At 33.8% G+C, this 71,249-nt stretch overlaps 9 protein-coding genes and 2 non-coding genes across 17 annotated transcripts in view; 6 read left to right on the top strand and 5 right to left on the bottom strand.

Annotated features, from left to right (window-relative positions):
• LOC141593984 (gibberellin 2-beta-dioxygenase 8-like) overlaps positions 1-2,879 on the bottom strand; it is a 7,190-nt gene extending 4,311 nt beyond the window's left edge. Inside the window, exon 1 of the mRNA XM_074414199.1 lies at positions 2,168-2,879. Coding sequence (XP_074270300.1) covers positions 2,168-2,643 — 476 coding nt within the window. The 5' untranslated portion in view covers positions 2,644-2,879. The remainder of the gene's footprint in view (positions 1-2,167) is intronic.
• A 24,846-nt stretch (positions 2,880-27,725) lies between these two features.
• LOC141595980 (uncharacterized) lies at positions 27,726-35,316 on the bottom strand. The gene is made up of 4 exons (XM_074415966.1): positions 35,187-35,316; positions 34,923-35,040; positions 28,797-28,888; positions 27,726-28,007 (listed from the first exon to the last, which is right to left on the bottom strand). Exons 1-4 carry the CDS (start codon positions 35,200-35,202, stop codon positions 27,943-27,945), a joined length of 291 nt encoding a protein of 96 aa, XP_074272067.1. The 5' UTR covers positions 35,203-35,316; the 3' UTR covers positions 27,726-27,942.
• A 2,083-nt stretch (positions 35,317-37,399) lies between these two features.
• Positions 37,400-39,473, bottom strand: LOC141595979 (putative xyloglucan endotransglucosylase/hydrolase protein 8). Its single transcript, XM_074415965.1, has 4 exons — positions 39,100-39,473; positions 38,819-38,919; positions 38,466-38,668; positions 37,400-37,937 (listed from the first exon to the last, which is right to left on the bottom strand). Exons 1-4 carry the CDS (start codon positions 39,293-39,295, stop codon positions 37,535-37,537), a joined length of 903 nt encoding a protein of 300 aa, XP_074272066.1. The 5' UTR covers positions 39,296-39,473; the 3' UTR covers positions 37,400-37,534.
• A 2,594-nt stretch (positions 39,474-42,067) lies between these two features.
• On the top strand, positions 42,068-42,625 carry LOC141597492 (uncharacterized). Its single transcript, XM_074417959.1, has one exon. It carries the CDS (start codon positions 42,068-42,070, stop codon positions 42,623-42,625), a length of 558 nt encoding a protein of 185 aa, XP_074274060.1.
• Positions 42,626-43,039: 414 nt separating this feature from the next.
• Positions 43,040-43,119, top strand: TRNAL-UAG (transfer RNA leucine (anticodon UAG)). The gene has a single exon. It is a non-coding gene; the product is annotated as a tRNA-Leu (tRNA).
• A 620-nt stretch (positions 43,120-43,739) lies between these two features.
• LOC141595978 (pentatricopeptide repeat-containing protein At4g21170-like) lies at positions 43,740-45,127 on the top strand. The gene has a single exon (XM_074415964.1). It carries the CDS (start codon positions 43,856-43,858, stop codon positions 45,023-45,025), a length of 1,170 nt encoding a protein of 389 aa, XP_074272065.1. The 5' UTR covers positions 43,740-43,855; the 3' UTR covers positions 45,026-45,127.
• Positions 45,128-45,752: 625 nt separating this feature from the next.
• Positions 45,753-45,832, top strand: TRNAL-UAG (transfer RNA leucine (anticodon UAG)). The gene has a single exon. It is a non-coding gene; the product is annotated as a tRNA-Leu (tRNA).
• A 1,808-nt stretch (positions 45,833-47,640) lies between these two features.
• On the top strand, positions 47,641-48,945 carry LOC141597490 (uncharacterized). Its single transcript, XM_074417958.1, has 3 exons — positions 47,641-47,950; positions 48,102-48,196; positions 48,274-48,945. The coding sequence occupies exons 1-3, from the start codon at positions 47,641-47,643 to the stop codon at positions 48,943-48,945; spliced, it is 1,077 nt and encodes a 358-aa protein (XP_074274059.1).
• A 1,036-nt stretch (positions 48,946-49,981) lies between these two features.
• Positions 49,982-60,694, top strand: LOC141595976 (pentatricopeptide repeat-containing protein At4g21170-like). 7 transcript variants are annotated; one of them, XM_074415959.1, is made up of 5 exons: positions 49,982-51,986; positions 54,181-55,415; positions 55,980-56,900; positions 58,224-58,945; positions 59,819-60,685. In XM_074415959.1, the coding sequence occupies exon 1, from the start codon at positions 50,046-50,048 to the stop codon at positions 51,858-51,860; it is 1,815 nt and encodes a 604-aa protein (XP_074272060.1). In that variant the 5' UTR covers positions 49,982-50,045; the 3' UTR covers positions 51,861-51,986; positions 54,181-55,415; positions 55,980-56,900; positions 58,224-58,945; positions 59,819-60,685. The 7 variants fall into 7 exon arrangements, with proteins under 7 accessions (XP_074272060.1, XP_074272057.1, XP_074272058.1 ...); XM_074415956.1 differs by having other exon boundaries at positions 55,980-56,986; XM_074415957.1 differs by adding an exon at positions 52,345-53,390 and having other exon boundaries at positions 49,982-52,279; positions 55,980-56,986; positions 58,224-60,685.
• Positions 52,208-55,353, bottom strand: LOC141597489 (uncharacterized). Its single transcript, XM_074417957.1, has 4 exons — positions 55,131-55,353; positions 54,551-55,027; positions 53,803-54,377; positions 52,208-53,352 (listed from the first exon to the last, which is right to left on the bottom strand). Exons 1-4 carry the CDS (start codon positions 55,351-55,353, stop codon positions 52,603-52,605), a joined length of 2,025 nt encoding a protein of 674 aa, XP_074274058.1. The 3' UTR covers positions 52,208-52,602.
• Positions 58,122-62,016, bottom strand: LOC141595975 (uncharacterized). The gene is made up of 4 exons (XM_074415955.1): positions 61,449-62,016; positions 60,134-60,610; positions 59,444-60,018; positions 58,122-58,911 (listed from the first exon to the last, which is right to left on the bottom strand). The coding sequence occupies exons 1-4, from the start codon at positions 61,708-61,710 to the stop codon at positions 58,123-58,125; spliced, it is 2,103 nt and encodes a 700-aa protein (XP_074272056.1). The 5' UTR covers positions 61,711-62,016; the 3' UTR covers position 58,122.
• Between the last annotated feature and the right edge of the window lie 9,233 nt (positions 62,017-71,249).

Genomic DNA, 71,249 nt, shown 5'->3' with positions numbered 1-71,249 from the left:
AATGTCTCGGCCAATTATTGTTGTTTCTAGTTTAAGAATGAACTTGATAAACAATTTGATCATTCACACTCAATTTGTTCCACTTGTCATTTAGTAATTAGCCATCTCCTCTTTTCTTGGTCTTTGTGCCGAAACAAAAGGATAACAATTAACCTGAACGGAGGGATTATTATTTTACTTTCCAAGCTTTTAAAAAATGCAAGAATTATTGCGTAAGACAGCCGCATACTATACAATATCAATTATACTTCTGTATAGCAATATATGAATACGAAGGATTGTCTTATGGTGTGAAATCCTTTATTCTATAATTGTTACTCAATACCCATAAGCACTTAAATCAACTCCTACTAAAGAGTTGTTCTAACTTAATCAGATGTTTCGTGTTTGAATCGCGAGAATGTAGGGATTTACTATCTTAGTGGACCTAATCAGCTCGAATCCGGACTAAATCGCATACTCAAAAAGTGTGCATTGTCTATTAAAGTCTCCATTTAATTGAACTAATCAATCTACTAATGTCATGTTCAATGTCATGTTAATATTAATTATACTTCCTATTACATATGTTCCCTACATCATGGACAAAACTAAGCTTAAGTCATACAAACATGAGGAATAGTCAACAAAACATAACAAATAAAGTGTTAATTAGTTTGGTTGTCTTTGTACTTGAAGTATACCACGTTTCATAGTTTGCCCACCTTAGGGATATTGCTAATTAATGCTCTTTTCTTTAATTTTTATTGGTTGCATTGTTATATGAATTTTTCTAACCTATGCCCACTAGATATAGGATAAGAAACTAAAATAAAAAAGAATTAAATGCTATTTTTATGGGAAATTATAATATCTCATCACTTTTACTTCTATTTACAAGAAACATATTTAATTCTTTCCTTTTTTTGATTTCTTATCCTATGCCCAGTGGGCATAGGTAAGAAAAACCGTTATCATATTTGTTGTTGTAACCAAGAAAAAAACTTATTATGAAATTATTTGACACATAGTAATTTCTGTTATGGGTAAATCAATTCTCATGGCTCTTAATTCATAATTTCATAGGTGTTTTGGTCAATTATCAGAAGACAATTTATTATGAAATTATTTGACACATAAAATAATAATATTCGTTCATTTAAAATAGTTTCATATTCTCAGTTCTATATAGATATATTGGGTTTAAGCTTCAATACTCGTAGAGAGTGAGTTTAGACTAGTTAAGTTTAAGAAAATAACTTATTAATTATCTTAAAATCATTTTTTTTTTACAAAAAAAGTCGTTTTACTATTACGTGAATTACGAAATGAAATCAATAGACAAAACAACAGGTTTAGGCTTCGAGCACATATAAACCTTGACCCTTGTCGAGAAATCTAAAAATGTATAATGGGCCATGTTATGAGCCGCCTGATTACCACTCCGTTCTTAAAATCATAATTACTTAATTAGCATTGAGATTTGAGATGAAAATGATGAAACTATAATATATAAAACATTAAATAGCTACTCATTCATCTGGCTCGGTGAATAGTTTACAATTACTTTATTTTGTAAGAGAAAAATAAAGCAAGTGTAAATTGTTGACCGAGAAGGAGTAGTATTATTAGTTTAAAAGAAAGACTAAATTTACTCCGTAGGTGTTATTCTTTAATACCGACACTCGATTACAGCATCATTGCCCTAATATGTGCTGTTCAGCAGTTTGAGACCATTTAACAATCACCATGTGAGCCAACTTTTCTAATCCCATTAAGTATGTGAAATTCGAGACACACATTTTAAATTGGGTTTTGATATATATATATAACCCATTTCGTTATATTTAAGGAACTAAATATGAAAAAAATTTCTTAATATATGCATTAATTACATTGTGGTTTTGAGTTGAAACTATTGTTGTAACTTCTTTTATGCTAAAAAAAAAGTTATATTTAGGAACATAAATCCAAACAAATGACCTAAAATGCCATAATTTGAAACTTTGTTTGTAAGATAATTTGATGTTGTGACTTCCTTTACACCGAAATGACTTTTATAGTATATAAAATCACTCAATCATATTGATTATAAGAATAAATAAGAATTTTAACAAATAAATGACCGTCTCACTTTATAAAATGTTCTTATTCTATAATTGACGGGAAAACAAATATAAAAACATACCTGAGATTGTTGACGTGGTGTGTTTTAGAACTAGAAATGTCTGTCAAGGGAATGTGGAAGGCTTCAGACCAAGACAATTGCGTAAGACACTTAGCTGAAGGTGTCCCCCAACGGTAAGTACCAGGAGAAAGGCTCATATTCATACAATTGTCACTCATTTTCTTCTTAAATGGCTCCCTAAACACTTTCTTCTGCTCTCGAGTCATCTCCTCTAATATATAACTCGGAATCCCATGATTCACCACTTGGAAGAATCCCCACTCCTTGGACGCCTTCGCGATTTCTCTCTTACAGCTCTCTCTGGCTTCCTCGCTTCCACCCACCAACCGTGCCAGATCCACCAGCGGTAGATCTTTTGATTCTATCGCTGTTGTCTGGACCTGGTCATGCTGATGGGTGTTGTTTTTCAGGCCAAGGAATAGGTTTTTGTATACCTGTTCAAAAGGTGGTTCTGATCGACTTAGATTAATATCCATACTTATAGATCAGATCACTCACGTTCCTGAAAAACACGAAATGTAGAAATTGAATAGTGAATTAATAACACAATAACTATATTGATAATATGAATTGATTTGTTTTAGTAGAGGAATATTATTATGGCTTGAATTTTAAGGTCATGGTATGGCTATATATATAGTAGTTGTCCAATATTCTTAGGGGTTATATTATTTTAGTGAAAAAATGTAGGTTGAGTAACTTGCGGGCCAAGGACAAATAAAAAAAAAAAAAGTAAATATTTATGGGCCTAAAAATGTAGGCCGACTTGTAAAAATAATGTTGGAAAATGATATTTTTTTGTTGCGGTCCAACTGCTAAAAATAATTAAGCCAACCTAGGAATATCAAAATAGTATATGGGACATGTTTGGACAGCCTCAACAGCCGTCCATATATTTATGTCACTCCCATTACGCGACTGCAACACGTTAAGACCTAATTAAAGGTAGGTTGTGGTATTAATTAATGTGTTAAATAAGTCGGGTTCGAGTTAATTTTATATTGTAGAAATAAATTGGTCAAGCAGATTATATGATCAATTTGATTGATTTGTTTAATTTGACTACTATAATTTAATTAGCAGAATTAGTAGAAGTGTTTGATAATTAGTGTGTTAGGTTAATAGGTTATTGTATTTATGTGTAAATGGTTTACAAATTCGTTTTTTTACAATCTAGTAAGTGAATATGCTGAAGGAGCAGTATTTGAAAATCGTAGATTGGAGTTCAATTAATTGTTTCATACGGAGTATGCCATTTACAAACCATTAAGGCTCTGTTTGGCAAAACTACCTGAAAAGGTAGCTGAAACCTGAAAAGGTAGCTGAAAACTGAAAAGCTAACTGAAATCTTGAAAAGGTAACTGATAAGGTAGCTGGAAATTAGGAGTTGATAAGGTAACTGATTATATAAAAATGTGTTGACAAACTAGCTGAAAAGGTAGCTGATTTTGGTAAAATGACGTAAAAGGATATAAAAATTATTTAATATTATAAAATAAAGGGGTACAAAATGGAAAATAAGTCATTTCAGGTACCTGATTTCCCAAATGCGACCTAAGGTAGCATTTCATTTCAGGTGCCTTATTTGACCAAATAAGCTATTTGTCAAACACTTGCAAACAAATCAGGTAGCTGGAATTTTGGTCAAATAACCTAATTTGGTCAAACAAGCTACTAGAATTGTCTTGCCAAACAGAGCTTTAGGCTCTGTTTGGCACGACACTTCAGGTAGCTTATTTGACCAAAGTAGCTTATTTGACCAAAATTTCAGCTATTTTTTTTTTTTTTACTTTTTTGCAAATGTGTTTGACAAGTAGTCTAGCTATTCAACCAAATAAGCTATCTGAAATAAAATGTTACCTAAGGTAGCATTTGCGAAATAAAGTACAATCTTATTTATCTTTTTTTATCCCTTAAATTTATAATATTAAATAATTATCATATCCTTTTACGTATTTTCAGAAAAATCAGGTACCTTTTTCGATCAGCTAGTTTGCCAAACGTTTTATATAATCAGTTACCTAAACGGCTCCTAATTTTCAGGCACCTTATGATTTATATTTTCAAGTTTCAATTAGTTTTTCAGTTTTCAACTAACTTTTTAAATTTTAACCACCTTTGCAGCTAGTATTAACAAACAGAGTATTAAATTAGTAGATTTGTGAATCAAACATGCTACAAGCCCTAGTTATGCTAAAAAAATTCACAATATGACATTCTATAACAATACCTAATTCGGAAATAAGATGATTCTACAATGTATAATGATTTTATAATGTTTAAGAATCGTAATGGAGTTATGAGGGGCTAGTAAGGGCTGTTATCTTCCTCTAAACAATTGAAAATCTACATTTTTAACGAGGATCTTTGATGTTTTAAAATTGGGTAATGCTAAATACAACCCAGTTAAAAATGTATTGTCTAGCAAACCCTGTGGTTTAAAGTAGTATAGATCAGAGTCCAGTTACATTATCTTCAGTTAATTACCGTTTCACAACCTTAAGGTTTCTTTTTTATCAAAGAATAATATTACGAGTAACTTATAAGATATAACTAATTTTTTTAAAATAAAATAAAATACGGAGTAGGTGTTTGGACAAGTTATGATGATTTGACATACGGTGGACATGTTTGGACACCTTTAGACGTCCATAAATTTATGTAACTCCCGTTACACGACTGCAACACGGTAAGGCCTTAAGGGCAGGGAGCTGATAATTCTTCAATGTTGGATCTTATTTCCAAAAAGACCATACTCAATTACTCATTTTCATAATTTCTTGAACTTTCTAGGACTTCATTTCTTTGTATTATTGTCTCAATTCTTAAGTAAATTCCTCAATACACAAAATTGTTCAAAAATAAAATTCCGTATTCATTTAGTTTCTATAATTTTTCGTGTTATTTATTAAATGCAATTTAGATCAATTAAATGTCACTTCTATACAGTTAGTTGACTACATTTGATGTACTACAACTAGTGATGTAGTTTTTGAGTATTATAATAAAGTTTTTAAGTTTTGTTTTAAACTTTATGAGCTTTACTATAAAAAATTTGAAATCGTTCACTTAAATATTATGCTTAAATAATTACAATATAACTTAAAAACTTTACATATAAGCTCGGATAATAAATTGAGTTTTGACGTCAAACAAACTAAAATGTAACTTACAAACTTTATGAAATTCAGAAAAAATAAAAAAAAAACTCAATTATATATTCGGTTTAATGTGCTACATACATCCGATGTATGTTTCTTTTTTCCACTTCTATAGGTAAATTATAGTTACATACATTCATAAACTTCATTCATGTTTCCGATTTTTTAGAATGTAAATGGTGGTTACACACATACATGAATTATAGAGTCTGATATTTTATTTAAAATACAAATAAGTTACTCCGTATTTTCGAACCTTAAAAATAAGATATTTTGTGTAAATTTCAGAATCGACAGAGTAAATTAAATTATTTCATAGAAATTACCTATTTTATTTTACAACTTGCCAACTCAATTCCAAGATCAATGATGTCTATCTTAGGATCTTCAATATATATCATAAGAACATTCTTTATCTTTCTTGAGTGATCATATAATTTCTAAAGTCTTATTATTGAGGCAAAAGATGTAGATGGATAATCAAGTCAATAATAATATTAATAGCAATAATTAAGCAAATTCATGAACATTCATTTTGACAGACTATTCTTGTTAAATAGTGAAGTCGTACACCAAATAATTAACCTCACCAACAAGGCAACAAACTAATTCTAGAGCTTCCTTAATCACTTTTCTTCTAATCATGATTAGATAGGTGAATGTCCTAATCAAACATAGCATGAAATCAATTCACCCATATATATTTATCGCTAGTGAATTCTGAATAAGAAAAAGTCTTATGTAAAACCGTTTTAAATGATAAAACCAATTAATAAAAGGTATCATAATTAGTTATTTTAGGAATGTTTAAGCTTATTAACTATCGGTTTTACACTAACCTTTTTGTAAAACTGATTTATACAAGTAATTTCCTTAAATAAATGTGTTTTTGCAAAAGTTTATTAGTTAGATCCTCTAATTAGGGCATAACCAGACACGAAATTTTAGAGTAACAAAACTCCTTATAATTTAGTATCATTACTAAGACGCATTTTTAGAGATTCCGAATAGCATAAATTAATAGTTTTAACCTTCTTTTTAGATATGGGGTAGTAAGTGTTACTCCTTGCCTTAATCGCATACACAAATATTTGGATAAGGCTCCCTTTTGTAAACATGTTGTAAAACAAGTTAATTACAAAAGGTTGTTGAGAATAAAACATGAAAAATAGTTGTACAAACTCATAAAGTATTTACCATAATTAGTGAAATATTTTCAATAAACTTTTTTAATTAACTTATTAACATTTGCCCTAAAAGCACAATGTTAGAAAATCCATTTTCAATAATATGGATCATTATTAAAGATAATAAATTAACCTCACCAACCCACCCCTTGATGTAACCGAATATTGTTCCATGGCAACAACTAATTCTAGAGCTTCCTTAATCACTTTTCCTCTAGTCATGATTAGGTAAATGTCCTAATTCAACATAGCACGAAATAAAGTCACGCATATACTTATTTCTAGTGAATTCTGAATATAAATTGTTCATTAGAAAAAGCGTTTTCAAAAGTTTACTTAGAACCCCTAATCGCATACACAAATATGTGTATAAGGTTCCCTTGTATAAATATTGTTGTAAAACAGGTTAGTTTTATAAATATTTTTTCACTAAGGCTCCGTTTGACACGATACTTCAGGTATTTTATTTGACCAAACTAGCTTATTTGACCAAAATTTCAGCTACCTGATTTTTTTGCAAGTGTTTGCCAAGTAGCTTATTTGATCAAATAAGGTACCTGAAATGAAATGCTACTGATGGGGCATATTCTGCACCCGCTGACCGAGTCAACACATTGAGCAAGGTCAAAGATAAAAGACAGCAAGTCAACGTATTAACAGCCTAACCGACATAGCCTGTCGGCCTGTCACTTGGGTCTCGGTCTCGGCAACTAGCCGGCCGAAAGGCATATCCGCGTACTCACATCCAGTCCCCTCGGCATGGAGTCAACCAAGCCTGCCGGCCCGGCATGGGTCCCTCGGCCGAGGGTAAGACAGTCTTTCCACCTGCTAGCCATTTGGCCACTTGGCCACTTGGCCACTACGTGACAAAAGGTGAAAGTCTATAAATACTCCCTTCTCTCATTGAGAAAAGGATCCCAAAAACTAACCGAAAATCTGGTATAAACTCCCTTATCTCTCTACAATATACTTTGTCAAGTTAACACACAACTTAATCTCTTTAAGTTTACTGACTTGAGCGTCGGAGTGAGTACGCTCGGTACCAAGCCGAGCCCTCAGTTTGTTCATCTTTACAGGAGAGACCGAAAGGAAGAGACAAGCAAAAAGACGTCATTCATCAAGCTTACGTGGTCACAAATCCTGCTCCGGAATTACACCCGGAACAGCTACCTCGGGTAGCATTTGAGAAATCAGGTACCTGAAATGACTTATTTTCCATTTTGTATCCCTTTATTCTATAATATTAAATAATTTTCGTATCCTTTTACGTCATTTTACCAAAATCAGCTACCTTTTCAGCTAGTTTGCCAAACACATCTTTATATAATCAGTTACCTTATCAGTTCCTAATTTCCAGCTACCTTATCAGTTACCTTTTCAGGTTTCAGTTAGCGTTTCAGTTTTCAGCTACATTTTCAGGTTTCACCTATCTTTTCAGGTAGTTTTGCCAAACAGAGCCTAATATGGATCATGAAACTTAATAGTTATATCTGTTTTATGTAAGATATGTATTTAATAATACTGACTGAGACAGACCTAGACCCAATGGACCACATAACTGTAGTGAGCTTTACCGGTCTTTTTCAACTCGTTTTAATAAACAACAAAACCCGACTAATGGAAGTCAAAATCCAACATTTTTTACAAATCTAAAACCGTCTTACAAGAGACTAACTGGAACACAATAACTGAATCGCATAGTATGATTTAAAAGATATATCAAGAAGATACAACGTCTATGTGAATAAAGACACCTCCATTTCAAATGTTTAATTAAGAAAAATAGATTAACTTTTGATAATGACTAGTGATTAATTGTTTGTTTGTTACGCCATATAAATTAAAAATTTGTAATCCATAATACGTACTTGGCTACTTTGTAGCCTTGTAGGTATTATCCGTGATTTTACATGAAATGGTGCAAATTATTAAGTTGGAAAAAAAAAACTGAACATTCCATTAAAATTTCATGTTACCTAAATGAGATTAGGTAAATAGTTTCCTTCATTTAAAGGAATTGAAATGTCCTGGAATTTTATTCATTTTTTTGTCTAACCAAATAAGATGACACTTTAATCATTCACGTTGGTTGCAAATTATGTCTAATATGGATCAACAAAACAATAGGATGATTAAATGATCAATTGTAGAATTTTTAACAAGTTCAATTCTCTCTTTAATAGTTAAATTTCAAATTTTTCAAAACCCATAGTATACTCTCTGTCCCGGTCATTTGTTGTCTTATTCCATTTTGGAGTATCTCATTCAATTGTTATCCTTTTTATTTTAAGAATGAACTTTATGAACAATTTAAGCATTCACACGCAATTTGTTCCACTAGTCATTGTAAATACCCTCATTCCTTTTCCTTGGTCATTATGTCAAAATCAAATGACAATAATTGACTGGAATTGAGGGTTTAGTAAAACTCTAAATCACTCTTAAAATTCATTACTCTTTTTAAGAGTTACAATAAAATGATCATTTTATGGTAAAAATTGTCAATTTATGTTAAAAGATAATCACAATTTTTTATTATTATAAAAATGGTCATTATTCATTATAAAATAATCACTTTCTTATAATTACGTTACACAATAATTACTACACAAAAACTGCCGAGAGACGGTCTCTCAATAGCGTTATTGAGAGACCTCTCTCATGATGAGGTGAGGGACCCACAAAATTTCTTTTCTTTCTCTTATGTCTCTCATTAATTTAGTGAGAGACGGTCTCTCATGAGACCCACTGTAATTACTAATCCATTGATAACAAAAATGACTGTTCCCTTGTCATAAGATTCTTCAAGGAGTACATTAAACAAGAAGTGTGTTTCACACTTATAGGTCAAGTTGATAAGGTGTTTGAAAATATGTATTATTGATCAAAAAGGGGCTTCATTCTAATTCACTTTGCCATAAGCCGATAATTATGGATTTTTACTTTTATAACCCTATAAACAAATTATGGATTTCCTTATTTAAAAATGTCCATCCCCTTATACTAAAAGAATAAGAGATCTCCTAAATTTTCCCGCCTAAATGAATTTTGTTATAAATGGACTTTTATTATATCATATCTGTAAGTGGGCTTTTATTATATATCATATATGTAATTGGGCTTTCATTATATTATATCTACAACTGGATTATACTGAACTTTTCCTTTTCCACTGATTAATACAAAACATTAATGATAATAAATTTTACAATAAATTTCAAATTGAGTTAAATATCAGTTGTATAATTATCATTTTTCTTTAATATTCCTATCTACAAAAACCGCGCATTCGCGCGAGATCTATACTTGTTATCTATCATACTAAGGCCCTGTTCTTTTGGACTGAAACTTATCTGATCTGAACTGAACTGAACTTATAGGATCTGAACTGAACTTAACTTAACTTATAGGATCTGAACTGAACTTATTGGATCTCGAATCGAATCGAACTTATAGGATCTCGAATCGAATCGAACTTATAGGATCTCGAATCGAACTTATAGGATCTCGAATCGAATCGAATCGAACTTATAGGATCGAATCGAACTTAAATTAAGTGAGGTATAGGATCGAATCGAACTTATAGGATCTCGAATCGAATCGAATCGAACTTATAAGATCTCGAATCGAACTTATAAGATCGAATCGAATCGAATCGAACTTATAGGATCGAATCGAATCGAACTTATAGAATCGAATCGAACTTATAGGATTCGAATCGAATCGAATCGAACTTATAGGATCTGAAGTGAACTTATATTAAGTGACTTTAAGTCCAAAAGAACAGGGCCTAATAACGGGTCTTTTACTAAAATGACCATTTCTAATAAAGTATTTCCCAAACTAACCATTTTCGAATTTTAATTCCCATTTTAACCAATTATAAAGGTTTTAACCATGTAATTAATTTTGACAATGATTAGTTTGGGAAATAATTTGAGTAAAATGGCTAATCCGGTAAGAGATATATATAATTTCAAAAATTACTTTCTCATAATAACAATTAGTATGTACTCCGTATATACTTTCCAACATTACATGGATATTGACAGAATTTTTCGTCCCAAACTTTATTTATAATTATCTTATAATTATAAATGTCAAACTTATGTTAAATCACTTATATATAAGTAATGTATGATTCTATCAAAAAAATAATGTGACGTGAATTAACTTCTCCCTCTATTTAATAAATCAACCCTGATCATTTTTTAGTTCTTACAGAAACAAAAATTAACATTTAAAGTATGAACAAAGTGTTAAAGGTACATTAAATATTAAAAACCTCAAATCAAAATAATATAATTGTAAAGTTACGACCATTTACTTCCATTTATAAATATTTCGTCATAAAATGACATATTTGTTATTCTTTTACATTATAGTAAATTTTATCTGAAAGGCAAATATGCTCAATGAAAAATTATAAAAGTTAAAATAATTAGTAATATACATATTAAAAAAAAAACACGTATTTTAATATTCACGGGTTGATGAAAAATATATACATACTAATTGTCATCATAAAAAATTAATTAAATTTAATATTGTCTAATTTTTTTTACCAAATTAGCAATTTTGCCAAATTTATTTCCTAAACTAGCCATTGTTAAGATTAATGATGTTTCTAAAGTTTCAAAATGGTTAGTTTGGTAAATATTTTAACAAAAATGGCCATTTTAGCAAAAGACTCACTAATAACTAACTTAGTTTTTGTTTCACTAAAATGAACACACTTATAAAAGAATCAAGGTCGTTTAAGAGGAAGTTCTAAAACATTCTCATAATTAGGGGCTATTTCGTAATAAAGTGCTTCAAATTACTCGATTTATATTTAAAAATTAAATATATGGAGTATAATCTTGGATTGTTGTGAAGAAAAAAAAAATCCAATTGATTGAGTAATAAATAATTAAAAAAATTATAACTTGACAATAATATATCTACATTTATCATGAAAAACTATTTCACAAAGATTTTTTTAACATAAAAAAGTTAATTTAAAAAAAAATAGTCAAATTAGAGTCTTGAACTAGACTGTGTAAGTAAACGAGACACCTATTTGTGATGGAGGAAGTAGTTAAGAACAAAGAATTTCTTTTTATCATTATATTTTTAGGATCTCATTTTTTCAGTAAGTCTTAATTACTTAAGTCAGTCTAAAGTTACGACCTTTTAGCATTTATTTAAAAATAACTATGAGAGTCGTATTAGTTTAGGACGGTTTTAAGCAACAAACTATGCTTATTTTTACATTTAAACCGAACCTTTTAAGTTCATTAGATAACCACATGAAGAAATTGGGAGAAGAGCCTCTTCATTTCTTTTGTGTTCATATCTAGCAAGATAATAGATTTTTTTTTTTTTGTAAGAAATAGAGAAGATTCTTATTCAAAGAAACTACTATCGTCTTATATGGATGGAGTTACAATTATTATTGTTATTATTATTATTTTTTTTTGGCATTTGGAGTTACAATTATTGACAAGCTAAAATTGTACACACATACATAGCCCTACACAATAATCGATCTCCCATACTTTATTGTGATAAGCCATTTGATGTGACATCTTCTGACAAGCAAAGCACATTTACGAAATATGCCCTAATGCAATACGAGCACTCACAAATCATAATTAAATCTAATAAAAAACCTAGTACTCTAGATTTCTAGATTTCTGCTAATAGTACGTAGATTTGGTAGTCTAGTACAATAACCTTTATGAAAAATAGTGAATTCTAGGTTTTAGTAGATTGATTGATACGTGAGTGCTCGTATTACATTAGGGCATATTTGGCAGACATCTTTTCTTAAATCCAAAGGAATCAATTTTCAAAAATATCAATAATACCCTTATATTTTCTGCACAAGAACCATTTATTAGTGTCTAAAAAAGACCGTTGTACACTTGTACAGTTGTGCTTTGTACTTGGCGGTATATTTAAGATTTTTATTTAGGGAAACTAAAAAAAAAAATCCAAAATCCTCTATTTACTAAAAAAATAGGTGAAATTAGGAATTTTTCCGCTCAAATCATCACCAACTACAAAATTGGGCCTTAATAGTAAATAGGTTTTGGTTATTCTCAAATATTGGGCTTAATTTTTTTGTTTATTCTATACAAAAATGTTGGCCTACTTTATAATTCTTATTTCTCAATATTTGTAGAGAAATATATTATATTTAAATATATTTTAGACTACCATATATTTTACGTATGCTATATTCTATGATATATTTTACTCATTATCATCGCATTTTAACCATAAATATATAAAATTATTATATTAATGAATTTTTTTCTTATCACAATTCTCTTCATCTCTTATTTAAAAAATAGATCTTCGAAATACTAATTAATGTAATTTTATGAAATACGAAATCTCCCTAAAATACAACACCAAAAACACAATAGTTAATGAAAATTAGTCAATGCAATGATATTTTGATTTTAGTATGTAAAATTGTACTGAAGTTTTCACTTTTCTATCTTAATAATTAATAGAATACATCAATATTGTAGACTTTAACGGTAAATTTAAAGCGTAATTATTAATAATGCTAATTTCTCAATATATTACAATCTAAAATACCGGGCGAATGCACAAGATCTAAACTAGTATTTTACTGAAAGTTTAAGGGGGTAAGCGAAGACCTTGCTAGCACTCCCTTAATTCCTCCGGTGGTTATATGTTATAATAGTCTAAAACTCCTTTTATTATTTTATGTAAGTTGTTCTCTTTTTTTTATTTTTAAAATGAGTCATTGACTTTAATTCTGCAAAAATATACGGAGTATTAGTCTAAAAAAATATATATAATTAAATTCCATATGAAAAATATATGAGTATACATTTCATAATATATACGAAGTACTTATTAGAGAGATTTTGAAAAAATTCGTAAATGTTGTGAAATGTCAGAATAAGATATACATTTCATAACAACATCAAGATAAGCTATGAGTTAGAAGTGCTAAAACTGTACTATGAATCACAATTATCATGAGTATATGCTTGCTGAAACATAAAATTTTCTTTTCACAACCCCATTGGAAATATTAAAGCTATTACGGCGTATTACCCTAAAAATTTATAATTTATTGCCTAAAAATTAAACAAAATATACGTTAAAAATGTTTATTTCCCGGTTTCTTGAGACCCAAATCTATACACATGGATCTACCAATATAAGTATATCATTAATAATTATACAATGGGGCTGTAAATAATCTGAGCCGGCTCGTAGAGCCCTCAAAATCAGCTCGGTCAAAGCTCGGCTCGAAATCGGTCAAAGCTGATTCCGAATCGATCTCGAGCCGAGGTTTACAAAATCCGACCCGATTCCGAGCTTAGTAGAGTTCAGATCGGAAAATCGAGTGGGCTCGTTTTATTGTTTATTGTTATTTAATTTTGGCATTTTACAGTTGTTTTTGTTCTTAGTAAAATGTTATTTAGAATTTATGAGTATATTTTTACTATAGTTGATAAAAATTGTATATTTGCAGTTTACTTAACCTATATTTTCTTTATTAGATATAAAAGTTAAAGAAAATAATGATTTAATTGAGCTCGAGTTGAGCTCAAGCCTAATCCGAACTGATTCCGAGCTTTTAAGTTTTGAGTTCGGAGAATTTCGAGCCGATTTCGAGCTCAAGCTCAAATTTTCAAGCCGATTTCAAGCCCACCCGAGCTCGAGCTCATATCGGCTCGGTTACACCCCTAATACGATCTACCTTACACAAGTAAATAAATAAGTACTCCGTAATATATTACTCGTAATTAATTAATAAAATGATGAAATTGACCTGATTTCGTGTGTCTTTCACGTGGTGCTTCAAATAAGTCGTCTACAGCAAGTAGATGCCTCAATAAGAAATCTGAAGAAATAATTAAATGAGATTATTATACAATTTAAGCTTTTTTAAGTAAATAATATAGTAAGACATGAATACAATATTGCAATATTGCAATTCAATGATATAGAAGGAATATATAGTCCGTTAACCCTACTTTGAGTATTACTATTTGCATGGGAGTGAAAAGACGTGGAAAAGACAACCACCATTGAAAATGGGAGAAAATAAAGGTATCTATAGTACGTAATAGTATCCAAGTATAAAAAAGTCAGGTTAAACAAAATCTAAAATTTACTAAATTAATAATTATATATATGCATACTTCTTCAGTCACTAATTTACCTTTATATTTTTTGCTAGTAGTATTTTAACTAAATGCAACCAGAACGAGGAATATAAGCGTATAAACATAATTTATTATAAATATGTGATTAAAAACGAAATTTGATAACATAAATCAGCTTATTTATTTACCTTTAATTTAAGCATAAAGATCAAGAAAAAAGAAAATGGGCTAATTATTAGATGACAGGTGAACCAAATGAGCATAGATGATCAAATTGATCATCAAAGACATTTCTAAAAGAGAAATGCAAACAATTAACTGATACACCAAAGAATAAAATAGGTAAATAAGTGATCAGTTAGAAGGGGTATCTTTTATTAATACGAGGGCCATTAGAATGGAACACGTAAAGAATTTCAAGGAACTTTAAGCTTCTCATGTCCCATGCAAACCTTTATGATTGATCGATTCAAATTATAGTAATGATATTATGTGATCATACAAAGAGATTGGGCATCATCCGATATGCTAACTCATTTTTCAAACTTAATACTATGTCAACTATTTGAATATGCTGCTAACAACAACATATTGAAAACAACAAGTTGGCATGAATCTACTATTTATCACACACGTTAATATGTTGATTGATCAATCTACTCTCAAACTCGAATATACTATTTTTGAACCAGTATGATGTTTACCAAACAGGACCATAATCACTTCCCATCATTTATAAATCTTCCAAACAAAAACACATTAGCAAAATTAAAACCCCTATGAACACAAACATCTTCCCCATTATTGCACCACCATATAAAATAATTAACCAAGATCATCTCTATATATTCAATTGCAAATTATGTGTTGTGGTGTATACTATAGTCTATAATCTATATACATAATAAAATTTTACACCCACCAAAAAAATGGAATTTATTGCACTTACATGTATATTAAATTGGTACATTCTTGTGATTTGAGATGAAATTATTTCTTAGAGAATGTGTTTATTTATATTTAATTTACATATAGATGGATATATTACTCTTATATATACATTATTGAAAGATATTATGTTTGCAAGAGGAAGAACATAGATCACAAATCAAATATTTACATGGATATCAACCAATCGAAACACTTACATTAAGATTGAAATTTTATGACAATAAGAAAGAACACGTTGCTCAACAAATAATCAGAAAAAAAATGTTTAACAAAAAAATGCATGTAGACTCCCTCTCTCTATTATAACTTGTAGTTCGGTGCACCATGTGCAAATTTTTATGTAGTTTTATTTTATGGTTATGTTGTAAGATATTATAGCAATTTGATGATGTAATTATGTAAGAGAGAGGGTGTTTTTATTTGGAAGAATGTAGAAGAAATTTGCAGGTTTTTGTTGTTGGAATATATGACTTGACTTTTAGCAAGTAGTAGATAATGATTCGTGTATGGGGTATGGACCTATTTATAGTAGGTTAATTAAATCAGTGGTGGAACTAGGGTGGCTGAAAGGATGATTATTTTCTTGATTGTTGAAATATGAAGTTACCGGTACTAGTTCTGTATGATAATTTTTATTTTGATTTGATTTAATTTTGTTAGCTTTTATTCTTATCTGCACAATAGACGTATAATAATTAACGTATGAAGTTACTGGTTTTAGTTTTGTAGAAATTCATCCAGTTAATTAACAATGTTTCAAGATGAACTATAAGTGATATGCAATCCATTTTTTTTTTGCTTTCATCAACCCACCAAATTATATCGATATGTTAAATATAAGTTCATTTCACTTGTAAAATAAATAACGAGTACTTGCTTGGAAATTCAGAGTAATAACTACGGAGTACTTTATAATTCTTTAATCAACGAAATTGCATCCTAAAACAAGTCGATAATATAAATTAACCTCACTCTCCTACTTTTAACGATATTTAGTATTTTCTTTGTACATAGAAGTTTAGGTTCAAAGGGTAGGCTTTACCAATTCAAAACAAGCGAAGACCATCAGGTTTTTTGAGGATTTATTAAAATAACCTCACTCTCCTACTTTTAACGATATTTAGTATTATAGGGAAGAATATATAAAATAGGAGGGAGTATTCAATATACACTTGGTAAGTTGGTACGTACATACTTACATGATTATTGATGTATGACATTATGACAAGACCATATATAGGTCCATCGCAGCATAGTAGTGTTAGTGTGTTACTAGCTAGAGTTACTGCATTCATCCTTAGCTACATCTTCACTAACTTCCAACAATTTTACATTTAACTATATTTCCCTTGACACTATTTCGAAGATACTATCATCACAAAATCTCATTTGTGATGGCACGTATCGGTCACTTTGAAGTGACGGATACCATTTTCCCTCACAAATGACCCAGATAGAGGAGAGAGGGAAGCACATGGGGGTGCCCCTACATTGTCCGGTTGTCCCCCCTATCCGTTTTGTGAGTGGCATTATCCGTCATTTGCTCCGACCCGTCTTCAGCAAGACTAATTGTCCTATCATACATATTCTTCCAAGTATCTTTGGTTTAAACTTCTCTACAAAATTAGTGCTACCCAACTTTTATTATTATTTTCTGTAACATTTTCCGTAATTTACTTTTTTTTTTACATGTTTTACTTCTCATTCACATTTTCGATCAGATAACATTTTAAATTAATTTGGAGATAACGTTTAGTTGATGATGTTATCAGTACGATACAATGTTTATTTTACTGAATAATCATATAATAGCTAGGAGGAGCGATTCTTACTAAGGTCATGTTCTTTCTGATTTAATAAAAGTCTATATTAGTTCAACTCAGCTCAACTCTATCTAATTATTCTAATTCAGTTCAATTCAGTTGCATTCAATTAATTTTAGTTCAGCTCATCTAGTTTATTTCAAGCCGAAAAGAATGACCAAACCTTGGCTTAGCCCTCTGCCCCTCTTATAACCGTTGCTTTTTATTTCCTTTATTCTTGTATTTATTTTCATTTTAAAATGTATTAATTATTACGATATTTTTATTTTTCAGTTTTAATTTAGCAAGTTTTGAATGAATAATAACATAATAGAAATATGTATATATTTCGTAATTTTTTCTCATGTTCTCGAATTTTGTACAAAGTAATAGACATTCGTAGTTATTAATCCCGAAATAGAGGATTTAAACATACACAAAATCTCATTATAGACGGCACATATCCGTCTATAACTAAAAACGGGTCAAATATAATACCAAATTTCTAATAGGACAAACAACTAGTTATTAATATGTACGTTTTTAACCCGTTTTAAACTCAAGACGGATAGTGTATTTTAAATGAGAATTTGCCCAAAAGCATCATTGAAAAGTCGTCATTCTAGATTTCTAGGTGACGTGAGATACTCCTTTATGAGTTCTGAAAGACAAGGTCAATAATCGTTTTCATTATACTTTTAGTAAAGGTCATGTCCAATGGGAGATGACTAGATGAGAATCACTAAATGAATTATTGGATCACACTCTTAATTGAAAAATAAACTTGATTTGTGAATTTACTCTTATTCTAAATATTTATTTATTTACCTAACTGAATATATTTAGGCATTCACAAATTATGACATCATATTTCCTATGTTATTTCACATAAATCATCAGATGTTTTTACGTATAAAATCAAGATTTACATTTGATTTTATGAGCCAATCAATATGAATACATTGTCGAATTTTTGTTAACAATATGAAAAAATTCTCAACAATTATATTTTATGTGAACATATATTCAAATATCATTTTTTATTTTCTCCGTGATCTCAAATTTTTAATAACGCTCTCAAGTCTTTGCCATCAAATAAGACTAAATAACCACTTGTTAAGTTTTCAATACTTGACCCCTATATCAAGTCTTTGCCAGTATTTTGTTTTTACTCATGCGCATTTTAAAATTTCTTAGGAGTCACTCGTCTTAAGACTTCTCAATTATATCTCTAACCAATATAAAGAGTTTTGTTTTTCTTATAAATACTTCATGTTAAGTCAAAAGGTTATTCAGATGAGATATCTCGTTGAAGAGGTCCAATTTAAGTTAAGCGTGCTTGCATGCTAGAAAGTAGTCTTGTGATGTGTGGTCTCCTAGAAGTCGTTTGAATCCCATAAATTTCAATTTTATAAATTTGTTTGGTTACCCAAAATTGAGAAATCTAAGTTGTTACTCCATGAATTACATACACTTCCCAAATAATGTCGAAAGTTACTTATCCACTCCCCCGGTCATTCTAATTTCCCACATCCTTATATTACAATGACGAAAAATATTTATGTCAATTCCCATGAATTTTATGTTGGAGTTAAATTCATGTGAATTTGATTTGTCTACATCAATTTATAGAAATTGCTCTCTTAATAGAAATTTTGATTCTCTATTTCATTTTTACATCCCATTTTAACAAATCATCCCCTTAACTTGATAATCTTTTCCATAATTCAAGGGTGATATGTCATAAGAACAGTTAGTCAGACACAAGATAAAACATGAAAGACATATAATCGCAGTCCTTTTATAATGGCATATCCGCATATGGGTCAAGTAACATTTCATTTATGACAATTACATAATACGAGTATTGTATTTCACAAGTATTTTATGTTTTATATCGACCCAGCCTAAAATTACACACCTTTATTTATTGCCCCACCATAGCTTAAATTAATTAAATGGATACCAACCCTAATTTATATAATTAATGGTAATAATGATAATGTCATGACTGTTTGTCTCTTTGATGCCATGAAAATGATAGAATTGACAAGGAAAACGATTGTACATACACTCCTCAAGTCGACGGTCCAATCCAAAACTTTGCCCTAAATTATATACTAACATACATTTTTTTTCATAAAAGTAGTTAAAGGATTATGGATTTTTGAGTATAAGGCGTTACAAACTTGTAACAGAAAAATGTGACCAGAAAAATGTGACCATTTTATGAAAAATGCATAGTAACAATAATATGATAAGCAAGAATCTATAGATGCTTACTTTTTCATAGAATGATCGCATTTACTTCATTATAATTTGTGACCCACCACAGAAGAGACGAGTAGTTAGAAGATATTTTGTAAGTCACTTTCAAGTGGGATGTTAAAGTGTCACTAAATATGCACATCATCACTCACTAATAAAAAGATTACTAACGTACATCACATATTCACATGTTACACTTTTTTGTGATCTAGAGAAGTCGGCAAATAGTAAAATAACTAAATAGAAATACGCAAATTCTCATTATAGACGGGCACTATCCGTCTATACATATAGACGGATACCATTTCTCCTCACAAAATACTCATTTGTCATAAAGTGGAAAGCACATGGGGGTGCCCCACCTTGTCCCCCCTACCCATTTTATTAGAGGTCTTTACCCGTCAATACGCTTCACCCGTCTATACCAAGACCTATTGATAGAAATATTCTATAATTCTATAAATAAGTCGGCAAATAGTTAAAAGATCAAATCATTGTCTTGGGTCAACATGTTTCTACTATTTTTCGGCATAAATCAATCTTTTTCGTTGAGAAATTTATATTTATGAGTTATCCCCTATTTGGGTATGAATACCTTTTTTTTCAACTCAACTAATAATGTTCCTTTGTAGATAAGTGAAAACTACATGCCATGCATATCTTAAAAGTTTGTACTCCGTATCTTTTAAAAGCAATTTTTACAGTTGGACCTAGCGCCGTAATCGAGCCGATTTGAACTCGAATTCGAATTCGAGCTCGAGTTGAGCCAAGCTGAAAAACTGAAGCTCAAGGTCGTTTTGTCATTATTATTTTTTCACCTTTTGAATGTAATTAAATATAATTTAAAAAAAAAACAAATAATATTGTAAAATATAAAAGAAAATATATTATAATATACGTATTAATGTTAAAATAACATATTATTTGAAATAAAATTAATATTACAATATTAAAATATTACAAATCAATTACAAATGAGCCCAAAAGGAGCTCGGGATTGGCTCGAGTTTGGCCAAGCTCGGCTCGAGCTCGGTTCGACTGAGCATAAGCCGAGCTTTGACCGAGCTGATTCTGAGGGCTCCAACAAGCAAGCTTAGATCATTTACAGCACTAATTGGACCCTTTTATTTGCATAATCCTGTTTCTAATTGATTATGGACGACAGAGTTTTTAGATGCAGCTTCTTTGTCTAATTATTTTGGCGGGTTTGACTTAACACAGGTCAGATTGGGTCAGGTTCGGCTCCTTTTCAAATTTATTGTTACTAACTTAATTACGGATACTAAATAATGTGTAATAATAAATATTCGGATCGGATGGATCTCAAATCTATAGAGTATTTTGTTGGACATAGTCACATAAGTCAGTTCACTCGAGTTGGGTCCATTTACCCCATGCAACAAGTCTTTCGTCCGCAAAATCATTGTTCCAAATTTTCAAGTTAATAGTGGGTGCTAAATTACCTTGGGTCACCATTTTTGATGGGCCACATGACCACGTGATCTGTGATGGGCCACAGGCCCACTTATTTTTTGACGGCACTTCATGCTTAAGGGAAAGGCATAATGTTTGAACATATACCTACAAGGAGCGGATATCGGCTAATTTATGCTAATCTAGGTTCAAATTTTGTCAGTATTAAATTTGAGTTTATGGGTCCTTTTGTACAAAATGAACATATCTCTACAAGACTTAACTTAAAGCCGGCTTTACATTATTTTTTGCAATTGGTCTCCCTTGTGACGGGTTACCATTTGTGGCGGATATTTTGTGAGATAAAATGGTAACAAAATGGGTTAGTGGAGAAAGGGGACCACATAAATAGTGTTGCAGAGAGAGAAAAAGTGGCGGATATGTGCCGTCACAAATAAGAATTTGTGTATTTTTTGTAGGATGTATAACACAGATCATATCATGATCAGGGGCGAGGCCACTATTGGCTATCGCCGCTACACCAAAGGCGAAAATTTCGGTTAGAATTTCGTGATTTGCTACACCAATATTTACGGCTTTTACACTAATTATCTATATATTTTACCTTGAGTATATATTTTGCTACACCGAAATTAAAATCCTGACCTCGCCTCCGATCATGATGTTAAAGTTATTAAAAAAATTGTTTGTAACATTATTATATAATGGCACCTTACACGAGTATCGCGTGCAAACTTTAATCACCACTAGTATGAGATTTTTAATATAATCATGATACTTGTTTAACTTTGAAAACCGCGATTTAACTTATCACAAATTCTTACAAAACCTAAAGTGAAATTTCCATATGCAATATAGTCAATACTCATTGTCTTTGGACTATGGTTGAAAATTGTTTACTGAATAATTGAGGTTTTTTTATTTCTGGTGAATTAATGGTCATTCAATACATTTTCAATAATATCTCATGGATCATGTAAAAACAGTCTTCATATTCCTACAGCAATGTAAAGTTGTATACATTTGACTATTTGACATGTTTGACAAAAAAAATCTTGGTGTATTATTGATTGTAGTGACATTTGCAAATTATTTTTTATTGTTTAATTGAGTCATATGAATAATATATTAAAATTCGAATTCAAATGATAAGTACTTTTATGACTTTACCAACTAAAATAGTTCACCATTGTAGTTAGGTGAGACAATCACTTGGAATAAATTTCTACAACCGCATTGTCATAGCTAACCAAATAAGCTTTCAATTATTTTTCGAGACCTCTTAGGTAATTACAGTATCATTTTCTCATGCTTATTACCTTTTATCATCGAGAGTTATCTTTACTTTTTAAAAATCCCTACATATTAATTGGAACACATTATTCTTGTAAAACCCCTTTAATCTTTAATCGTTATGCGGTTTACTATAAATTACCGTAAAACTATAACTTATTAACTTTTTTTTTTAGGGGAATAACTTATTAACTTTTTGGTAAAAAAAAAAAAAAAAAAAAAAAAAACTTATTAACTTTTTGATAAAGTTTAATGTAAGACTACTTTTGTAGTACTAACAATTTGTAAAGGGCAACAAATATTTCATCTCTAAAATAGTAGTCCCAAAGATATTTTGGTGTTTAAATTGTTCCTTCAATCTTACTATTACCTTGGGTCAGCATTTTTGATGGGCCACATGACCACGTGGTCTGTGATGGGCCACAGGCCCACTTACTTTTAACTACACTTCAAGCTTAAAAGAAAAGGCATAGTTTTGAAAATATGTATAGAAAGAACAATAGGTTTTGGTATAGACGGGTGGGGCGAACAGACGGATAAAGATCTCTAATAAAATGGGTAGGGGGGTCAAGGTGGGGCACCCTCCATGTGCTTCCCACTTTATGGCAAATGGATATTTTGTGAGGGAAAATGGTATTCATCTATACGTATAGACGGATAGTGTCCGTCTATAATGAGAATTTGTGTAGAAAGAAATATTAGTTAGCTTAGATGATAAAGTTGTCAAACATGATACTTGAAGGTGGCTTTACATAATTTTTGCGTCGAATGCAAAACACGCCACATTGTTATAAAAGAATCTGTTTAATCTTGAAGCGTCGAGAGTATGTGTACAAGGTTTAATCGCCATTAATATGAGGGTTTTAATGTAATGGTGATGTTTGTTTAATTCAGTCTTTAGACTATGATTGAAAATTATTCAATGAATAAATTAAGGTTTTTTATTTTACAGTGAAATAACGGTCATTCAATGCAATCTCAATTATATCTCGCATGGCTCATGTAAAACCATCTTTGTATTCTTAACACCAATGTAAAGTTGTATACATTTAAGTATTTGACACGTTTAAGAAAAAATCTTGATGTATTGTGAATTTCAGTTGATACCTGAAAATACCTGAAAAAATCTTGATGTATTGTAAAAAAACTCTTTGATCTTGATCTTTAATCGTTACGTGGTCTAACAATAAGTTTGTGTAAAACTATAACTTATTAACTATTCAATAAAAAATTAGGTTATGTTTAGAAAAATTAGCTAAAAATGTACCTAAAACCTAAAAATGTAACTGAAAATTGAAGGGTACAATGATATGTAATAATTATTTAATATTATAGATTGAAGGGTAATAGGGAAATAGAATCAGTTAGCTTATTTATCAAATGCTACCTTAGGTAGCATTTTAAGGATAACATTTTATTTCAGGTAGCTTATTTAATTATTTGGTTAAATAAGCTATTTGTTAAATAATTACAAAAAACAAAGTAACTGAAATTTTGGTCAAATAAACTATCTGAAACACCTTGTCAAACAGAGCCTTAATATAGTACTCCATTCATCCCACTTTTATTGTCATACTTTTCTTTTTGGGAATGATTTAACAAATAAGATAAAATTACTACTCTATCTTTTAATTAAGAACAAAAGCGACAATACAATTTTGATAGAATGAATGGGTAGTTAAACTTGAATGAAGACTCTCTCCATTTCCTAAAAGAAATGGACCCTCCATTTCTATTTAACGGACATGATGAAATTTAGGGACAATCCAACGATTCGAGTTTTATCATGATAAATAAAGGTAAAAGGTAATAAATAGGAGAGTGCAATAGAATATTACATTGTGAGAGAAAAATACTCTCCATTTCTTTTAAGAAATGGAGAGGATCCATACTCGTTAAACTTAGGGATATTAGTGGTTATTTACTAATTTATCATATTAAAGTAAGGGGACAATAAAAGTGGAATGAATTTTGAAGAAAATGGGAGAATAAAAACGGGATAGATGAAGTAATATTTTTGTAGTAAGAATTTGTAAATGGCAACAAAAATTTGTAAGTGACATTCTTATCTTTTGAGAGTGTCTTATTGATGCTCTTTCATTTATACTTACTACCTGGTAATTTGAAAATCTTTGATTTTCTCTTACTATTCTCATCCGCAAAACCGGAAGAATAGTATAATTGACCGAAAATCAATCTATGTTCTTTACTTAAAAAAAAAAAAAAAAAAAAAAAAAAAAAAAAAAAAAAAGATCTTCCCAACTCCAAAAGATATATTTGGTGTTATATTGCTCCTTCAATCTTACTATAAGCTTGGGTCAAGCGTTTTTGATGGGCCACATGACCACGTGATCTATGATGGGCCACAGGCCCACTTACTTTTGACAACACTTCAAGTTTAGGCAAAGCATAGTGTATGAGCATATACATAAAGGAAAGGCATAGTGTATGTGCATATACAAAACAAGGAGCAAATATCGACTAATTTAGATGATAAAGTTGTACAATATGATACATATAATTTGGGTTTAATTTTTGCCAGTATTAAATTCGCCCTTTTGATTCCTTTTGCATCAAACAAAAACGCATATACTTGCAAGGATTAATTTGAAGGCGGCTTTATATTATTTTTGTGTAGAACGTAAAATACAACCCATAAATGCTAAACTTGTTATTAAAAAAATCTGTTTATAACATAATTATATAAGGCTATTTTATAAGAGAGTATGTCTACAAAGTCTAATCACTATTAATATGAGGTTTTTAATTTAATGACTAATGATGATGTTTGTTTAACTTTTATGAGCGGTTGTTTAGCTTATACGTACAAAACCTAAAATAAAATTTTCCTGTGTTATAATAGTCAATATTCATTGTCTTTGGACTATGATTGAAAATTGTTCAATGAATCAATTATAGACTTACATATTTAATTTTCTAGTGAAATAACGATCATTTAATACAATCTCAATTATATCTCATGGATCATGCAGAAACAATCTTCATATTCCTAACACTAATGTCAAGTTGTATACATTTGAGTATTTGACATGTTTAAGAAAAAATCTTGGTACATTATAACTGGTGCCCGGTAGTAACTTCTGCGAGGCTACGATACGTCTCTTTGATATAAAAGGAATCACACGGATAAGTTTAGATCCGAATTCTTCTGATGATGAGTACTAGCCCTCATGAGTTATGATTTTACGAACTAAATTCATCTGACTTTACGAACTAAGCTAATTGACAACTGTATACGAGTTATGCAACGGTTATATGATGAAAGACTCTAATATTCCTAGGTATATACGATCACAATCACATATTCACATACAAACAGAACAGCAGTAACACAGCCGTACACATAATGGCTAGATCACAAAATTCATGTTGCTAGATGGAACTTCAAATTTTGGAGCACTATAATAAACAATTGGTCTCCCTTGTGACGGATTACCATTTGTGACGGATATTTTGTGAGATAAAATGGTAACAAAATGGGTTAGTGGAAAAAGGAGACCACATGAATAGTGTTGCAGAGAGAGAAAAAGTGGGTACATTGTGAGGTAAAATGGTATTCGTCTTCAGCTTGTGACGGATATGTCATGTCATGAGAATTTGTGTATAAATAATTGTCTAAAAATGGAATGATGGGTCATGTCTTTTTAAAGTGAGCACCATCATGTCTTATCATGCCTCAAGAATTTGTCTCACCATTCTCGTCCTTACAACGTGGCTCATCTTCAACCTTAAAATGTCATCTCATCATTGTACCTGATTCACGTGCTATGATTAGATCGATTGAACTAAAAGTCTCAATAATTTCCACAAATTAAGGTCATTATGGTCTTGTTAATTGTAAAGTAATACTCCCAAAATATGTTTCAAATTTACCTTTTATTACCTAATGTTTATATTATGAAAAGTTGTTTATTTATTTACTCTCTCGAATTAAAACAACACTCTTTACTATCTGACTCATGTGATTTGATTAGATCTGTTCAAAGGGTCAGAAAAAGATATTATAGAGGTGATTTATCTCTGATGTTAAGTTGTTATTTGATTATTGTACCTGATTCACGTGCTATGATTAGACCTGTCGGACAAGCCCTATTATCTTTTACAAATTAGGGTTAATTTTTCTATTAGAATATGGGTGAAAAGTTATTTATTTATTTATTCTCTCGAATTAAAACACTCTTTACTATCTGATTCATGTGATATGATTAGACCTGTTCAAAGGGTCAGAAAAAGATATTATAGAGGTATTTATCTCTCATGTTAAGTTGTTACTTGATTATTGTACCTGATTCACGTGCTATGATTAGACCTGTCGGACAAGCCATATTATCTTTTACAAATTAGCGTTATTTTTTCTATTACAATATGGGTTGCATGTAGATGTGTAATTTTAATTCAAAAACAACTACTTTTCCTAAAAAATAGAAATAAAATTATCTTTGTAAAAATAATAGGTTATATATTTCAAATTTAACTTTTGCTATAACTACAAAAAAGCTGTGTTCATTTTTTTTAAATTACTTCCTAAAATTAAAACAGTTATTCCGGCCTATATACGTCAATGATTAGACGTATTGGGAGGGTTAGAAAATATATTAATTGAGAATTATTTTTATATGGTAGAGCAACTAAGCAAGGAACAAAATTTATACGAAGTATTATTAAAACAAAAACACTAAATATAAACACTTTTGTAGACAAACAATTTTCTTTATAATTTTAGAACTCTTTAGAACGTACTCCATATATTTTAAATAATTTTTGTGAATTCCTTAAAAAAATAAAATAATTTTTGTGAATTCGCCATTATTGAACAGTCGAGCAAGTCTCACAGCATACCACAAATTGGATGATTTGTTTCATCACGGTTAAAAGATGAATGAAAATCAATATTTTAATTTTTTATGTTAAGTATCTCGATTATTTTACTCGTATTTATTAGTCATTTTATTGCAATCATTTATTTACGTTTTTTTTATGGATATTTTAATCAAAGCGAGACAGAGGAAGTAATACCATTTTCCTTACTCTAGCTCTTGCCATTCGTCCTTCTTATGCCTCTAAATACAAGTATTTTTCTTTCGGAATACTTTTTTTTGAGGAAACCCTATCCGGGTACTAAATTATAGATACTAAATCAAATGAGGCCGCAGCTACAACAATGTTCGGGAAATCACGAGTCCAAACTCTCCTACCGACTACCCATGGCCTCACATGTGCTATGGCATGAGCAACCGAGTTACCGTTCCTCCTAGGACACCGACTCATGAGTCCAAAGTTTCGGAATACTCTTTTAATTAAACCGGTCTCATGGAAAAAACTTCCGACAAACGAATTGCAGGGATGCTAAAACAACAGTAAATGTTACAGGAGAACCGAGTATAGGCACCAAATCGCATTGTAAATAATCTCACAGATCAGGTCATTACACAGTTTTGTCAGTCAAGCTCACACTAACTAATTAGGACTGTATGTATACAAACGGATTGCGCCACATCGAACTTGATTTGCATCTCATACATTGCTTTGCTTGTAAAGTTTAGTATCAAGTACTTGTTTCCCGCACATTGCACATACACCTGCAAAATTACAAAGCACATGAGAACATTTTACAATGGTACCGCTCAAATCTACAGATGTCAATACGTTGGTTTCGATTTGGATTCTGAATGAATGCAAAATCACCAATCCATGTTCGAAAACAATTCAAATCCTATAATTCACAGCCTTCTGATCCATAATACCCATTCTTTTTTATAATCCAAACCCAAACTCGATCCAAAATTGACATGTTGTTTGACCTTTAAACATAGATTTTGTCATCCAGTTAAACACTTAACGACAGTTTCGGGTTTTCAAATACTGCTTCAGAACAGGATTTTAATTCATTGGGATTGGACTGAAATTTTTCCTTCGTACTGAAACGGTTTTTTGTTCGTGTCATATTGAGCTCTAGTATACAACAACAACATCAGAGCCTTAATCCCAAAATGATTTGGGGTCGGCTGACATGAATCATCCTTTAGAACCGTCCATGGGTGAACGCACACTTCAAAATGCGCAAATATAGAAAAGGAAAAGTGAAAAACAAAAGGGGAGTGAAACATAATACAAAAGCCAAGTTAAACTTATATAGGTTCTAAAATCGAAATCTGGATTTCTTTTATAAAAACTTAGAATTTAAATCGAGAATAAAGATTAAAACGATTTTGAAAACCGAAGTAGAACTTGAGGGTATGAAATACCTTAAAAGTGAACCAAGTATTTATATATATTGAGCTCTAGTATACGTGAACAAATTTAACACCTTTTTTAGAGAGGGGGGAGGGGAAGAAAAGAGATCAACACGGAAAAAGTAATACAATTACCTTTACTGTATGCACATGTATGGCAATACTTGCCATTCTGGTGTACTTGCTGCTTGCATATTATGCATTTGACAGTTCCATATGGTGTCCATCTGCAAGGTTACACAACAGTAAATAGTTTTAGAAAACAGCAAGAATCTAAAACCTAATTAAAAAAACGACACATATAACGGTAATAGTACCGGCTCTAAATACAACAAAATTTGGGTAAGGCCGTCCGTCCAACCATAGGTTCAAGCAAGTTTATAATGCTTTAGGGTGCGTTGTCAATTTGTAGTTTCAAAAGCTCAGCACAACCCTACAATTCACCAAAGTTTTGCCGTATTATCTATATTCCCGTTTACTATCTCTAAGAAAAAAACATAGTAAATGTTGCAAAAAAATGAGTCGGAACATCAAGCTACTCACATAAAACAAATATTCACACAAAATTATGCAACTTGATAATATTATTGATAATATTATTCCCTCAGCCATAAGGAGAAGTCGGAACCCGGATTAAATGATAGGCAAGTGGTTGTGATTCCAATGCAACACACATGTACACCCACACCGACAAGGGATGATAAAGTAGTAAAGATGAAAAGATGAATATCAAACGGTAAATCATTTTTATTGAGGAACCATATAAATTCAAGGAGAATAATACTGTGGAACCATGAATTCCATCCCTTGACTAATTTTACGTGTAGACTGATTTAACCATTAACTCAAAGTTTAACGAGCACACCCTTTGGCATTAGAAAATCTAAAAACTCAAGTTTTCGTCAGTGACTGCTCTCAGAGACTCAGACACCTGCCCTTGCCCATTGACAAGTCTCCATTACATCGAAACGTCATGTTCCAAGCTTTCGAATTCACTAACACAGTAGACTAAAATCATAATGTCCTTTACTTAAAAGAGTCAAACTCAAGACCCCGCCACTTCACCTAACCCCTCAAAGTCACTACCTACTAGCTACTACACCTAACCGCCAACGATCATGAAGAGAGAGGGCAGCAGCAACCCCAGAACCTCATTTCGTTGGTGAAAACTCGAGGTTGAAATATATGCACTACAGTGAGGATTGTTGTTTCAGGCCACAAATAGGAAAAAAATCTATCTCAATTCATAGCCTTCATGTACCACATATTCAATTGCAAGGAGCTCACCAATCACTTTAATAACACGGTACATTTCCTGAATGACTTCAATTAAAACCAGCCAAGATCATCTACCTTCATTTCGAAAAGCCAACTTCATTAACACAGGCTAAGATCCTCTACCTTCATTTCAAAAGGCATGTGCGACACTCAAACGACGAGGACCAATGGCGATGCGGCGAAAGACACAAAATGACACCACACACTCGTAAATTTATTTGCAAGCGGATTCTAGATTTGAAAAAATTATTATGTCAAAAGACTCAAAATCTAAATTCATTGAGAATGTTAACTCTTTCTAATTTAGTAATTTACGAGTCACAAACATGATATAGAGGGGGATAGAGAAGGCAAAAATTGAGCACATAAACCCAAAAAAAAAAATGCAAATCGCATTCATGAAGGCTTGGATCAGCACGTGGTACTGAAAATCATTCCTAATCATGGTTGGGGAATCCTCCATGCCCACTCTCAATGTTCTGCGATCAACATCCCCTCAAAATACAGTCGTAAAATTTATCAAAACCATTACAAACCTGTCGTATATGGATTTGCAGCCAAATGTTAATACAGTAGATGTATTTCAGCACTTGTGCGTAGTGCACCTTTTGTATACCTCGTAGAAACAGTACGCCTAGCTTAAGCGGGTTGTGTTGCTACCTCATGCCTAAGCTTGCCACATGTTTTCTTTTAAAAGCAAGTCTTTTACTATCCTAGAAGTGCAAATTAAGTGACTTACCTATCGCCAAGCAATCTAGCATCCATGATCAACCTCCCAAAGCTTGACAGTCGACACTATAGAAAATGAAAAAAAAAAAAAACACCCTTTTTTATTCAATTCCTAATGGGTAAAGGTATAAAAGTTGAGCTTCCAAGTATTTCTCCTTTCCCTTTCTATTTGTAACGGACATTCCACCTCTTTCATATCTCCCCTCACCCTACTCTCACCAGTCATAACAAACCAACCAAGACAATCATAAATATCAATATGAACAGGTCCACCCACTACACAACTCTGTATTTATGTTTCAATATGCAGTTTAGAAACTGGGATTGCAGGTCCTTTGTTGACTCTTTCCTTTCTTGTGAGACAGTGGCTAATACGACAAAAACGATGAACATCACATTTAGTACCATTTATAAATCAATTCTAGACTATTTAACACCACTCTTCACTGGAGAACAAGTACATCAAGGCAGAACCGCAGAAAGTGATCTAGTCTGCACTCTTATGCCTAGCAGCCCCTACCTACAAGATTGGTTATTTATTAATGATCCACAAGGACCTCCAGAAAGAGTAATCATAAAGATAACCAGCGTAGCATAAAAACTTCCAAAAGCTTAAAGAAATGACTCATCAATCTCCCATAGCTTCAACATTAACTGTTGAGTTTCTAGACTCTCTCTCTATGTATATACGGAGTGTCTCTTTAACATGCATTGCACAATGCTTTTATCGCTTTTCAATCTATGTTCTTATAATGTGGACTAGAGCACAACATTCAACTTTAGATTTGTAAAATTTCTCGCAAAATAATTCATACAACTCACTACCTCACTACATGAATACCAACTCATCATTGTAAACTAAGCATCACTCTTAAATAAGACCACATAATTCTTGCAGGTACTCATCTGAACGTGTGAGACCGTCTTTCCCGACTTTATAACATATCCTTCCGTAAGGCAGTTTCACCTTTATAAAGAACTATTTTTAGTAACGTCCACAACACATAGTACATGTAGAACTGTCTACTCGCTCTGTTTTAAAGATTTGTTTACAATTAATTTACAGAAAAAAAAAAAAAGGAAAAGAAATTATCGGGACAGAGTGAGCATAATTTAGGGTTTTACACCTAAAGCGGTTTTACATAACAATAGTGGAACCAAGATTTGAGTTGGGGCCCGAAACATATAGCGGAAAATTAGGGAGGCTAACTAGTCATGAATAATGAACTTGAAATTTTTTTTTTTTGAAAAATTCCAACTATTTCTATTATTAAATAACATTGTCACTCGAGATTATGGAATCCTTCACGCCCCAATCGCAATTTTAGGCCACAACTGCGATCAACACCCCCTCGAAACACAATCATGCTAACCACCAAAACCATTATAAAACTGTCGTATTTCGCGTTGCAGCCAAATGTTATTACAGAGATATGATTCAGATTTCAGAACTTGTGCGCAGTGCACCTTCTGTATGCCTCATAAACAGTACGCTTACCTTAAGGTAGTTGTGTTGAATGGTACCTCATGCCAAAGCTTGCCACAGGTTTCCTTTTAAAAGCAAGTCCTTTACTATCCTAAAAGTGCAGATCAAGTGACCTAATCATCGCAAAGCATTCAACATCAACCTCTCGAAACTTTACAGTTGACACTAAATTAAGTAGGTCCCTCCCTTTTTTATTCAATAACTAATGGGTTAAGCTAGGCTTGAGCTCTCAAGTATTTCTCCGACCCCTTTTTACTTGTAATGGACAAATCCCTTATCCCCTTTCATATCTCCCCTCACCTTTAATCACATCCATCTTACCAAACAAACGAAGATCATCATAAATATCCACATGAACAGGTCCGCTGACTATATGGTATTTGTGGTTCGATATATAGTTCGGAAATACTGATGGCAGGTCCTTTGGTGACTCACCCCTTTCTGTCTGAGAAGAAGGTGGCCAGTATGACAAAAATGATGGAACATTAAATGAAGAATCAATTCTAACTACTCTAGCCTACTACTTGAGATGTTCGAGCCTCGAGCTTTAATCAAAACCACACTTCACTGGAGAACTAGTAAATCAAGGCATACACAGCAAAGACCTAGTAATCTAGTAAGCACTCTTATAGCACTCTTATGCCTAGCAACCCCGAATTACAAGATTGATTATTTCCAATGCAAATTGACCTCTAGCCTCTAGGAAGTGTTATCATAAAGGTAGACGGAGTAGCATGATTTATGAAAATAGCAGTTGGGTTTCTAGACTATCTATCTATATACAGAGTATCTCTTTGACATGCATTGCACAATGCTTTATAGCTCTTCAATCTATGTTCTTACATTGTTGACTATAACCCAAAATCCATCATCATATTTTAAACCTTGACGCCATAAAATTTAAGCTACTCACAACGTCACTAATGAATACCAACATACCATTTAAAATTAAGAGTAACTCTTATCATGAATGAATACCAACACACATTTTAAAAGTAAGAGTAACTATTAAATAAGGCAAAATTACAATTATTTTTGGGTACATAAAATTTCAACCAATTCCACATGCGAGACCATCATCCCCACCTTTTTAACAAATCCATGTGTAAGACGGTTTTGCCTCTATAAAGAATTATTTTTAGTAACTTTGACAACACACAGTGAATATGTACATGTATAAGTGTCTAGTTGTTCTGCCCTATCATTTGTTTACTTTTAATTTACATAAAAAAGGTAAATAATATTGAGGCGGAGAGAATATAACCAGTGGCGGAACCAAGATTTTAGTTGGGCCCCGAAACATAGATCAGAAGATTAAGGGGCAAACTAGTAAATAGTAACTAATAACAAACTTACAGAAAAATCAAAAATTTCAACTAAATATTCTGGGCTTTAAGGATATCCTAATCTCTACTATTATTCAACCAAACAAATACAAAACAATCTTAAAGTAATCAAGCAAACCATATAATTATACAAATTACATAAATCACAAAAAAGTAATTTAAAAAAAAACTGCTTTTTCTTGGGAAGAAGCTTGTTTTATTTAATTTTGCGATCATCATAAATATCCACATGAACAGGTCCCTCGATTACACAAATATGGGTATTTGTGTTTTGATATATTGTTTAGAAATTGTGATTGCATGCCATTTGGTGACTCCTTCTTTCCTAATGAGAAGGTGACCAGTTCGACAAAAATAATGAACACCATATGGAGCACCATTTATAAAGCAATTCTAACTATTCTGGCCTACTACTTGAGATGCTCGACCTTTAATCAAAACCACTCTTCCCCGGAAACCTAGTAAATCAAGGCAGAACCACAACCTAGTATGTACTCTTATGCCTAGCAACCCCATACTAGAAGATTGGTTATTTCTGATTGATTCACGAGGACCTCTAGGTAGAGTTACCATAAAGGTAGCCGGAGTAACATCAAAAATTCACCAGTAATCTACCATCGTTTGCACAATTCTGGTGCTAATTTAGCTCTTGTATCTATGTTCTTATAATATCGACTTAACTATAATACAACATCCAGCTTCAAATTTGTAACCTTTCTCGTAAAATAATTCAAACAGCTCACTACATTAATACCAACCCAACATCCCAAAATAAGAGCAACTCTAAAGCAATACCACATTAGGTATTTCAAACTTCAACCAGCTCGACATGTGAGACCAATAAAACCATCTCCTCTTTAACAAATTCTAGAGCAACGAGGTTTTAAACCAAAACTCTATAAAGAACACTTCCCACATGTGAGACCGTCTCTTCTCAACCAACTCAATAAAGCACGGTATCTAGTAAGTAGTAACTTCCACAAGTCATACTTCGTGTATAAGTGTCTACTCCCTCCATGGCTCCATCTCAATCATTTGTTTACGTTTGATTAAAATACTTCTCAATAAGCATAAATGGCACCGGGTAATTATATTTATTAATTTACACAAGACTTGCTGAATTGGGGACAAAACTTATGTCTAAAAATTAAGGGGGCTAACTAGAAATCGAAAATTTCAATTGAAAATCTTGCGCTTTAAGAATATGATCACAAATACTTATGTAAGGCGGTCTTACATAAGTTTATTGTAAAACCAGGTTCTTTTAATAACTACGTGTGTAAAACCGCCTTACACAAGACCAAGCGGAATATCATTATCAATCTCAACTATAACCCCTACCAAAAACAAAACAAATCTTAAACTAATCAAGCAATCAATATAATTATACAAAAATACAGTAATTTGAAACAAAAAAAATACCTGTTTTTCTTAGAAAGAAGTTTGTTTTCATTAATTTTGCGACCACCACTTTCATTAGTATTACTTGCTCCATCTTTCCACTTATCTGGTACAATTACTTTCCCTAATTTCTTCTCACCTGTAAATTTAATCATCAATTAAATAATTAATTAATTAATTAATCAATTAACACAAGAATTATACCAATAATTTATACGAAAAAAAAAAACCCAATTAAACCCTTAAATTGATGATTTGAAGAAGAGGGGATTAAAGGGTACTTACATTTATCACAAACCATTGTAATTGGAGTTGATTTAGAGAAGATCGCAAAATAATTTTATGTATGATTGAAACTTCGAAAGTAAAGATTTTGAGGATAATAGATGTGGTGCAAAGGGCAACGGGCAAAAGGTAAAGGCCTACAAGGGGGGTTAATATATGAGTTTGGGTCGGTTAATTTTTTTTTTATTTTTTTTTATGGCAACCATTCTACAAGACGGTTTTTTATATTTGTGTATTGTTCAATGCAGTTTCGGATTTAGAGGAGCTAGTGCCTAGTAGGGTGCTCGCCCTCGTTGGATAGACCTCTGGTGAGTCCGGTCGGGTTAGGGTTGTCAGAAATTCAAGCCATGGATCGATTCCGTGATCCGTCTCATGGAAAGGATTTTTTTTTTAGGGCAGAAAATTGGAAAGGATGGGTCTGGTTGGCTTAAACTTGACCCAGACAATTCGGATACATGTTTCATTTTGTGTTGGCAGGCACGTGATGGTCGGGCCTCATATGGGTGACCAAGGCTCGACCCAGTATACAGAAGGGATGTGTCGGCTAGTATGGCGGGTTGAAAATTTTGCCCGACAACACGGGTGCATGAGCGATTTGGTCATGCCGGGTTCGGTCATGCTGTTGGCCAGCTCTACCGCTGGATTTATTGGAAATTTCAATGTTTACGGTCAAACATTCGAGTACTTTTTCGAGTTTACATATGGTAGTACCAGTTCACTTCATTAAAATTTACCCATTAATTATAAATTTTGACTCCACCAATATATTTCTATGATAAGCCGAGTCCCAATACATAGTTGTCAAATATTATGAGAAATTACAACTGAATTATTTACATATGTCGGTTTCCATCATAGAATTTCAATTATCGAAATGATAAAAAACAAAAAAACTCAATTATTAGTACTATTTTTAAATTGGGCTTATTATAATTGGGTAGTCTCACAATAATAACGTCCTATGTATTCAATTGGCCCGCGTACGAAGTATGGCTGTGTGAAAATCAATCTTTATTAGGCCCATAGTTAGTCTTCTCTTAAACCCATAGTTTTTTGAATTTTTTTTTTTTTTGATGACGACGGAGTTGAATCCCCCCGGGCCCATGCATTTCTGCACCACCACATGGACCATGTAAGCCACCCCCTTTCGGGGGCTGCAGTGGCCAAGTGATCATCACCCCAGCTGGTAGTCGAACCCGGGACCTCTCAACTCCTGCATTTCTACAAGCTTCATGGTTTAACCCAGCTATCACTGGACTAACATCACTTGGTTCATAGTTTTTTGAAATTAAAAGGCCATAATTGTTGGGAAAACTAAAATGCTCATTGACTTTCAATTTCTCCCTAATCTCGATCAATGAGATTTGGTCATGTTCTTTCTGATTTAATTTTAGCTTATTTTAATTTAGCTCAGTTCAATTTTGTTTAATTCAACTTCATGCAATTTAGTTTAACTCATCTCTTCAAAAATTAACTCTTACTTCAGATTCATTCAGTTCAATTCAGCTTCATTCAGTTCAGCTGAAACTTCTTTTAGCAGAAAAGAACAGGGCCTGAAGCCTCCGTTGATTTTCTTTAGTTACTTACTAATGTCGATTAAATAGAGGAAGTATTTCTATTAAACTACTAATGTCGATGATAACCTTGTATTTTCTAAAATAAGAATCACGGAAATTTTATTTTCTTCAATCCATTAAATTTAAGGTTCTTCATACTCGTTTGATTACTATTGATTCAATCCACTAAAATAAGATAACCTTGCATTTTAGAGTAAATATAAATTTTAACTAATTCAAGTATTCAACGTCGATATACAAATTGTTTTGATGATTACTATTTCGTCACAAATTACTTCAGTCAAGCTCCTTTCAAATTTTAAACAAGTTGTATGCTATTTTATCGGCCTAAATAAAAACTCATTTCACTAATTTATCATAATTGGTAAATTAGTGAAAATATAACTCTTGTTTTACCGTTTATATTCATTGTAGAATGTATTTTAATCAAATGTAAATAAATAAAATATATTTAAAAATATAACTCTTTTTATAAAAAATAATATAGAATATTTAAAAAATACAACAAATTGGGTGCCCAAAACAATAGGCAAAATTGATACATGTGCAAATAAATTACACCAAAATCTCAGTTATTTGATTACCGTTTATATTCTTTGTAGAATGTATTTTAATCAAATGTAAATAAATAAAATATATTTAAAAATATAACTCTTTTTATATAAAATAATATAGAATATTTAAAAAATACAACAAATTGGGTGCCCAAAACAATAGGCAAAATTGATACATGTGCAAATAAATTACACCAAAAAAAAGTCTCATCCTAAATTAATCCCAAGGACTTAAAGAACACTCTTCCAATGGAGTTGGGTATCTTTCAATATCCTTACAATAATCATAGGCAACAAAATTCCTAGTAACCCAAGCATAATCCTTCTTTTGAGAGTCACTCAAATGCCAAGAAGGGTATTGATCCCACCAAAACTTAGTTGTAGTAGAGACACAAGCAGGGTAAGGGTCTTCCCATTGGCACCCGTCGACACTAAAGTCCTTGTAAGACGACACAAAAGGCGCCTTCTTCCAGTCGGTTTTCTCTAGACCGCCTCTCGTGGCCCAGTCGTCCGCGTTCCATATGCTTGAGAATAAGTACATTGGCTTTTGGTTTGGGAAGAAGTCATTGGGTTTGCCATTGTTCTTGTATACTCGTATTGGGACTCGATCAACAAAAAACCTGTTCATAATACGTTAATTCAATTTTAGAAAATCTCAAACTACAAACCGTCTCTCAATAAATTAAATGTTTTTTTTGGATGTAAATTAAAAGAAGTTATAAGACAATTTTAATGATGGCGGAATTTAAACCCTGGTCATGAGTATCACACCTCACAATTTTACCAACTGAACTAGTTGACGGAATTAAACGTAAAGATTAAAACTTTTTATCTCACAATGCAATGTGGATGAATTGTACCTTATTCCTTTATTCCTCAAATTCCTTACTTTACATACACGGTAGTCAGTAGTCACCGTGCAAACCCGTGATTTATTTTACTAGCCTTTAATTCGGACGGTACCCTTTAACCCGTCATTTAGTACCGTCATTTAGTACCGTCTGAATTAAAGGGTAGTAAATTAAACTAAATACTAAATCATGGATCGCTCTTATATATATCATCTTAATTTATCTTTGAACTCACCTAATGACTAAAAAAATACGACATTTAAACATGTCACTAAGTTTTTAACAGAGAAGACATACACAATTTGGTGATCATTCCATAAGATTGAGTAAGTGTGATATTCTTCAGTAGGATCAAACCATAGATTATATCGCATTTCTCGACCACCGGTCCCGTTCTTGTAAACATTAGTCTGAATTATGTAAGGTTGTCCTGTTCTATTTCCTAAGAACTCGAAATCTAGTTCATCCCTTGTCGGTCCGGCTTCTGTTTCCGTGCACATCTGTAAAAATAGTTGGTCTTGTATAAGATCGTTGTCTGGTCAACTTATAAAAATACATTTATGCATGTATTAAACGTGACCAGAATTTAAATTACGTCAGCATTAAAATCATCTAATTTTTCGAATAATGTTGAGATGAAAAATACTTACATAGTAAGCTGTCACAACACCAGCAGAATCACCACCAACTAATTTCAACTTCATACTAAACCATCCAAATCTATAACTTTGTTTTGTTTGAAACCCACAACCTGAAATTAAAATTCATCAACAAATATACGTTTTTCAAAATCTCCGTCACATATTTTAAAATACGTATACAATCAAATGGAACAGAGAAAGTATACAGGATATACATATATAATGAACATTACATATTTTTAAAACACGTATACAATCAAATGAAACAGAGAAAGTCGAGAATTAATTACCAGTTACTTCATCTAAGGAAAGAAACCAGATCTGCCCATCATTAGAAGTCTTGAAATTACTTTCAGAAAACATTATATTAAAATTATCTTTGAATGATCCTTTTGTTAATGAGACTGCTAATGTTTTAGAGATAATGACAGTCATTAATGCTATAATTAGCATATAAACTGCCATTTTTTGTGCTCTTTTTTCCATTAATGAAACAAAGAGCAGAGTGTTTGGATCTCAATGCTACTTGGTATGTTTTTAAAGTTGGCTATGAAGTATGAAGCAGCCACAGAGGCGGTTTTAATGCTGACGGGATTTAAAAAGTAAGGTTTTTGTATAGTAAGAGTGTGAGGGAGGTTATTTAGAATAATATTTGGAGGTGCCCTTTTTTTGGCCTACATCTTGACTTATATACCATGGTACTCATACTTTTATGTAATTCCCACCTCTTTAATTAATTGTGATTTATTTTTTGTTTGATGGGAGTAATTTTGTAATCTTGTTTGCCTTTTAGGTGATTCTTTAGTTGTAAAGAGTGTAATTTGTTTTGTGTATGTTTCAAATCATTTAAGTAGAAATTTGTGCTTTTGTTAAATACTGTATATCTTTTTGTCATTTTGTAAATGAAATGGTATGTAGGGCTTGCAGTTAATCATATATATTCGGCGGTTTATTCAATGTGGATCTGGTAAAAAAGTAATTGCAACGGTTTCGATTCCTTGTCATTATTAAAAGACAAACATGGCATATGCATTGTCTCCTTATAGAGTTATACTTCATCTGTTTTAGTCATTTGTTGTCCTTTTTTATATTGGGCTATCTTAATGAATTGTTGTCCTTTCTATTTTAAGAATGAACTTGATGATCAATTTGATCATTCACACTCAATTTATTGCACTTGTCATTTAGTAATTGACTCCTTCCTCTTTCCTTGATTTTTATGACAAAACCAAATGACAACAATTGACCGGAACTGAGGAAGTAGTTACTAATTAAAGTATAAAATGTTTATAATAAAATATATTTTTAATATTAGAAGTTCACTTAACTAACCTAAAAAATGGTTGGCCTCACAAAATCTAAGCATAATTAAGATGAATCTTTAACTAATGAATAAGTCGTCTCAAGATAATACAGTTCTGATAAAAAAAAAAAAAATCTTGTTATTATACTCAATCCTTCCGGTTATTTGTTTATCCTTAATTTTTACCCAAAGACTAAGGAGATGGGATCTTAGAGGACTATTTAGTGTTGTTCTTGAATGATAGGCACTAGGTAGACGTGATTAAATTACTTTTAAACATATTTTCAGTATAGAATGATAAATAATAGATTGACACGCTTATAAATAAAATAAGTAAATAAATAACGTATACAGAGTATTAATTTCAAGTGAGTGAAACTTCACTCCACAAGCAAGCATTGTTACTTAAGAAAAGACAGAGTAATAGTGACATTTTATTGATTAGAAGATGCCCAATTGGAATAGAGAATTCCAGGCTGCCCATGTATGTATTGGCATCAAAATTTCATTAAAATGGGACCCATTTTTGCATGTACATCATGTATGAACGTGATTTTGATAATTTAATGTCTTTTACAACTGGACTGCCTATGCGACTGTCGGCCTTGTGCTCACTACAATTCTACTGCAATGAAGTAGTAATGAACTTTGACATTTAGCCATAAATAAGTAATTAACAAAGTAAACAAACATTAATAATCTACTTATCTTTGAGTCAAATAGTATTGTATTGGGTGATTTTAATGAAAGCCTTTTAATATCTGAAGGTGGCAATTCAATCTGGTCAATCGTATCGGGTTTGAGTTGGATTATATTAGGTTCGGCTCATCCTGACTCAGCCTAACCTTTTGGGTCGAGACGTGATCCGGGTTGGGTTTCATTATCGGATTTAGTTCTTTATCGCATTACTTCGACTTTTTTTTACTAATAAGTTTTAGTTTTTGACAATTATTTTACTTCGTTTTAAGTCAAATGTATCAAATTACACACTAAATCGCTTACATTTTGTTCAATATGAAGCTTAATTACAAGTTTTAACCTAGGTTTAGCTAGAATTAATAAATATATTTAAGTGTGAAAGTTGGGTTGTTGCCATGTTGCTGGAAGTTCAATACAAAGGGCCAACATGGTGTTTATGGTATAAGAAATGGATATCCAAACAATGCAATTCCAAGGTTTAATTTCTCCAACTTGGCTATGTAGCACAAGGACTTTGTCAGGTCTGTTGCAAACATGGCATCATGCCATGTGGTTAGCAACACATACACAAAGAGCATGCTCATCAAAGATTGATAGAACTCTAGAAGAATATATAAGTTCGAAAATTAAAATAAATAAAATACATACTCGAAATTATTTAAGCATTATCATATATATTATTATAAGGGTTAGATTTATACTAAGACTCAATTTTATGTAATTCATATTGAATATATATATCTTATACGAAGTATATCATACGTGTAATTTCATCGTTATTATACCGATTATTATCGTATTTCATACTATTCATTTGTTCCATATTATATATTCATCATATGTATAAGTTGTTGATTAAATCGATATATTTGATAATCATATGGAGATCAGAGTACAATAATGAAAGTCAAAAACTCAAAATACGATCTGATTAAAAATTCAAAATAGATATAGAAAAAATATTGTCTTACAATGTAAGACAACCAACCGTCATCTGATAATATCTAATATTATCAGTAAATGAGGTATATATATTACGTAAAAGTTCTATTGTATTGTGTGCAACGATTTTATACAATAATTATTGATAAAAATTATTTTAATTAAGGGAAATTAATGCTAAATACAACCCAATGGGTTGTTTTTAAGCATTTAATACCCTTCCAAATTTGGTATTAGTTTAGAAATTAGAGGATAAATTACACCTGAATCAATGCAATTAATGCATATATTAAGTGTTTACAAGTTTTATAAAGATGGTGTCGGAGTATCGTGTCTATGCTCAAAGGGTCTTGGGTGATTCGGCAAGGGGTTTGAGTAGGACTGCAAACAGTTGGTCTCCACCGGCGTCTGGTGCTATCAAGATTAATACTGATGCGTATGTTCCTGGTAATGGTGTGGTTGGGCTAGGGGCGGTTGCGCGAGATGAAAACGGGTGTATCCGATGGATTGGGAGCAGGAGCGTGAGGGCGAGGTGGGATGTGGGAGTAGCGGAAGCTCAGGCTGCCATTTTCGGGCTTGAAATAGCACAGGAGAAGGGTGAGACCGCACCTATGCTCGAATGTGATGCGCTATCTTTGATCAATGCGTTGAAAGGTGGAGCATCGTTTCGATCCGCTGTGGGGATATGTGTCGATGATATAAACTACCTTCGTAATTGCTTTCCTAATAGTAGTGTTTCTCATGTGAAGAGGGGAGGGAATGCTGTGGCTCATTTAGTGGCGAGACTGTGTGAGACGGTGGGTGATACTATTGTAATGGTCTCGGACTTTCCGCATGCGATCTCTGCTATTGCAGAACTCGATTTAATTTAATATAAAATTCCTTTTCTTTTAAAAAAAAAAAAGTGTTTATTTCTTTTTTTAGTTTCTTAAACACAACCCATTGAGTTGTATTTATCATAACCCTTTAATTAAACGTAGCTTTTTTATTCCATCACTATAAACTATGAAGGTAGGGAGCAGTCAAATACCAACTTTCATGCCCCAAAAGCATGAACCAAGTTCTATAATTGTCGGTAGAAATGATTATACTCATAAATTATTAATTATACATGTGAAAATTATACTCATTAATTACTTCCATACACTTTATTGCTTATTTTATGTCTTTATGGATGACACATTAACTATTGGAAGGATTATTAATATCTTTGACCATGAATGATGAACTGTGCCATCTGCTACTATAGGAATTACATAAGTTGTGTTAGGAATTAATACAACAAAGACGGTTTGGCCGAGTGGTCTAAGGCGCCAGATTTAGGCTCTGGTCCGAAAGGGCGTGGGTTCAAATCCCACAGCCGTCACATTTTTTGCTTCTAAATTCTTGATCAACTATTTACCTCTTATGAGAAGGATTAATTATTGAAGCCACCGAAAAAATGAAGGTCTAATTTCACATCCTTGATAATACTAGAAATTTACCTTCTTTTAAAGCAAGTGCTTCCACTACAACTCATTGTCTATGAGTATCATCACATTATATAACTGTACTTGCTAAGCTAGCTACGTTTGCTTAATCCTACTTTCCTAATAGTTCTTATCCAAATCTTTTGAGATGATTTAGATAATAATTTACAAAATCCTCTTTCTTTAACGAGAATAAAACAACTTGATCACGTGAGTCATGTACTCATACTACATCAAGTCATCAACCCCAATATGATTGAATTAGGCAGCAATATACTAAGTAAAACTTCTAACTTCTACATGTCTAAACATCATAATTTAGATTAGAGGTGGTCATATACGGTGATATATCTAATCTGATTCCGTTGACAGGTTGAGAGCTGGTTGAGTATATTACATCTTTCGGAAAGGTGTTAGAGAAATAAAGGAAATTCAATAGACTTTTGCTCAGGTCAAAATTAGGGTCAGAGTTAGAATCGAGTTTAGCTCACGCGATTTAACCCGCATTGTTTAGATCATGACCTCACTTCGAACCCCGGCAACATCTAAATTGCTCTATTATCCTCACTCTATTTCATAGAAGTAGTTCACAAATGTAATCAAACAGTTCAGAATGAACTGAACTAAACACAAATGTCTCTCCAAAGGAAACTTCTCAATCACAAGTTCATCAAACACTTCTCCACAAGTTCATCAAATCCTACACTAAAATCATCATCAACATCAACATCATCATCATCATCAACATCAATTACTTGGAGAAATGAAGCTAAACAACACCAACTAATCTCCCAAATCACATTAATTCTCCTTCAAAGAAACAATTGGTCTTCTCTTCTCAAAACCCTAAATCTCTCTTCTAAATTAACCCCAGATATTTTCCATCAAATAATTCACAAAACCCAACAAAACCCACAAATTTCTCTATCTTTTTTCAATTGGGTCACTTCCAATTTTGTTAATTTTCAACCATTTCTCAAAACCCAATGCAAAATCATCCAAATTTCACTTGGGTCAGCTGGGGCAGGTGGGTCAGGATTGACCCGACCCGTTAAAGAAGTGTTGGATTCAGTAATTGAGGTTAACCCATTAAACAATGTGGTGTGTTCTATGAGTTATGCTTGTAAAGGTACAAACTTGCATTCTCTTGCTTTTAGTTGTATCATAGAAAGTTATGCTTTAAAAGGATTGTATGTTAATGGGTTAGAAATTTATAGAGAAATTGTGTTATTTGGTTGTTTGCCTAAAGTTGGTTGTTTGAATGTTTTGCTTGATGTTTTGGACAATGCTAGGGAGTTTAAGTTGAGTTATTGCTTGCTTGGTTCGATGTTCCGAAATCGGATTCTGATGGATGATGATACATGGGGTGTTATTGGTAGGATTCTTTGTAAGGATGGAAAGTTTGAGTGTGTTGTGAGGTTGTTGAAGAGTGGGGTGTGTAATTCGTCGATTTTCGAGTTGGTTATTGATGGGTATAGTAAAAATGGGAACTTTGAGGGTGCATTTGGTTATTTGAATGAGATGTGTAGGAGAGGTTTTGAACCCGGGTTTTGTAGTTATGGTTGTATTCTTAATGGGGCTTGCGAGTTTGGTGATTCGCGTGTGAGGGATACGGTTTTGTTTGGAATGATGGAGAAGGGTTTGGTTCCGGTTGATATGGTGTTAGGTTATGATGATGCTATAGTGAAGCTTTGTGATTTGGAAAAGATTTATGCAGCGGAATATATGTTTAAAAGAGCGCAGGGCGAGGGAGAATATAAGTTCATAAGGGTTAGATTTATACTAAGACTCAATTTTATGTAATTCATATTGAATATATATATCTTATACGAAGTACATCATAGTATCATACGTGTAATTCCATCGTTATTATACCGGTTTATCATCATATGTATATTCATATTATACATTTGTTCCATATTATATATTCATCATATATGTATAAGTTGTTGATTAAATCAATATATTTGATATCATATGGAGATCAGAGTACAATAATGAAAGTCAAAATACGACAAAATTAAAAATTCAAAATAGATATAGAAAAAATATTGTCTTAAGTACAATGTAAGACAACCAACCGTCATCTAATATTATCAGTAGATGAGCTATATATAATACGGAGTACATAAAAATCCTATTGTATTGTGTGCAACGATTTTATACAATAATTACCGATGAAAATTATTTTAATGAATTAAACGTAGCTTTTTTATTCCATCACTATGAACTATGAAGGGAGTGAGCAGTCAAATACTCAAATGTTTCAAGAACCAACTTTGGGTCAATCTTCTACAGTCACATGCCCCAAAAGCATGAACCAAGTTCTATAATTGTCGGTAGAAATGATTTATACTCATAAATTATTAATTATGCATGTGAAAATTATACTCATTAATTATTTCCAGACACTTTATTGCTTATTTTATGGCATTAACTATTGGAAAGATTATTAATATCTTTGACCATGAACTGTACCATCTCCTACTAAAGGAATTAACTAATTTGAGTTAGCAATTAGATCAACAAAGACGGTTTGGCCGAGTGGTCTAAGGCGCCAGATTTAGGCTCTGGTCCGAAAGGGCGTGGGTTCAAATCCCACAGCCGTCACATTTTTTGCTGCCTTTTTTTTTGTTTCCTTTGAAAACCTTCGCTTGTGGATTAGCATTCGAGCTTCATCGAATTCTAAAAGCTTAACCTCTCAATCCTCTATGATCAGGAATCAGGAAGCATTCTTTTTGGTTTGTACGGGTAACCTTGTGATGCTGTACAAAGAAACTTGATGTCGGTTAACGCAACTAAGTCGGTTTGGTGTGATTGTGAGGTCGAAGGTTCGAACTCTAATAAAAATAGAGTAAATTGTTGATCAACTATTTACCTCTTATGTGACTAAATGTATAGCAAACAGGCTTATACCAAATGGGGGCTCTCAAAGCTCCAGGACCGGATGGTATTCCTGCGTGTTTCTACCAAAAATGTTGGTCTCTGGTTAAGCATGATTTTACTACTGGAGTTCTTTCCATTCTAAATTCGGGGAGGGTTCTGAAAGAGCTTAATAGGACTTTTATTACGCTTATACCAAAGACTGAGGCCCCGGAGGGTGTTTTGGACACGACCCATTAGTCTTTGTAATGTGATCATGCGTGTTGTGACTAAATGTATAGCAAACAGGCTTGCAAAGGTGATGGGTTCACTTGTCAGTGAGTCACAAAATGCTTTCCTTCCGGGTCGAAGTATCAGTGACAATATTCTTTTGGCTCATGAGGCAGTACATCATATCACGCGACACAGGAAGGGAGTTCATGGACGATGTGCTTTTAAAGCAGATATGAGTAAAGCGTATGACCAGATAAAATGGGATTTTTTGGAAATGACTTTGGTAAGATTTGGTTTTCCTTTAAAGATGGTACAACTTATTATGAACTGTGTTAACTCTGTAAGCTATGAAATCCTCTACAATGGGAAACCATTACCGCAGTTCCGACTACAGTGCGGCCTGAGACAGGTGGATCCTCTGTCTCCGTATCTCTTTTTACTTTGTATGGAGGTCCTTTCGGCAAATATTGATCAGGCTCGGGATTCAGGTCGACTGGAGGGTTTTAAGTTATGCAGAGGGGTACGACCAATGACACATCTATTTTTTGTCGATGATGCGGTCTTCTTCTTCAAGGATAAAAAAATAAATTGATCATCTCAAGAGCATCATAGATTGTTATTGTGAGGCGTCAGGCCAAATCTTAAACCCGACGAAATCGGGTCTCATTTTCAGTCCGAATACTACCCTTGCAAAGGCACAACAAATCCTTAAGGTTTTCAATGTTAGATCTAATAGAGGTATTGGGAAATATCTCGGAATACCAAAGAGAGTTTCAGGAGTCGAAGAAGGGTATTTTTCAATCCTTAGTGGACCGGGGACACGGCGGATCTCTTCATGGAACGGAATTTTTCTATCTCTCTCAGGCGGTTAACTCTAATTTCTTGTCCTTTCCAATCTCTCCAATTACTTTCTATCGGTTTTCAAAATTCCGGTAAGTGTGGCAAAAAAGATTAATTCTCTTTTGACACAATTTTGGTGGACGGGATGTAAATTGGGGAACGATGTTCACTTTGGTGTAGTAAGAATTTCTTAAGTCTTCCAAAGGGAAGGGAGGTCTTGGGATTCGCAATATCGAATGCCTAAATCAAGCGCTTTTGGCAAAGCATGGGTGGCGGCTGGTTTCGGGAGAAAACTCCTTATTTAGTAGGATCTTTAGGCAGAAAGTGTTCGGTGATGATATGGTCGATCCGACTAGATTTGCAGAAAAGGTAACCAACTGCTCGTGGGGAGTCTGTAGCATTATTCATGGATTTCAGGCAATTAAGGATTACTTGGGTTGGAAGCCGGGTCGCGACTCAAGATCGAATATATGGGTAACACGATGGGTGGGGGGTGCATGCCGGAACCAAGGGACCAGTGGTTGGGGGCTAGGGATATGCACTTGGCGAATCTGCAAGTGAGGGATCTTTTGCTCCCTAATGGTGAGTGGAATGAGATCTTCATCCGGGCGTTGATCAGAGAGGAGTACGCGGCAAGGATTCTGGCAACCAGGGTACGGGATATGAACGAAACCGATGTGATCTTTTGGCCGTTTACAAAGGACGGGGTGTTCACGGTCAAGAGTGGCTATGGATTGATTTTTGATGAGTATATGAATAGGAAGGGTACAGTTAGAGATAAAACTAGGATTGGTGAGCGGGAAAGGACCTTCGTCATTTAAAAACAACTATGGACGCTTAGGCCCCAAACTCTTGAAACTACGGTCCGGAGGATCATTACGAACACACTCTCCGTTGGAAAAGAGTTTCATCGCAGACAACTGGCGGTTGATGTACTGTGTAGTTTGTGTGGAGAGAGTCACTGCTGTATGGAAACTCTCGAGCACCTGTTTAGGGATTGTGTGGTGTCCGCTAGGATCTGGGCGGGATCTTCGCTTGGTATTAGAGTGGGTGGTGCGGAGTCGATCTTTATGGCTGATTGGCTAATTGATTGGATTCGGTATCTTTGGAAGCAGGATGAAGGGCAGATAAGAGTCATAAACTTCATCGCAATTTTATGGGGATTATGGACTATTCGTAATAAGGTCAAGTTTGATGGAATGACTAAGAATCCTCATGTTCTTGCTGATTTACTGTTTGGATCGATTAAGGATAAGGTAGGCATTTTAAAGGATCAACTTGAGGGAAATGGTATGATAAAAAGATTAGAAGGGGGTGTGGAAGAGCTCCTGGATCAACGAAGGATGGATATACGGACCGGGCATCCTGTCCAACTGATTGGTTGTCCGGATCGGTGTAATGTCATCAGGGTAAAAGTTGACGCCGGATGGGAACGGAATTACGTGGCAGCGTTTGGATGGGTGGCTTATGATGGACAGGGGCAAGAACGTATGCGACGTCAGGTGAAAACTAAAGCTGAGACAGCTTTGCAGGCTGAGGCTCTGGGTGTTAGGGATGTGCTTTTGTGGGCTAGTGCTGAGGGCTGGTTGCATATGAATATATCGTCTGATTGCCTACAACTTATTAATGAGCTGGCAGGAATCGATAAAGTCGATCATCTGATTGCAGACATCTTGGAGGACATGCATAAAATCGCAAGTTCTTTTCATTGTTTATGTTTCAGTTTTATTCCTAGAAACCTTAATAGTATTGCGCATGGCTTGGCTAGACAAGCCATAAAAATGTAAAACCTTTCTTTACAGCTGCCAAAAAAAAAAATAAAAAAAAATAACTATTTACCTCTTATGAGAAGGATTAATCATTGTTGTTTACGGTGAATACGATATTTTACCAAAACAACTGTCACTTGAGAAAATTAACATGGACTTAGATAATGTGTTTGGAACTTGGAATATGATTCACTATCTATGAGTATCATCACATTATATATGTGTACTTCGCACAAAAAAAAAAACATTATATAAGTGTACTTGCTAAGTTAGCTACGTTGGTTTAATCCCACTTCTATAGTTCTTATCCAAATCTTTTGGGATGATTTGGACCTTAATAATTTACGCAATCGTCTTTCTTTAACGAGAACAAAATAACTTAATCACGTGAATCATGTACTCGTAGTCTCGTACTACATCAAGTCATCAACCCCAATCTGGTTGAATTAGGGAGCAATATACTAAGTAAAACTTCTAAACATCATAATTTAGATTAGAGGTGGCCATATACAGTAATACCTGCTCTGATTCCGTTGACAGGTTGAGAGCTGCTTGAGTTAAGGTTGGGTATATTACAGTGAAAAAGGATTGTACATCAGATGTACTACCTCACACTTGATGAGTTTTTTTGTATTTTTTTAGTGCTATAGGGTTTATAAATTACATTTTAGTTTTATGACGTCAAAAATCAAATTTTCCTGAACTTATATGTAATTTTTTTGAGTTATAATGTAACTTTTTGAAATTAATGTTTAGTAAATAAACTCAAAAAATTTATAATAAAACTCAAATTTTTTAAATTAAAACTCAAAAACTTTATCTTAATGCTAAAAAACTATATCATTTAATGTACTACTGATATATTACACCTTTTAGAAAGATGTTAGAGGAAATTCAATAGGCTTTCGAGCAGGTCAAAATTAGGGCCAGAGTTAGAGTCGAGTTCAGATCACGCGATTTAATCCGCATTATTATCATGACCTCGATTCAAACCCGGTCAACCTCCAAATGGTTCTATTATCCCCTTTGCACCAAAAAAAAAAAAAAATTTGATTCATTCCCGCAAACTTTTTCTTCACTCTATTCATAGTTCCCAAATGTCATCAAACTAAACACAAATGTCTCTCCACAGGAAACTCCTCAATCACAACTTCATCAAACACTTCTCCACAACTTCATCATCAAATCATACACTAACATCATCATCATCATCATCATTACCATCATCAACATCATCATCATCATCATCATCAATTACTTGGAGAAATGAAGCAAAACAACACCAACTAATCTCCCAAATCACATTAATTCTTCTTCAAAGAAACAATTGGTCATCTCTTCTCAAAACCCTAAATCTCTCTTCCAAATTAACCCCAAATATTTTCCACCAAATAATTCACAAAACCCAACAAAACCCACAAATTTCTCTATCTTTTTTCAATTGGGTCACTTCCAATTTTGTTAATTTTCAACCATTTCTCAAAACCCAATGCAAAATCATCCAAATTTCACTTGGGTCAGCTGGGGCAGGTGGGTCAGGATTGACCCGACCCGTTAAAGAAGTGTTGGATTCAGTAATTGAGGTTAACCCATTGAACAATGTGGTTTGTTCTATGAGTTATGCTTGTAAAGGTACAAACTTGCATTCTTTTGCTTTTAGTTGTATCATAGAAAGTTATGCTTTAAAAGGATTGTATGTTAATGGGTTAGAAATTTATAGAGAAATTGTGTTATTTGGTTGTTTGCCTAAAGTTGCTTGTTTGAATGTTTTGCTTGATGTTTTGGACAATGCTAGGGAGTTTAAGTTGAGTTATTGCTTGCTTGGTTCGATGTTCCGAAATCGGATTTTGATGGATGATGATACATGGAGTGTTATTGCTAGAATTCTTTGCAAGGATGGGAAATTTGAGAGGGTTAGGATGTTGTTGGATTCTGGTGTGTGTAATTCATCGATTTTCGAGTTGGTTATTGATGGGTGTAGTAAAAATGGGAACTTTGAGAGTGCCTTTGGTTATTTGAGTGAGATGTATGGAAGAGGTTTTGAACCTGGGTTTTGTAGTTATGGTTGTATTCTTAATGGGGCTTGCGAGTTTGGTGATTCGCGTGTGAGGGATACGGTTTTGTTTGAAATGATGGAGAAGGGTTTAGTTCGGGTTGATATGGTGTTAGGTTATGATGATGCTATAGTGAAGCTTTGTGATTTGGAAAAGATTTATGCAGCGGAATATATGTTTAAAAGAGCGCAGGGCGAGGGAGTGAAGTTGAAAGATGCGACCTTTGGGCGTATGCTAAGTGCATTTTGCCGAGGTGGAAGAATGAGTGAAGCAGTTGAGTTGTATCGCGTGATTTTCAAGGAGAACATTAATGTGAATAAAAGTTATTATCAAGAAGTAGCCGATTGTATTTGCAACGTGAAGCCTGAAGAAGATACAATCCCGTTGTTAATGCGATTAATTAAGAGAGGGTATAGTCCGTCTGTGTCAAGTATATCCAAGTATATGATGAAGCTTGGTAGGGAACAAAGGTGGCAAGAAGTCGAAACTCTTATGAATGTCTTACTACAAGTTGAGTTATTTCCCGATTCTGGTTTTTGTCGTTTATTGGTAAACCATTATTGCTCCTCTAGCAAGGTTGATTCGGCACTTATGATGCATGATAAGGTGGGGAACTCGGAGGGTTTATGGGATGTTACTACGTATAATGTACTTCTTCGAGCATTATTTATGGAAAAGAGGGTCAACGAAGCAGTCACTATATTTGAGTGCATGAGAAAGAAGAATGTTGTAAACAAGGCTAGTTTTCTGGTCATGATTAGTGGATTGTCTCAAGAAAAGGAAATGAGAAAGGCCATGAAAGTTCATGATGACATGTTGAAACTGGGGCTTAAGCCAAGTTCACAAAAATATAAAAATCTGATATCTGTCTTTCGATGATAAGTCTAGTCAGAGTTCGAGTGATATCCACTATGCTAGGATAAGCAGGGTTTGGTTGATTTCGCCACTTCGTGACACAATCAAGTACAGACGTATTGGCACAGCTTCGAAACTTCTTTGTACCTGGTAAGCTAATGTTCAATTTTCTGAACTCTCAAAAGCATTCCAGATCCTAATTGTTCTGTTGTTGCACGTTTTCATGGATGCAGTTTTTCATATCACTAAATTAAATTATTATATCTATGCCTCCGTAGAACAAAACTTTATGAAGATTAGGAAACTAGCATCTGCAAACTAAGTAAAGAAAAGTAATTGTTGAAGGATGAAAGGGTTAAGCTCGGAGAACGGCATAAAAACTTGATGAATTTATTCACTTATACTGTTTAAAGTCCACAAAACTTGATGAATTTACTCACGATGTGGAATTTCAGCACATGGTACGGGGGAACCCGTGCACTAACCACTCTTCGAGCCCAATAGGCAGTCGAGTGAGGGGGCATAATAGGATATAAATATAATAGTTGGGTCTCAACCAAAATGGTTGAGATGGTTCATCTATCAGTATCGCACATGTGAGGTATTAGACTCACTCACAAACACAGCTGAAAAGACCACTGATTTGAACTATAATTTATGGAAACCATATTAAACTTCTACTGGAAAAAAAAACTAACTCCGTTTCAACCTTGATAACCCTCTCCCGTTCCTTCTTCCCCCATCTCTCTTTTCTATACTGTGTACATCACGCAACAATGTCATAGTCTGTCAAACGTCGGTCTGGTGGCAAGTAGCTTTCTAAGCTATAATCCACATGACGTTCTTTGAGTGGATAACAGGATACATCAGGTTTCGTCCAGGTGATTTCCGAGGAATGAACTTGAAAAAGCTTTTGTTTTCCTGGTTGAAAGAAGCTTCGGAATTTGTAAGTCGAGTAATATATTTCCATCAATAAAGGGAATTGTTGCAGTCCGAATAGTGTAATTGGAAGAGAGGCAAGGACAGCTATTGTAATTGGCGGCCATCTCAAACCCTCTTGGAATGTTATGAAGAAGGTAATCGTGAACCCCACAACCATAGTTGCTATTGAAATGAGTAGCAAGATGAGTCCCGTCATGAGCTTTTGAGGCAAAGATACTAGGAAGTCTCTCTCAGAGTATCGGGAAGTGAGGATTGATAAAAACATCAATATTGAAGCTGTTGAGGTGAACAATGACATTGCATTTGACATAGCAAAAAACACAAATGCTGTATTTTTCACTAGGACTGGACTTCCTGTGTCATTGTTGAGACCTCCGGGCAACTGGAAGGCTGCTGAGAACACCATGGTCGCGATAAGAGCTGCTACAAGGGCGCATGGCTCAGACGTCTTTTTCATCCACTCTTCCCCTTGCTTCCTTAATGTCTCGTGCGTTTCACTGAACAGGGCCTGAGGTGTTTTATTGTTCATATTCTCAATTTCAGAGAATCCAGGTCTCACTATCTGCTTGACTGCCTGATTTCCAGTAAAAACAAGGGAAAACAACTATATGGGTTAGTAGTCTTTGGCATATGTTACTGCGTCTCGGCTGCACGTGTCATAATTGCCGCAGTTTCTGAGTGTAGTTACCGTTTATTTTGTGAAAACATTATTTTTGCAGCCTAAATAAATCGTGAAGTGTCATGTTGGAATGTTGAAATGTCGTCACACAACATGCAACCAAAGTGTCTGAGTAACATAAAGGACCTTTGTAGTTTCTTAGTCCGACACGGCTGCTAGTGTTATATTCGACACGGCAACGGTGTGTTGTGAAGTGTTGAGCACAACTATTTTTAGACAAGATCAATATTTTTTGCCTAAAATGAAATCTCAAGATATCTATCTTGTTGGAATGTTGGGAACACTTGACACGCAACTAAAGTAAAGTGCATAATGTTGGACAAGAGTTTTAGGTTTGGTTATTACCTCGAACCATTGTAACTCACGTTGCATTTGTAAAGCTGCTGCTAGAGATGCACTGCTAAGACGATTGATGGGGGCCAATGTGCTCGCTAAATGGAGCATATTATTTTTATTTTTATCTTTGTATGTGGCTATGAAATCTTTTATTGCTCCGATCTCATGTATCATCTTAAAGATCTCGACTTGACGGTGAATAACAGCAATGTGGAAAATGCTGTATTGATTTTCATCTGCTTTCCTTATTAAATCAGGATAAGCTTGAATTAGGACTTTTAGAAATTCAACCTTTCCTAACTTAGCTGCAACAGATAGTAATCCCCATGGCCTGTCAATTGATGCTAATATATCTTCGTTCTTTTGCTGTATTATTTGATTCCACAGGATTTCGGTTAGCTCCAGTGCTTCTTTAGACTCTTTGCCTTTACTTCTGCAGCTATTCGAGATTATACCCCAAAAGCATGGTTGATATCCATCTTGCTTCAGTGGCTTTCGCGCCAAAGCATGCAATGGCGTCTGACCCCATGGATCTCGTCGGAAAGCCAAATACGTGTTGTTCTTGAGAATATATAATGCTACATCTGTCGTTAAGTGAAACTATCATCATCAACTACATTTAAAATTTCCTGTGTTTATGAAAAACTGACAATACGACCATCTCGGTCAAATAGAGAGTTTTTAACTTGGGAAATTTACTCGAGAGGTTAGTACGGACAAGTGACAAGCTGAGCATCTACAAAGGAAGGCTGCTTACCAAGCAAATCATTGTCAATGGAACACGTAAGTATTTCAATGCGGTCCTGGGTAGTCAACCTTCTGTCATCAGTTACCGAAAGTAGGTACCATACCATAGTACGATGACCGAGCAGAATGGCCATGTGAAGCGGGGTCATCCCTTTACTGTCTCGAATGTAAGGCAATTCATTGTTCTGCAATTTCATCGCCTTTGCAATATCAACATCTCCGGACACAGCAGCAAACCAAAATGGCGTGCTGCCGTATTTGTTGGTGTAAATGAGGGAACTTGGATCGCATTTAATCACTACTTCAACAACTTGGAGATGTTTGGCGGCGGCTGCTATGTGGAGAACCGTATCTCCTCTTGTTGTTATTCCTGTGCGAAGCCAAGCCGGAGTCAATATTGCAATCGAGTACACTGTTTCCCAATCTCCACTCAAGGCAGCCCTAAACAGATCAGCACTGTATTTGGTCACATCACTGCTTTCCACATCTGTAGCAGATTACAGAAATTAATCAGCATTTGTCAGCCCTATCAGTCGGAACAACCTAAGTTGCAGGAATTAGCAAGTGTAGATACAAGTATATTAACTCACCAGGTACTGGGTCCCATGATGGAACCGGCCGTATAGGTGACGGCGAGTCTGGTTCGGTTGAACACTCCGAATCAGGTTCATCTTCCTCTGTTACTGCAAAGATTTCTTCACCCTGATGTTCTGAATCAACTGCATCTTCTTCAACTGCGAGCGACACTGTTGTGTATTCAACTGGCACAATGTCAACAACCGCCATGTCGGAGATGATGCCTTCACTTGTCATTATATTGTGATTGTGTTTCAAGAGTGATTTGAGATTTCACTTTGGTTGCATAGACACTTCAGGTATCACTTCCAATTTTATTGACTCCTATATCACTTAAAAGTCAACAGTAACTAGCTGTTCTCTAATTATTTAACAATGATTTTCATTGACTAATAATTAAAAATGACATTAGTTAGAGTGTACATGATGGGAATGTATAATTAATTCCCAATTAGCCTTAAGAATCCAATGCTGCCCACGTTTTCTCAGCGCTTCTTGCTGCATGAAAATACTATAAAACTGGGGCTACACGAATCAATCTAGCTATCGATAGACCATAGATGGAGTAAAAAATTACTAGTTGGTTAAAGTTTGTGTATTTTAGTAATTAAATAGTGCATGAGACGGTTTTACACTCTGAGATGTTCGTTCCTATTGTATAAAAATACGACTCAGTTTTTAACTGTAAATGAACAGCTTTTTATTTTTATTTTATTTTATTAAAATAGACCGTCTCATAGCGTGAGACTTTCTCTTACTCTTATAATTTGTGTATTTTTAAGCATGGATCCCCCTCCTATCTCATTTTTTATTGTCTAACTTTCTTTTTTGGGTGCATTTGGCTATTGGAATGGGATGTGTAGAAGAGGTTTTGAACCCGGGTTTTGTACTTATGGTTGTATTCTTAATGGGGTTTATGAATTGATATGGTTATGTTTGAAATGATGGAGAAGGGATTGGTTCCGGTTGATATGGTGTTAGGTTATGATGATGCTATAGTGAAGTTTTGTGATTTGGAAAAGATTTATGCAGCGGAATATATGTTTAGAAGAGCGCAAGGCGAGGGGGTGGTATTGAAGGATACGACCTTTGGGTGTATGCTAAGTGCATTTTGCCGAGGTGGGAGAGCGAGTGAAGCAGTAGAGTTGTATCGCGTGATTTTTAAGGAGAAGATTAATGTGAATAAAAATTATTATCAAGAAGTAGCCGATTGTATTTGCAACGTGAAGCCTGAAGAAGATACAGTCCAGTTGTTAATGCGATTGATCAAGAGAGGGTTTAATCCTTCTGTGTCAAGTATATCCAAGTTTATGATGAAGCTTGGTAGGGAACAAAGGTGGCAAGAAGTCGAAACTCTTATGAATGTCTTACTACAAGTTGAGTTATTGCCTGATTCTGGTTTTTGTCGCTTATTGGCAAACCATGATTGCTCCTCGTGTAAGGTTGATTCGGCACTAATGATGCATGATAAGGTGGGGAACTCGGAGGGTTTATGAGATGTTACTACGTATAATGTACTTCTTCGAGCATTATTTATGGAAAAGAGGGTTAATGAAGCTGTCACCATATTCGAGTGCATGAGAAAGAAGAATGTCGTAAATAAGGCTAGTTTTTTGGTCATGATTAGTGGACTGTCTCAAGAAAAGGAAATGAGGAAGGCCATGAAAGTTCATGATGACATGTTGAAATTGGGGCTTAAGCCAAGCTCACAAAAATATAAGAATCTGATATCTGTTTTTCGATGATGGATCAAATCAGGATTTGAGCGGTTTCCAAAATTCTCGGTAAGTGGAGTTTGGTTGATTTTGCTACCTTGTGAAACAGTCAAGTACATGACACTTTTGGCAGCTTCAAAAACTCTCTCAATCTGGTAAGCTAATATCCAATTTTATGAACTTGGAAAAGCATTTTTATTATCACCTTCTCTTAGTTTAAAAAACTCGCGCCTAGGCGCATCGCGCAGTGTGGCGCCAATCAGATCGCATCAGAGTGCCTGAGGCGCCTGGAATACAAAAGGCGCACCTAAGGCCCATGAGGCACACCCAAGGCGCATTAGTCTGCAATTCCATATTTCTTTTCCAAATTCTTTTATTACCCTTCTTTTCTCCCCCTTATCCTAAATTTTCACTTTTAAATGCATGTTACTCCTCTTTAAAACAAAAAAAGGAATACTCTCGCACAAAATTTGATTATAAAATATGGATGTTTGTTTGAAGAATCAGTGCCCCTCGTGTCCAAAAGGCGCGCGCATCAGCCCCTTGGGACCCATCGCCTCAGTGCGCCTTGCGCCTTCTCAAACTAAGCACGTTCTGCAACTCATGGATCTTCAAGATCCTAATTATTCATTTGTTGAATGTTATTATGGATGCAGTTATTCTTATCAGTTATCACTATTAGATTATAGCGATAGCGATGCCTTCATAGAACTTTATAGAGATCAGAATGTTAGCATCTGCAAACAAATTATATATAGAAAAGCAATTGTTGAGGTGTCAATTAATATGCTTGGAGAATGACAATTTTTTTGATGAATTTATCCAAAAATACTGTTTAAAATCCACCAAAACTTTAAGAAAGATTGATAAATTTTATAAAGTAAACATCAGGTCTTTCCCCCTCCTAGTAGTCAGCCAGTCCTTTTGGGAAAAACCAACGCAAATAAAAATTGACTACGGTATTTACTTTTACGAGTGAAAAACATGTAAAGTACAAGGAACATATAGCAGAGGTAAGCAGAAAAACTATAACACGATTCGTAACAAAAAAATTTAACAAGATAGTCTCACATATTAGGTTAATCCATTATCTTTATAATCAAACACAGGAAGGTTATGGCTGATTCTCACATGTGACATGATTTCTTGCAAGGCTCACTATAATGCCACTGATTTAAACTAAAATGATGAAAATCAAATTCGTGCTGGAACATAATGCCAACTATATCGACCTTGATACTTTCGCCTTGAAGTTTCTTTTTGTCCCCCCCCCCCCCCCCCCCCCCCCCCTTCACATATCTATATTGCGTAACATATTTGGGACACGGACTATGTCAGCGTCCGTCAAATGTTGTTTTGGTGGTAAGTAACCTTTTAAGTTATTGTGCACAGGACGTCCTCTGAATGGATAACGGGATGTGTCAGGTTTCTGCCAGGTGAGACCTGAACTTTCTGAGGGAGGAACTTGAAAAAGCTTTTGTTGTCCTGGCAGAAATAAATTTTGGAATTTGTGTGTCGAGTAATACATTTCCACCAATAGAGGGAACTGTTGCAATCCGAAAAGTGTAACTGGAACCGAGGCAAGTACAGCTACTGTAATTGGTGGCCATCTCAAACTCTCTTGATATGTTATGAAGAACGTAGAGGTGAACCCTGCAAGCATTGTTGCTATTGAAATGAGTAGTAACATGAGTCCTATCATAAGCTTTTGAGGCAAAGATATTAGGAAGTCTTTTTGAGAGTATCTGGAAGTGAGGATTGATAAAAACATCAATATTGAAGCTGTAGAGGTGAACAATGACACTGCATTCGACATAGTGAAAAACACAAATGCTGTGTTTTTCAGTAGGACGGGACTTCCTGTGTCATTGTTGAGACCTCCGGGCAACTGGAAGGCTGCTGAGAACACCATGGTTGCGATAAGAGCTGCGACAAGCGCACATGACTCTGCTGTCTTTTTCATCCATTCTTCCCCTTGCTTCCGCAGCGTCTCATGTGCTTCACTGAACAGGGCTTGAGGTGTTTTATTATCCATATTCTCAGCTTCAGTGTACTCATATCTCACTATCTGCTTGACTGCCTGATTTCCCGGAAAAAACAAGGAGATACTGACAGTAAGTATAAAACATTTACTGGCTTGGCTTTGAGGAATATGTTACTCCTATTTGTCTATTTTGTGAAGATTTCGTATTTTGGCCTAATATGAAGTGTGAAGTGTTGGAACTTGGAATGTTGAAATGTTGCACACACAAGACACGTAGCCTAGGCAAAGTGTCGGAGTAACATAGGTCTTAGTGCTAATGGACTCAGACTCAACAAGACTATTTTATGACAAAAGTATCGTTTTTCGCCTAAGATGAAATTCAAGGTGTCATTTCGGAATTTTGCGCATGACACAGCTAATGTGCATTTCAATGTAACGTCTTGATGGACAAGAGAGTTGGGTAATGGTTGGACACGCGTTTTTTTAGACAAAATTATTGTTTTTCGTCTAACTAAAGATTGCAAACTGTCGTGTGGGAATGTTGGACATGTGACAGGAACCTAATGTGAAGTGTCGATGTAATATGACGATGGGATAGAGAGTTAGACTATTGATAATTTGGTATTACCTCAAACCATTGTAATTCCCGTTGCATTTGTAAAGGTGCTCCGGATACACAGCTAAGACGATTGATGGGGGCTAATCTGCTGGCTAAATGGAGCATATTATTTTCATTTGTATCTTTATATGTGGCTATTAAATCCTTGATAGCTCCGATCTCATATATCAGCTTGAAGATCTCCACTTGACGGTGAATAACAGCAATGTGGAAAATGCTGTATCCATTTTCGTCAACTTTCCATATTAGATCAGGATAAGCTTGAATAAGGACTTTTAAAAATTCGACCTTTCCTAATCTGGCTGCAACAAATAGTAATCTCCATGGCTTGCGAATTGTTGCTGATATATCTTCCTTTTTTTGCTGTATTATTTGATTCCACAGGATTTTGGTTAGCTGCAGTGTTTCTTTAGTCTCTTCGCCAGTACTTCCGCAGCAATTTGAGAATATCCTCCAAATGCCTGGTTGATGATATTCATCTTGCTTTAGTGGCTTTCGGGCCAAAGCATGCAATGCCGTCTCTCCCCTTGCATCTTCTAGAAAGGCCAAATATGTATTGTTCTTGAGGATATGTAATGCTACATCTGCCATTTAATAGAATTGTCATCATCAACTGAAGATTGTAGTATCGACAACTACGGGTATAATCTTATTGCTGTTATGCTATAGCTGGGGATCTACAAAGGAAGGGCTGCTTACCAAGCAAATCATTGTCAATGGAACTCGTAAGTATTTCAATGCGGTCCTGGGTAGTCAACCTTCTGTCATCAGTTACCGAAAGTAGGTACCATACCATAGTACGATGACCGAGCAGAACGGCCATGTGAAGCGGGGTCATCCCTTCTTTTCCTCGAATGTAAGGCAATTCATAATTCTGTAATCTCATCGTCTCTGCAATCTCAACATTTCCGGACACAGCAGCAAAACAGTATGGTGTGCTGCCATCGCTGTTGGTGTAAATGAGGGAGCTTGGATCAGATGTAATCACTACTTCAACAACTTTGAGATGCTTGGCGGCTGCTGCTATGTGAAGAACCGTCTCTCCTCCCTCTGTTATGCCTGTGCGAAGCCACGCCGGAGCCTGTTCTGCAACCATCATCACTGTTCCCCAATCGCCATTCAGGGCAGCCCTAAACAGATCAGAACTGTATTTGGTCACATCCCCGCTTTCCACGTCTGTATACAGATGACAAAATTAATCAGCATTTGTGCCATGATAAGTCCTGGAATCATGGTTGCCGGAGTTTAATGGTCTGTAGGTATGTTTATGTGATAGCTTTTCAGTAAAAGTTGCTTTACTCATTTTAGATTTTTAAAAAGGTTTTGACTTTTTATTTGTCTTTACTGTATAAATTTGATTTGATTTTGATCAATTTTTCAACTAGAAAAAAAAGGGCAGTCAGGTGCACGATGACGTCTCCGCTAGGCGAGGGTTCAGGGAAGGGTCCCACCACAAGGGTGTAATTCGGGCAAGCCTTCCCTTGCCATTTTGGCAAGAGACCGCTCCAAGGAATTTTCCAACTAGAAGTTAATAATAAATTTAATAAAATAGTAATAATATTATTATTTTAATGATTGTCGGGTAGGCGGGTATTAACTATTAAGTGGGTAACTGGGTATGATGTAAAACCCTTCCCTGCCCACCACCCATAGTGGATACAGTTTTTGCTACCCGTCTGTGTTACCCTGACTCTCCGACACGGGTGTCGTGTCTGACACGTCTCGGATACCGCTATTTTGTGCGAAATTTTCAATTTTCTGGTCTAAAATGAAGCGTCGAAGTGTCGTGTCGGTGTCAGACAGGTAGGTGTCGGACACGCGACACGGCAGCTAAGTAAAGTGTCGGAGTAACATAGCTACTCGTACTCATTCCACCAGCAACTAAAGCTTCACTTGTACTCTTCATGTAGGGCGAATGTGGTGCACCGGTGCATTTCCCACTTATACTCGCCTCATCGACATTCCTAATGGCTAGTCAACCAAAGTTAGTAGGAAGTAAGCATTTTTAACTCACCAGGAGGTGGGTCCAATGATGGAACCGTTCGTGTAGGTGATGGCGAGGTGGAATTGGTTGAATGATCTACATCAGGGTCATCTTCCTTGGGTACTGTAAATATTTGTTGATCTGCATTTCTATCTGTGTTTGTTGAGCCCTGATGTTCTTTATTAACTGCATCGTCTTCAACTGCAAGCGATGATTTCGTGACTACCGTGGTGGATTCAATTGACACAATATCAACAACCGCCATTTCGGAGGCGGTGATTTCACTTGACATTACTGCTTCTGTGATGATATTGAACAATTGAAGTAAAGGTGAAGTTTTGAGATCTCACTTTGGTTTAGCCGTTTACTGGTCTCTATTTCTAATTTATTGGTTTCTTATGAGTCAACGTTGACTTACTTAGGTCAACGTCAACCTGCTTAAGTCAATGTCGTCTAATCTCTGTCGTCTTCGTTCCTCAACCTGACGGTTTCTGAGTTGTGGTGACTTTTTTTGCTCCCACCACCCCACTTGTTTCTTGTCTTATTAAGAATGTGTTATTGTATTTGACCCGTCTTTAGTTATAGACGGATATGTGCCGTCTATAATGAGATTTTGTGTATTTTTTTTTACTTGTTTTTTTACGGCTTTCTGCATTAGGTACAAATTAATTATCAAAAACACCAATTCTCAACGTCTTAACTTAAAGACGACGGTCACCTCCCGATTAAATAGAGGTGATAATAAAAGGAGATTATTACGAGAAGTTTTTAATTAAGACGGTTTTAAGTAAGAATATAGTTTTTGAGAAAGTCTTTGATTATGGCATAATAAAGTAGCTTTGAAAATAGGAAAATGACTACCTAAGTTGGCTTAGCTTTTCTTTTACCACAAATTCTTGTTTGTGACGGCACATATCCGTCACTCTTGAGTGACGGATACCATTTTACCTCACAAAGTACCCACTTTTTCTCTCTCTGCAACACTATTCATGTGGTCTCCTTTCTTCACTAACCCATTTTGTTACCATTTTAACTAACAAAATATCCGCCACCAATGGTAACCCGTCACAAGGGAGACCAATTGTTCTTTTACCCAAGCCGTATGTAGTACTTGGCTTTTATATGGTGTATTGCTTTTTTTTGTAGTGAAAAAGTTGATGTCATCCGTACATTAGAAGGGACAAAGTCTCGTTGGAACTCTAAATTTAAGAGTTTACTATCTTGAAAAAGGAAAACGTCAAGTAAAGAGTAAAAAAGACCAAATCTTTCCAGATCTTTCGAACACGCAGGCAGTGGGACTCGAACTTGCTACCTCATAGATTAACAGTTGACGCTCAAACCACTACACCACTGAAGCTATATTGTATTTCTACTACAGAACTTTTACTTATCTTTGGGGGTGCAGATGAACCCCCTGCACCCCCTCTAGAATCGCCTCTGGCCTCTGAGGTTGTACATCTTATTGTTTATTTTCTGAGTTTTATTTTAAAGTTTTTGAGTTCTACTTTAGTATAAAGTTTTTGAGCACATTTACTAAAACATTATACTAAAAAAAATATAATATTGCTCAATAACTATATTTATAAATGGTAATATGCTCATAAAAAAATGTGTATATGCTCAAAACTACAAGGTCTAAGATACTACCTCAGATTCGTAATCTTTTTTCTCCTTTTTGTTCTTTCTCTAAACCTATTGCCTCCCTTTTCTATATAAAAAAAAAAAACAAATGAAAAATAAAGACCCTTTTCCAACTAAGCCTTGAAAAGACCAATAAAATATCTTAGCCCATTTGTCCAAGTTTAGGGCCAAGATGACAAGCAAGATGCGGCCCAATAGAAGACAACTCAAATGGTCTTTCTCGGCCTCATACAGTTTAACTTGCTCTCCTTGACCCGGTTAGTTCCGTCTCTTATTTAATCAGATTCTTCTTTTTTGGTACCTACAAAATAAAATGTCGAATCGCAGTACCAATGTCCCAAAAGGTAATGAAATTTACATTATATAAAACTAGACGACTAATATTCTATATAGTACAAATATGGGTGAATTAAGCTAACTCGGGTTATTAAATCGACTACATATATAAGAGATAAAATGTGGGTTAAAAATCGATAAAATAGAGTGTTATCAGGATGACCCACTATGAAAATAGTGTTGGTATTTACACACATGACCCACTATAATAACTCTCCTTCAATCAAAATCAATAATAGTTTAATCGATTTTTACCATTAATGGCGGACGAAACTTGAATGGCAGATGAAACATTAATTGTATCATCATCAAAGAAATATGAAACTTCAATAGAAGATGAAACATTTAACCCAGAATCAATGGCTTTGAAAAGACAATTAGAAATAATTACATCTCCGTGTCAAGATTATTTTTTGGTATAATCATTATATATAGTTTCATAGATTTTGTATTAGAATTTGAAATATTTAAACAATGAAAGCTCGTCTAACAAATCCGATTCAACATTTTTAGCTTGAGAAGTGTTTGAATTAGATCATGTTTTTAAAAGGGTTATTTAATGAGAATATTCTGAACTATGAACCCCTTCTCAAAATACTTCATACTTTAAATTAACTAAGAATACTACCAACTAATGCCCTATATCCCACATAATAGAACAGGTAGAAGGACTACCTGTTTCACCGATTACTTTTGTTTAAAATCTCGCATTTCATCCTTTATTCACCTTTACTCTCTTTTACCTTAATTTTTACCTTTTCTTCTTCCTTTTTTTTTCCCTTCCTTCCTTCCTTTGTACTTGTTCATTCGTTCATCCGTTCATCGCTTAAAATCACCTTTTCTTCTTCCCTCAATTAATTGAAGTGATGTTATCTAGTTATTTTCTAAAGTTTTATTTCCCCTAGTTATTGATCTCATTTGTAGTGCTTGAAGTAGTTATTTATTGTTATTTATTTAAATCTGAAAAGTTTAAATTTTGATAAGTTAATTGAATTTTGGTTATAATTTTGTATAAAGTTTTCAACTTTTTGTTAAATTAATCTTGTTTCCAAGGTTTGTGTCCTCTTTTATACTGGGTTTTGTTGGGTGAATATGAAAAATTTAATTTCTTAGGATTAATTAACAACAATAATCCGAACTATTGGTGGTGTTCTAATAATAATCCAATCTTCATTTTAACTCATAATAACCCATCCTACTACCCTATTTTCTCATAGCACTCTTGGGTGACCAGGTACCTACTGAACAAGTCACTTCCCTTATTCTCTTCACAAACCCATTCAATCAACCAATCTCCCCCATCATCTACGCCCATATCCTCAGCCCCAACAACTAATCCACCATCACTCCGTGACCGCCATAACTACATCACCCACGACCACCTAAACCCATAAATCACCACTTTAATATAACCATAATTGAGTAATGTATCGATTTATTTTGTAAGCTTTTCTTTTGCTATGCTGATTTCACAAAACTAATCAAATAATCATAATCAAACCCTAAAATTCCCCTAAAAACCATGGACAAATCAAAATGACAGTAGGAGAACGCCTAAAATCAAGCAGCTCACAAATGTCAAGAATCATAACCCTTGAAATGAAGGAATTTCTCTAAACCCCAACTCCAGAATCTCGTATCGTTGAACAAAAGCCACTTCACCATCGTTAGAATCACGTGACTGGGATCTTAACCTCCGTATATGCTCCTGATCAACGGCGTCGAGCTTGGCGGCGCGGAGGTAGTGTTCACAATCAAGCGGAGGATTGTTAATTGCGGTGACAACGAAGCAAAAGTGCAGAAAATACTGGCTTTGGAGTTGCTTGAGGTGTGTGCTATGAATTGTGTGGAAAGTATTTGGTGAATTGAGGGTGGTGGAGTGGTGGTGGTTGGTTGGTAGGGTGAGATGATGGACCCATATAGTTTTTGACCTGATTTTACAGGTTACAAATTAGACAAGTGTATTTTAAGAAGAGAGAGCAATAGTATGGTTTATTATAAGTTAAAATAGAGTTCGGATTAATATGAGAAGACCTTGAAGATCAACTGAGATGATGGACTCAAATTCCTCCTATTTCCTGCAAAATGAACCAAATAATACTCAATTTACACTCAAACCCACTTCACTTACATACAAACTCAAGTACCCACATGATAAAAATCGCTCAAAAACATGTTTTTGCGAGAGGAAGATGAGACCTTGAAGATCAACTGAGTTTTTGTGGAAATGGATATAGGCGAAAACATTGGGTGGGGATGAATTGAGATTAGTAGTAATGAGTTCAACAAATTAGTCGACTTTCTCGCAAACATTATCATCATCAATCATATAATAGTAATAAAATAATAATGAGTATTATACTACAATATTCTATAAGCATGGTGAAATTGAAATAAAAGATGAGTGCTTGAAAATTTTATGATTACACATATTCGGCGAATCTGAATAATATATGATTTGTGATTTATAGTGATATAGTGAAGACTTGTATTCTAGTTTGTAAATTTGTAGATTGAGTATTTGTAATGAATTGAATGTATTGTGATGTGGGTATATTGAGAGTTTCAAAGAGAAATTACAAATCACGAAATTTTGCAGATATGGAAGTGTAAGGGGAGAAGATGAAGTTCAATAAAGAAAAAAGTGAGTCTGTTTAACACATTACCTGCTACAATAGGTCAAAAAGAGATCAACTCTATTAGATGGAAGGGGGTGTATTTGTTGGTAGTATTCCTAGTTAATTTAAAGTATGTAGTATTTTGAGAAGAGGCACAATAGTTCAGTGTATTCCCATTAAATAACCCTTTTAAAAACTACTTTACAATTAACTTTAAGCTCGTGTTCTTTTCATATAGCTCATATACTTTTTATAATAACACATATTCTTATTAGCTCGTATTTCTTAAACTACATTACAGTTATGTTTAATCTCGTATTCTTTTCATAATAACCGATATTCTTTTCATAATATCTCGTATTCTGCATGTAGGTATAATTTACAAGTTCATAGACATTGAAATATAAAGCGATGACCTCTGAAACATTATTAGCTACATATGTTTTCCCATAGACTCGGTTTCTTTAATTTGTAGGGAAGTTGATAATGTTTTTATCTTGTATCGACTAATATATCATCAAATTTTAATGTGTACTTGATATGATTTCACGTACCAATGATGCATTTATTTGGTTTAAAGCTAAACATTCAGAATTGATTGTATTTAAATGAGAATGGAAGTTTTCCACATTAGGGAATAATTGAGGTTTGTCGTTTAAGAGAGGTTTAGTGGGAGGTTTTGCAATTATCGCTTAGTTACACTCAGATTTGGACATGCATAGTTTTTTATTTAAAAATATTAGATTGGGCTTTAGTTAGATATATTATAAATAGGTTAGTCGTATAATGTTAATATACAACTGGATATAGAATCTTGTTTCTGTATTTAATGGAGGTGAATAAAGAAAATAGATGTAGTTATGAGACTGGTTTGAAAAGTGAATTTTACAGAAAAGAGAAAAAAAGGGCGACATGAGGGAGGAGGTAGGTTTTGAAGATTTTGTTGATTTTGTAGAACTTATTTGGGATAGTTGTGTCTGAATTGGAAAAAATTCATATTTCTACCAACTTTGAATAATATTTGACAATTTTCAAAACATATTCATTAAGATATAAGTCAACAAAATCGTGGCAAAATATTAGTAAATTGTGGTAAATAATAATATATCGAGACAATATACCCAACATAAAAAATAACGTAATGCCTTACAATTTGATTGTAGAGAGATTGGATAGATATGAGGGTAATGTCATTTTATTTTTTTCCCAATATTGTTTTATTTTTCTTGGAAGATGTCCGAATGACTCATTTTATTTTCCGATGTGCATACTTACATGATTATGTTACTGTTTTTTTAAAAATGTTACCTAAATTTTAAATGAAGTATTTGAATACTCCTTACCTTTAGCAATGGTAATGTAGGACTTCATTTTTTTTTTATTTATTATATTTTTGCAGATTGGATTGAAATTTTTCTACAAAAAATTCAATGGAAAAGTAGGTCAGGGGACGTGAATAGAAAGTATCTCAGATCTTTTATTTCACCCAAGAAATCTCAGACACAAATAATTGAGAAATTGAAAGCGCTTGGATTAGAAAACTCGTGTATTTTGAAAATATATGAGTTAATAGGTAAATTTCCCAATGAACGTTTGGTGACAGAACCAATCATCTCCTTAGACAAGTACTTTGATGCATTACGGGATTCTTTTCTAAAAGAATCCGGAAAAAATCTCGTAGTGTTACAAAATTGTCTTGGTGGAATTATATCGCTAACATCTTCACTCCTATTTTCGGGTACGTTCCTAATCTTTTTTCCTTACCGCTGAAGGGGTCGCCAAGGTTCTTTCATTGATTGGAAAGAATAGAAAAAAATATTTGGATGTTATACAGCTAGTTGCAAAGATGAAATATGTTCTCACTCTTCCGTTTGATGACGATGAAATATCAGAATCGTTTCCACTTGAAATTGTGAGATTCCTAAAATTCGTATTTCCTGAGAAAATGTACGTTTGTAATTTAATTAATTTTATTTGTAAAGTTCAACCCTAAATGTCATCTTTTTTTCAGCAATCATATACCCATATTCTGGTTGTTCAATTATCCCTTCTTCTGGCCAATTTCTGAGCGAATTACTTTCACTAAAAAATTGAGAACTTTCATAAAAAAAGAAGTTTTTTCCGGAAGCTATGTTTCAGACCGCTCTTAAAACTGTAAAAACCTTCCCCCAGGAAGAGTGAACCAGATCAATTGATGTGCTCTTTTTTCAGGAGATTCTAAAGGCACCATCAGGCCTCGGTGTCCAACCGTACACGACTGACGACCCTCTTGGTATTCACCATTACATGGTGCCATGTTACGGACATGTGAATAATCGTCACTATAACACAGTCCGAAAAAATGCTAGTTTATTTTGAATTTTTGTTTTTTCTCTCTCACAAAATTAATTAATTTTATTTCTGAACTGATTATCTATCCGTGTTTTGGTTACACAAAGGGAGTCATTCATTATCAAGAGGAGGTAGAAAGTTATCTCAAATACCAAAATTTGAGAAATTGCAGATCAGAAAACAGTATAGTGTGAAAATATATGAGTTAGTAGGTGAATTTCCCAAGCAACTTTTATTACAGAACCAGTTTTCTCTTAATTTATGTTTTCACTCCGAAATTTGATACCTAAACATTATATGATACAAAACATATAAGCTTATAAAAGCATAAATAATATATATAAATAATAATTAGAAATCAAATATTTGATAATTTTCAAAACATATTCATTAAGAAATATGGTTAACAGAATCGTGGCAAAATATTAGTTAATTGTGGTAAATAATAATATATCAAGACAATATACCTAACATAAAAATAACGTAAGGCCTTACAATTTTGCTTGTTTAAACGTAGTTAGAGAGATTGGATAAATATCAGGGCAATGTCGTTTTATATTCTTCTCAATATTGTTTTGTTTTTCTTGCACGATATCCAAATGACTCATTTTATTTTCCAATGTCAGACTTACATGATGATGTTGCTACTTTTTTTAGAGGTGTAAATATAAAATGTTACCGAAATTAAATGAACTATTCAAGTACTGATTTCATGTGTAACACACCGTAAATCTGAAGACCTTTATTATATTTTAAAAGTAATATTTTAATCTATTTTAATTTTATATTAATTTATTTGAAATACAATTTATTTGATAAAATATAATCTTATTTTATTTTGAAGAAGTGTAATTATTTTTGATAGTTTAAAAATGTTTAAAAGTAATTTAAACTATATTTAAACCTTTTACTTTGATAAAATAGATTTCTGATAAAAGTCGTAATATTGGGATTTTCCCATTTCTTACGGTCGTTGAGTAAACGAGTTTGGATATTGGGCATATAAGTACTTAATCTTTTAGTAAAATCGTGTTTAAGAACTTTAATATTCTCGGAAATCGCGTTCGACGAATATTCCTAATTACCGTCGAAGCAAACCCAAAACGTAAACAATTGACCAACCACCCCTCCATTTGACCGGCCATCACCCTCCAATGTCCCCTCTTTCAATTTTTATTTCCTCCATAATTCACTCTCTCTCTTCCTTTCATCAAACACCAAATTCCTATCAAAAATCCTCCTTACAAACCCTAAATCTTTCATAAATCTTTCATTTCTCCACCAATTTGCATAAAACTTATATATTTGGAACCCCATCTTCAATCCTCATCTCCTAGTAAACTTTATTTTCATTTCCCCCAATTTTGTTTTAAGACTCATCTTTTAGGGTTTTCGAATTTAAGCTTAATAATTATGTTTTTGTTGTTCTTATAGGTGAAGAATTTGAAGATGAGTTAGGTGACTCATATGTGGAAGATGATGCATAATTTTGGGTTTTAGAAGCTTTCTCAAGTTATTACTTGTCTCTTTGCTAGCTTAAGGTAACTATTCCGAGTTACTCGACGATTTAATGTCACATTAGTGTTGTTTATGATGTGTTGGATGCTTATGTGATTAATAACATGTTAACTTTAATTTTCACATGAATTGTTGTTGTTAAAGTTTGTTAAATATGTTGTTTTTCACATGTTTAAGTATTGAAACGAAATGGGTATTGTTGATTGTTGCTTGAGACGATATTAAATTGAGCTTGAAACGGATTTTGGTAGGAAAAAGGAAAAAGGGGCGGAAAAACCGCCAAAAAAGCCCGTAAAAGGGGCGCGGCAGCCCGGCAGGCCCGGTGGGTCCGACCCGGATTTTGACCCGTCACTTTGGGTCGGGTCTTGGGTCTATTGTTTGATGTTTTGGGCCTATGGTTCATGTTTTGAAGTATGTTGGTATTTTGGCATGTAGGAAATTGTTTAAGCTAATATTTCCGTTGAATTGGTTATTTTATAAGTTGGAATATATTTCCTTATGTTGATAGTTTTTCACATGATAGAAATTGGAAATGGCATGAGAATGATATTGTGATGAATTTTGTGATTTGGGCCAAAGTAAGCCAAGACTCTGAGCTGGGCCAGATTGACCGAACGAGTTTGGTCAAACTAGGTTTAAACCGGTTAGCCTCGATTTGACCGATGACCCGTCGCGGGACTAGGGTCGAGGGTTTGTCTTTGAGGTGAGATTGGTTGTTATTGGATGTTTTATGTGGATGCCTTGATATTGGTGATTATCATTTCACATGTTGGTTGTTGGATGCTTTGGATGCCTTATGTTTGAGTCTTGTTATTGCCTCTTTGCCCTTTTAGCTTGTTCTCATGGATTATGGTACCGTTGGTTAGCTGGAATTTGGATTATTATTGATATTGGAGATATTGTTGGATTGTCAGCTGAATATGCTCTTGCGTAGCCTTTCATATGCTAGGGTGTGTAGCCTTTCATTTGTGTGTGCAAGTTTGGACTCTTTGCCCCTCTTATGAATATGTGTTATTCATATTCATATTCTTATGTTTACATGTTATATTAATTATGACATTTCGTGGCTGGGAGAACTCGGAGTTAATCCCCACTGACTGTGGCTTTCGTATTTGTATAAAATGCGATTGACAGGTAGGTGATGCATATATGGAGTACATGGACGAGCTAGCGAGCAAAGTAACCTTGGGACCTAGATTGACTTTATTTTATTGTGACCCTTAAACACTTTTTATGTCATATACTTTTAGGGACATATGTCTCTCTTTTTCATATTTGGGTTGTATAACTTTGTTTCGCGACTTTAGCGATGTTTTATTTATGAGATTTACTTTAGACCTTGCATGTTTGACACCTTCCCATTTGGATATTTTTATAACAGGTTCAG

This window comes from Silene latifolia, chromosome 8 (assembly GCF_048544455.1).
Source record: "Silene latifolia isolate original U9 population chromosome 8, ASM4854445v1, whole genome shotgun sequence".
Lineage (NCBI taxonomy): Eukaryota > Viridiplantae > Streptophyta > Magnoliopsida > Caryophyllales > Caryophyllaceae > Silene > Silene latifolia.
The sequence above is the reverse complement of the archived record's forward strand: the minus strand, read 5'-3'. Positions and strand labels throughout refer to the sequence as shown.

What these genes read in the sequence shown, in the direction of transcription:
- LOC141595980 (XM_074415966.1), bottom strand. An exon ending in CTTCTTTCTAAGAAAAACAG is followed by an intron (nt 28,889 to 34,922) that starts GTATTTTTTTTG and finishes GTAACCTTGCAG; the next exon opens with ATGGACACCATATGGAACTG. An exon ending in TACATGTGCATACAGTAAAG is followed by an intron (nt 28,008 to 28,796) that starts GTAATTGTATTA and finishes GTAATTTTGCAG; the next exon opens with GTGTATGTGCAATGTGCGGG.
- LOC141595979 (XM_074415965.1), bottom strand. Translation starts at nt 39,295, where the DNA reads ATGGAAAAAAGAGCACAAAAAATGGCAGTTTATATGCTAATTATAGCA. An exon ending in TTCCTTAGATGAAGTAACTG is followed by an intron (nt 38,920 to 39,099) that starts GTAATTAATTCT and finishes TTTTAATTTCAG; the next exon opens with GTTGTGGGTTTCAAACAAAA. An exon ending in GTGTTGTGACAGCTTACTAT is followed by an intron (nt 38,669 to 38,818) that starts GTAAGTATTTTT and finishes CTATTTTTACAG; the next exon opens with ATGTGCACGGAAACAGAAGC.
- LOC141597492 (XM_074417959.1), top strand. Translation starts at nt 42,068, where the DNA reads ATGGTGTCGGAGTATCGTGTCTATGCTCAAAGGGTCTTGGGTGATTCG.
- LOC141595978 (XM_074415964.1), top strand. Translation starts at nt 43,856, where the DNA reads ATGTCTCTCCAAAGGAAACTTCTCAATCACAAGTTCATCAAACACTTC.
- LOC141597490 (XM_074417958.1), top strand. Translation starts at nt 47,641, where the DNA reads ATGGGTGGGGGGTGCATGCCGGAACCAAGGGACCAGTGGTTGGGGGCT. An exon ending in TAGAGATAAAACTAGGATTG is followed by an intron (nt 47,951 to 48,101) that starts GTGAGCGGGAAA and finishes TGTACTGTGTAG; the next exon opens with TTTGTGTGGAGAGAGTCACT. An exon ending in CTGGGCGGGATCTTCGCTTG is followed by an intron (nt 48,197 to 48,273) that starts GTATTAGAGTGG and finishes CTTTGGAAGCAG; the next exon opens with GATGAAGGGCAGATAAGAGT.
- LOC141595976 (XM_074415958.1), top strand. Translation starts at nt 50,046, where the DNA reads ATGTCTCTCCACAGGAAACTCCTCAATCACAACTTCATCAAACACTTC.
- LOC141597489 (XM_074417957.1), bottom strand. Translation starts at nt 55,353, where the DNA reads ATGACAAGTGAAGGCATCATCTCCGACATGGCGGTTGTTGACATTGTG. An exon ending in ATCATGGGACCCAGTACCTG is followed by an intron (nt 55,028 to 55,130) that starts GTGAGTTAATAT and finishes AATCTGCTACAG; the next exon opens with ATGTGGAAAGCAGTGATGTG. An exon ending in GTGAGTTACAATGGTTCGAG is followed by an intron (nt 53,353 to 53,802) that starts GTAATAACCAAA and finishes ACTGGAAATCAG; the next exon opens with GCAGTCAAGCAGATAGTGAG.
- LOC141595975 (XM_074415955.1), bottom strand. Translation starts at nt 61,710, where the DNA reads ATGTCAAGTGAAATCACCGCCTCCGAAATGGCGGTTGTTGATATTGTG. An exon ending in CATTGACAATGATTTGCTTG is followed by an intron (nt 60,019 to 60,133) that starts GTAAGCAGCCCT and finishes ATTAAATGGCAG; the next exon opens with ATGTAGCATTACATATCCTC. An exon ending in GGGAATTACAATGGTTTGAG is followed by an intron (nt 58,912 to 59,443) that starts GTAATACCAAAT and finishes CCGGGAAATCAG; the next exon opens with GCAGTCAAGCAGATAGTGAG.